At 42.3% G+C, this 72,089-nt stretch overlaps 1 protein-coding gene across 1 annotated transcript; it reads right to left on the reverse strand.

Annotated features, from left to right (window-relative positions):
- Positions 1 to 10,938: 10,938 nt before the first annotated feature.
- TNC (tenascin C) lies at positions 10,939 to 58,344 on the reverse strand. The gene is made up of 23 exons (XM_059828691.1): positions 57,882 to 58,344; positions 55,617 to 56,930; positions 53,564 to 53,827; positions 52,593 to 52,708; positions 52,341 to 52,497; positions 51,453 to 51,722; positions 50,185 to 50,370; positions 49,349 to 49,438; positions 48,367 to 48,630; positions 38,326 to 38,598; positions 36,003 to 36,275; positions 27,694 to 27,966; positions 22,104 to 22,226; positions 20,741 to 20,884; positions 19,445 to 19,564; positions 18,855 to 18,998; positions 17,989 to 18,119; positions 16,872 to 17,004; positions 14,866 to 15,017; positions 13,828 to 13,924; positions 12,998 to 13,159; positions 11,549 to 11,712; positions 10,939 to 11,049 (listed from the first exon to the last, which is right to left on the reverse strand). Exons 1-23 carry the CDS (start codon positions 58,342 to 58,344, stop codon positions 10,939 to 10,941), a joined length of 5,424 nt encoding a protein of 1,807 aa, XP_059684674.1.
- Positions 58,345 to 72,089: the final 13,745 nt, after the last annotated feature.

The following is a 72,089-nucleotide window of genomic DNA, read 5'->3' on the forward strand; positions in this document are numbered from 1 at the left end:
AAACATTATGATGCCTCTTACACCAGAAAATATGAAGCATCTCTTGGAAGGACAATGACATGGAAAATAATCTCGTGACTCTTACAAGGACTAACTGTGTACCTTCAACTTAGTAAATTAGAAATAACACCAGTGCCATATATTGCTGTACATCCAGCTAGAACCAATGTAAATAGTGAAATAAGAGCTGCCAGATGTGAAAACTGACCAAAAATTATTCGATTTGGACAATAGCTCTAGGTTTCCTGCTTTTTGAAGTCTAACTTGATCAACTAATTTGCTGGGTACCTTCAGGCCCACTGGAAGTCAAAGGGAAGGTCCCGCAGTTAAGCCCAGCTGAAGAAAGAAGCCTTGAAATATCTCACATTGGCCAAGTGGAAATGAAGGCTCCCAAAGTCACAGGTGACTTCCAAAGAGTGGTCACAGTGGCTGAAGCGAGAGACCTTTCTGCCTGACTTGGACCTACCTACCCAGCTTTTATGCTTAAGGCTGTCAACAGCTTTAAACCACAAAAAAAGGGAAGAGTCCACAAGGGACATTGGAGAGTATGGTGCCAAGACCACACTGATGGCTGCTTGTATATACATGTGGCTCAAAGGGATGTATGTTTGCAGTAACTCCATTAAAATAAGCTGCAGTAATTTGAGGGGAGGAATTTTCCTTTCCAGTGAAGTCCATCTGGCAGCTTACCCGCAAGTGGGCTGTTTGCAACGTCTTTGGGGCCACGGTGCCAACTCACAGCAGTGCTGAGGTGCAAAGCTTTTGTTAGAAATGGGGAGGGGGGGGGGGGGAGGGATTTTTTTTGAAAAGTGTTTGTTTTCTGTGCTTTATTTTTTTCCAGGAAGAGATAACTGAATCTCAGAACTGATGCACTCCAAACTCTTAAATGCTGGCACTGCTTATTAGCTGCTTGCTCAGTGGAGAATATTCTTCCTTATATAGGTCTTTCAGAAACTAGGTCAGAGGATTAACATGAGTGCTGGTTGCTAAAAATCCTCTTTGACAGCCTGCCTTCCTTTATTATTTTCTTATTTTGCCCATTGCAGGTGCCAATGCCTGCCAGCTTCTCTATTGAGTTCTGCTGGGTTGAGCTGCAATGACCACAAAAGGCAGCTCCACTCCCCGCCGCCACTGCAGACCCTGCAAACCCCCGCGGCCAGTTGGCCTGTTTGGCGTGTTTGACTCCTGACATCAGTTGTCTTCCCAGGAAGGAGAGGGTGTTTTTCAAAGAAACGTGGCAGTGCTGCACCAGCCTAGGCGTTCAGCTGATTTATCAGTGGAAAAACATCTGAACACCGATGCCCTCATGTGCTAAGGGATGGCGTACTCAGGATATGCTGCCTTCATTTTCCGAAGGTCCTATTCCAAGAAGCGGATGAGCTGGGCTAAGAGCCAGGCAGGGTGTTAGATGCTCACACAACGGTCCCCCTAAAAAGCTACATCTTCTCCATTGGAGCTTCTAGGAAGTACTGCACTGCAAATAACAATAATAATAACAACTGAAGCCTTCTGTGAAATGTTTGCACCTAAACTCCACAGAATATTCTTGCTTTTAGATGTTGTTGTTAACTCTGAAGGTTCACACACAATACATCTGTGCTGATGGGACATTTCTTGCCATGCCATTTAGAGGAGACAGATAACATCTTCCTGTGAGATGTATACAAATACATATATAGGCACATGAAGCAAGCTCCGATCTGGGATTAATCCCTCCCAGGACAGAGACACTTCTTTGGTTTTTCCTTTATTTTTTTTTTTTTCTGTAATGTACTTTAAGCATATACATAAGTGGATGAACCGATTGCTAGAGAAATCAGAAACCTCCAACTCATAAACACACTATAACAAGAAAGATAAACGTGCTTTTATCACACACTAACAGAGGAGTGGAAGGGGTTATCCATCAAAATGCTTTGGAGTGCTGGTGATTTCTGCTTGCAGGTAGTGTGGGGCTGGTGGGACCCAGCAGCCACAGGCGGTTGCTATCAACTCACCAGGGCCGATGCCGAGGGCCTGGTACCTGCAGCCACCTGAAACCGCAGCGGTTTCTGCTCCCTTTCTAAGCTGCAAGAAGAAATACTGACATTTATGCTGAGCTGGTAGCACTTTGGGGTCTCCATACCAGTGATGCTCAGCTAAACACCTTCCAGCCTTGCAACGGTTATATTTTTTTATATATGTTATATATATATATTTATATATATGTTATATTTTTTTATATATATGTGTATGCGTGTGCGTGCATGCTGTTCATGTGTATACACACACACACACACTCTCTTTCTCTCTCTCTCTCTAGTGCACGATGAACACACCCTTGTACAGATGGGTATTTGTGGGCAGATGCAGATACAGACATGGATAGTTTCTATGATGTGTGCAGAGGTATACACGTATGGGCATACATACATGCATGTGTACCACCTGCTGAAGTACAGCTGACTCACTGAAGGCTGGAACTATTTGGCAGCTCACAGCGGCGCTTCCCCTGCACTCGGGGCATCATTTAAACTGCTAGAAGAAGGAAGGCTGCCAGGGTGCAGGACATCAACCCACCCCAAAAGCTGTGGGAGGAGCCTTCGCCCTGGCAGAGCCACAGCCCAAGGGCCTCTACAAACCCCCAATTGCCCACACTAACCTGTGCGAGGCAAACAGGAAAGAAAACAAGCTGGAGGGCCTGCACCCTGTAGCACTGCCATGCAGGGAGGTGGTGGTGAAGTGACCAGGGATGTGTCACCTAAAGTGACTTACTACACCCTCCAGCACATGGGATTTTACCCGGGGAGTTTCCCGTCTGAATTCTTCCCTTGGTCTGATGGCACGGTGGCAATCAATCGTAAGGCAGCACAGCTAAAGGGCACTCACACACACACTCACAGACACACAGACACAGACACAGACACACACACACTTCCGCCTGCACTGGCACACGTGCGTGTTGCACTCTGTGCACAGAGCACCCCTGTTTCCCCTTGCAGCTATGAGAGGCTCTCCTGCTATGGTGTGGAAACAGCACTTTGTCAAAGAGCTGTTTTTCAGCTCATAACCAAGTGAGATGACAAGGGTTTGGGACAGGGGAGGTGGTTTGGGGTGAAGCAGGGCTTAGAATTGAGGTTTTGCTCAGGGGAACTGAAATTTTGGTGGCTGAGAGACCTTAGCCCATTTCCGTGAGAAGAGCTCAGAGCAGTGGCTGGAGCTGTGAGTGCTTGGAAAGCCATTTGGAAAGCAAAGATCAGGCTGGTCAGATGCAATCACAAATGTGAAATCAGGGTATCTTCCCCCTTAAACTCCCTCCCAGGTATCTGTGTAGCCACGTATAGCTGTGGCTGGAATATATTCACACACAGGGCTTCAGAGGAGACTCCTTTGGGCTATGGAAGACTGCCAAAACACAGAGCTGCTGCTTGTATCCTTGGTCTGATGAACAACTTATTAAAAAAACAACTGCAATTAATTTCACTGATGTGCCAGCACTGCCGTGGGGTGTGTTATTGCCAGGTAGTCTGGCCACTCTAAGGTGGAAGCTGCACAGAACTCGTACTTAAAACATATCAAAAATGACATCTTGGGGGTCTAATCACATTTTTACTATTTATTTTCTAGGGAAAAGTCAAATGCTTCAGAGTATACGCACACTCAGAATATGATGGATTTTTTTTTTTTTTCAATTTATCTCAGCCAGTTACACCTCTTGGGTCTATCATAATGGACTTGAAACATCTCTGTGGGGGCTACTTCAAAAATTCCCTTCAAAACATTTTTCTGGGGAAAATAGCTTTTTTTTGGCTAAGTATCTTTGCAGGCAACATCCTGTTTGCATGGAAACCCACAACACCTTGTTAATAACAAAATCCCAACTCTTCCTAAAGCTGAGACTTTTACAATTGGTTTGATGAAAAAGTGGAAATTATCTTTGAGAATAAATCTGAATGGTTGTGCTCTTTGATGACATAGCCAGAAATTTTTTTCTTCCACTTGGACCAGAAACTGTCTTTTTCACATTATTTCTCCTCTCTCTTTGCCAGTTACAGAAATAGAAGGACAAGGCACTAAGTAAAGTAAAAGTAAAGAGGCAGGGGAAGGGCGGGGAGGAAATGAGCACTTCCAGTCCTGAAAGTGGTTTCAGTTTAAGCAGTGGACAAAATTTCAGGTTAGCTGTTGTTTTTAACCCTTTCCGCACAACTATAAAGGGGATGCCTTAGGCCAAGGGAGCCACAAAAGTGGCAGTGAAAGGGATTATCTGTACTGAAACCATCTGTGTGTTCGTTTTTTCCCTGCCAATCTGTCTATCTGTCTTGGTCTCTTTCTCTCTTTCGTCGTTGCAGCATATAATTTACAGTAAAAACACAGGAAGCTGAATGATTTCCTCTGAGGAAAGTACCTGACAAGGAGGTGAACGCGTAAAATCATCGGGCCCTTTGACTTCATCACTACCTATGTATCCTCAATGGTTTCAGGTAGAGACGCTATCTTGCAACGAGACGCCTTTGAAGTGGTTTTGCCAGTGTGTGGCAAGCGGGAGGTACATGAGGCTTGAATTTTCCCCTGTGGCAATCCAAGCACAGGGAGTCCTGAATTTGTGAATAACAGCAGCTATTCGTTATATTGCATGTTGTACTCCAAAAAACCTCTTAACCATTAACACACTGTGACTAATGGTCATTGTGAGCACACAGCACAGGGTCTTTCTGAGCTTCGCAGGGTCCTCTCCATATCCAGAGACTGAAAGGTGTGAGGCTGCCAGGCTGGCTCTTGGGAGCTGTGGTGGGGGTACCAGGCAGGGGGAGGCATTTGCAAACTCCTGTCTGTATGGCACAGCCATAGCTGCCATTTTGAATCTGTCCCCTCTGTTCCTCTCCGCAGTCTTCTGAGAAGCCAAGTTGAGGAAGTAAAACATCAGCAGTAAGGAGTGTGACTTGGGCCTCCTATATTGCAAGACCCCTTTGAAAAGCTCAGCCCAAACTTCTGCAGTTTCTGAGATCCTCAAGAGGGACTTTTACCCTAAAAACCCCCTTATCCTCAATGTCACCTAAAAGGGAACAGGTGAGTAACTCTTCAGATACCATCTCACCCAGACCATGAGTTCCCCACACTTCAAAAGTGACTAAAACTGCAGTGGGTTTTTCAGTGTGCATGTGTCTAAATGTAGGAGTACAAGGGATGAAAGACAGACAGAGATTGTATACTTGGGTGGGACACCGGCTTCTTTATGTAACTATAATGCAATAACTTCCTCTATCTTTCTTTTCCAACTCCTACTACCTCCAGAAAACCTTCCTTTAAATTACAGAGGTGTTGAAATGCTTGCATGTGGTTGTATTTTCCTGCTCCATCCTCCACTCGGGATGTCATTTCCACCACAAAATGAAATCGGACTGATTCATTTTGCAGAAGGAACATGACTGATACAAGCCTGGATAGAGACTCATTCTCAACCCTGTGGAAATTCCTCACCAAGGTTGCTAGTCAAGTGAAAACCTCTTCACCGTACAATCATCAGAGTTGTGTTGCTGCTCCTAAACTTCTTGGGCTGGGGCCAGGAACAGCTTGTGAGCAGCTGAGGATGACCCAGAAAGACAGAGCGGTTCTTATGTTGTCTTTTTATTCTTTTTTTTCCTGAGAACTGTCTTTCCCTCTCACCTAAACCAGCTGCTGCTTCACCACAGAGAGGTCATGTTATCGTCTAGATTGAAGGTCTGATTAAGATGTGTTTTTTTTACAGTGAGGCTGTCAGTCTTCCAAGAAAAAGATCCTATGTGCAGTTTTTGCTGATACTTGCTTGCAGTCTCTTGGTGACAAACGACACCTTGTTTATCAAGACCAACATATGTGTACAAAGCTGCTATGGCACTACAGGCTGAGATTTCTTTACCTGGTGAGGCTGCTGGGGAAATACCCAAGAAAAAGGCATATGAAGACAGACTAGAGTCAGAAGGGATTCTGAGCAGACTTTTTTCAAAGAAAATGATAAGGCAATCCTCAACAGGGGATATCCCCACCCGGAGCTCTAAAGCTGTGAAGGGTTCATGTCTTCTCCTTTTTTTTTAATTTTATATAGGTTTTTTCCCCCACTTCTCATAAAATACATTCTATCATTTTGCCTGATCATTTTGTCAAGATCCTATATTTGTAACATTACATGAATGTGTCTCATATCTGCTCGTTACTTCCAGCCTGCCTGTAGCTCCTGATGGAGAGCAGAGAACCAGCAGCCACCGGCCAAGTGCCGTCTCAGCAATCCCAGCTCTATTCCAGAGGCCTGTGTCATCTTGTCCACATCCCTGGAAGGCAGAAGTATGAAGTGGCAAGGTACCTGAGGCTGATGCCACCACCTTGCCATTTCCTGAGTGGAGAATCAAGCTGCTGCTGCTTATTGATGACACCTAAACATTTCTATTTGGCTTCCCTTTCTACTAATCAAGGTCTGACAGAGAACATTCATTAGGTTAAGCACAAAGAATGCTTAAAAGGAGGAGGAGAAGAAGATGAAGAAGAGAAAAAAGAAAAGGAAAGGAAAAGGAAAAGGAAAAGATAAAGGAAAAAGAAAGAAAAAAGGAAAAAGAAAAAGAAAAAGAAAAAGAAAAAGAAAAAGAAAAAGAGGAAAAATAAAGAAAAAAGTACTCCTCCTGCCAAGTTTAACAGCCCTCAGAGTTAATGTGGCAGCTGCAAGAAGGTTTTTCAAGGCTGCAGTTTTGGATGACCGAGTGATGACCGAGACCAAATTGGTGGAGGGGGTAGCTGCTGGATCTCTCTACACTTGATTCCTAGTTTTACACACTCTTTAACCCCCCATTATGCCCAACCCCTGTTAAAGCAAAGCAAGTCAAACTTGTAAATTTGAATGAAGTGACACCCTCGTACAGGAAAGATCGCTGCAATAGTTTGGGCTACTTACTCACTAACGCAGGCTCAGGCAAGATGCCCTGGTTTTGTGGTTACATTTAGCCCAGCAATAGGTGAGATCAATTCCCGTGATGAATGAAAAAAATGGAATAGCATCAGGAGAAGAGGAGCTGCACCCAGACATGGTGCGGCAGAGGAGGGTGCTCTTATGGGGTCAACTGAGCTGGCATCAAGGTCTTATTCTGGTTCAGGCAGATGGAGGAATTTAAAGTACCTATCATCTCCCACATCACACTGGAGTGCTCTAGCCACTCACTCATTGTGGCTGCACACTCATGCCTCGATTCAGAAAAACCCCATCATTTAGTAGTCCGAGTCCCACAGAAAGACAGAGGATTTAATCAGCTGAAAGCTGCCATCAACTTAACCCTCAGTCCCCCAAAATTACCTATCCAGCTGTCTTTTGCCCAGCTGGCTTGAGGCGCTCACCTCACCCAAAGTTAAGTAAGAAATCCAAGTCTGAGATCTTGCGAGGACTGCAGTACGACTAAGGGTCGCTGCAGGGCTGGGCATGCACATCAACTGAAGGAGGGAGGTGCAGCAGCACTGGAGAAGATGCTTTGCCACCTCCATGTCTCAAAAATATCCCTTATGGATACAGTCCTGACCCCGTAAATCCCACTCGCTTCCCCAAATATCTCCTTCAGTGCCTTTGAGACCTTGGGTCTTGCTGCCTAAGTATTTTTGAAGCACTTCCTCTCCTGTCCCCTTGAGGCTCCTAAACCACTCCGTCATGTTAAGTATTAACATCAGCACTAAGGTGGCTTATGGTTTTTTAAGTTGACAAACCTACCAGACAGCATTTTGGTGTACCCTTGGCATGTTTATAAATAGATTTCAAAACTGAGGGTGTTTTTAAGCTATTCTCACAAGCTACAATCAGGAGAGGGGGGAGAGAAAAGCCAGAAAGCGAATATCCGTTACAATAGCCCATGGCAGAGCTGTTTGGTACCGAATCAAGCTTGTGTCAGCTCTGACGGGTGTTTTGGCATGTGTTACTTCAAGGATTTGCCAGCTTCTTTCTTGCAGTAGTAATCATGAAAAATACTAAGCAGGGCATCTGTCAGTGAGTAATTACAGGAAATATCATCTTTCTTCTGTGCAGTGTGTCCGCGTCATTTCTGGAGCGAGGTACAAATCTGAGCCTGTCTCCAGCAGCTCTGCTTGGATCTGCCAAGCTAAATGACATCACAGCCAGATACAGTCAGCTTTGTGATGTTACTAGAAATGAGGAAATAATTTCATAAATGTCAATTCTTCCTCTGAATGTCTGCAAACAGACTTCTAGGGCTTTCAAGTCCCCAGTTATACAGATTTAGTGCCATTTCCTAGTAACTTGAAAAGCATCTTGAGAGTGGAGCATATTTCTTCATTACTGGATTTGCTCTCTTTTATACTGCCAATCATTTGCTCTGACAAACACCGAAGAAAGGCTATTAATTGCAGAGAATTAATTTAATATAGTGCTGCAGCTCAGACACTTGCCAGTCCTCTGGAAGGTCAAAAGAGACTTGTGTTCCCTGTGCAAAACACTAGTATCAGTTCAATTTTGGGGAGGGAAATAAATACATAAATTAAAAGTACATGAAATTATATTAATGAAGAAAGTAAATAGGTGTTCCTCTTTGACACGTGCTTTTGCTGTGACCTAGCTCCTGCAAGCCAAAAATAAACTTTTCCTCACAGGTGTCCTTGCAAAGATCCTGCTGTGTGGCCATAGGGCAATGCTTTATGACATGCAGTTAGTTTTCCTAACAAAGACCACTGCTGCAGAGACACCAGCAGCAGCCCAGAGTGCTGGACATCTCCATAGGAGAAGACTACAGTGAAGAATGGCAGCGTCTGGATCAGTGCTGCATACCTACAGGATTTCCAGGTGCTGCCAGAGTAGGCACAGACCAGGGCAGACACACTCCACGTGTCATCTGCTGGTAGCCAGGCTTAAAATGGACGAGGAGAGTGAGTAGGGCTGTCAAGAGATGCTGGACTGGAAACTGTATGAGCAGAAGACCTCCACTGTTTTACTAGTTCTCTTAGGAGCTTCTCCCACTTCCACAGCCAGGCATTGCCTGTTCCCAGCCCATAAATCCTCTGCACCATCCCTGTGCATTCTCTTAGTCTGTGGTCCTAAAGTCTGCCCAGTGATGAATAGCTGCTCACTGTGTGAGACGGTTCCTGGGAGATGCATTATAAATACCTACAGAAATTGGACGTTTCTGAAATGTAGTTGCTGAGACTATTAAAGCACAGCACACAGGCTTTGATGCTCCTGTCTGCAGCACCTTCTGTATCTCCATTCAGCAACTCCTGCTGTCCTCGGGCTCTCTCACATCAGAGCTGGTCCCAGTGCACACCCCAGCATGGGGGGTCCCTGCCAGGATCTCCCCGCTGGGGCAACGCCAAAGTTTCAGTTGAAGAAGATAGCCCTGGGACATAACCATTGCCAAGGGCTAACGCTCAGCTAAAGCTCAGAAATGCAATAATTGAAGGATTGCAATTAAAAAGAAAAAAAATATTAAAAGAAAAAAGAAAAAAATTAGGAAGATGGCACCTAAGGGTGAAGGGAAGTGATTCCCTCCCTCCTTCCTCTCCTCGCTCCTGATTTTGAAGCTTTTTAGTGGTATTTCCCACGCACGCACATTTTTTACACCCTGTGTCAAATCAACAATATCTGACCTTAGCTAACAGCTAGCACTTCACAGTAAGTCTCATTTGCAGAGCTGATCATATTCGCTCTGACTGAAAGCATCTTCTTTTCTAGCCTCCTTCCAGTCATTGTCAAGGAGGAGGCAGAAACATTTGCTCTGTTTGAAAAGTGCAACCTTGAAGTAGGGCAGAGAGACTGGATTAAAACAAAAGATCTTTTATTTTCTTCAGCTGAAGAATATGATACAGAAGAACTACACATAGGTTTCATTCATATAAAAAAAGAGAGCCCTTTATTTACACAAGTGTTCAAAGCCGCCAATGGTACCTAACAACAGCTCTGTATTTTCTTTGCATTCTTTTGTTAGTTATTCCCAACTAGGTGGAGCAAGCATTGGTCAGTAACACTTAGAAAAACATGTAAGAAGCTTTTGGGCAGGAAAAAAAAAAGAAATACGTTCTAAAAGAAACAAAATCCTTACGGGCGTTTCACTGTAACAAACCCAGCAGAATACTTACAACCAATCACTGACAAAAGGAACAGTTTTGAGTACGGCCTCAGCAGCCTAATCATTCTCAGCCTTTTCTTTTACTTACCCATATAAGTAAATATACCCTGGACATGCACAAACTCAACATGTATGAAAAAAGGTAGAAATTTATTTAAAAGTAATTGTGCTTTTATTTATAAAAAAAATTTACAATCAGACACTGTCCTGCTGTGTTTCCAAAAGCATGGTTCTCTTAAAAATGACAAAAACTTAGCTTATTATTATTATCATTATTATTATTCCTTTGTCATTATATTAATAATATTAATCTTATGCTTAAGTTTAAAAACATACTGCTTTCCCCTTCCCATCCCCTCCTTCTCTGTGGTCCTTGATATATATAAAAAGAGGCTTTCCAATGACCAAAGAATTTCAATTATAACTAATAATAATAATGATAATTATTCATACACATTTCTGTGTGTAAAATATGGCTGGTTCTAAAACAAACTACCAATGTACAAAACTGTTCTCCCTCCCCTACCCTGGGCCACCCAAGAGATAGTCAGACTGTGGAAGAACTTTATCTCAGAGACTTTCTGAGAAAACAAAAATTAATAAAACAACATACAACCCTTGACATAGTTGTCTTTGGTGTGGAGGACATTACTGATGGGCAGCCGGAGCTGCTCTGCTGAAAACACTGGGACACTTAAGGCTTGTTGTTTGGACTGCAGAAGCCTCTGTTGGGCCAAGGGTCACCGATGCTTTGGTACAACTACCAGCTCCTCACACCCCCCCCACCCCAGTGATGCCAGAGGATCCCCCCACACCCCCACTCTATATCCCTCCCCCCCATCACCCTGCCCACAGCCCCTTCACCACCTCTGGGGCTTTACGCTCGCTTTCGTCTTCCTTCCAGGTTTCGGAAGCTGGAGGGTCTCAGCTTCATCTCTGCAAACTGGATGGAATATTCGTGGCCCTTCCAGTGGAACCAGTTAACACCCTGCAAAGACAAAGATGAAGTGTGGGAGGTCACACATTCTGTTGTCAGCCTTTACTGCTCCCGTTTCAGCTTGCAGACTGTTTTCTAACTTGGGAACAGAGGCACAACAAAGTAGAGGGGCTTTGGGAAGCACAGGGCTCTGGTCACTAGCATGCACAACCCGTACAAGCAAACCCACATGCTGTCCCCCGGAGCTGTCACTCTGCCTGGTTTTCATGGCAGGAAGAACATTTTGTTTCACATGTTGAAAACTACAGTTGTTCCCTGCACACTTGGGATATTCCCTTGGAAAATCATACAAAGCCATCAATATTTCACCAGCTGACATTAAATTCTTGTTTTGTGAGCAACTGCCCATATCTTTCCCTATGATCGTTTGGTCTGGAAAGTGGCCTTGGTCGGTGCTCTGATGTCTGGCTAGCTGAACCACCAGACAGATCCATAATTGCAGTTCTCCTCCTTCTAGTGCATTACGGAAGCCTTCAAACACCAAGCTCACCTGACTGTGGCTGTTGTCACCATATCTGCCCATCAGATTGACTCGGTGACAATTCTTGTACCAGAATGCACCCTTGTATGACAAAGCACAGTTGGTGATGGCAGAATCGTTGTCCTTGTCAAAGGTGGAGAAGGATCTTCCGTTATGGTATGTCATGGAGTCACCTGGATGGGGGAGGCAAAAGGAAGAACAAAGTCTTACATGGGAGAGACCATTCTGCAGAAAATGTTTGTACTGTGCCATGCACTGTCTGTAAAGCCTGGCTGTGTATCTAAGTTTTTAGAAATTGACTTGTTTTACTACAAAAGGAAGTACAAAATTTTTGTTGTTGGAGGCAAGTCAAAATATTTTTCCAGGTGGTCTGTAATCCCCAATTCATTGAATGTTTTTTCCTGCAGCTCAGTTTCTGCACTTCTTGCTGAAAGCTGGATTTTGGCCCTGTACAGAAGGCAGTGTGGAAAAACCAAGCCCAAAGGGACCTCCACACGGAGTGAGTCAAGACCAAAGGAGTCTTCACACTTAGCTGGTCCATGCAGTAAAGCTACTAATCTTCATTAGCTGGAAACACAGACAGAGAGATGTCTGCCTGCTGCTGACTTCCCACTCCCAGGCTCTGGGTGCCCATTTACAGATGGGTGCAACAGGAGCAGCCTTCAGTGTATGTCTGAAGCAGAGCTTACATTCATGCCTCAGGATCTGTGTTGCTCCATGCATTAATCTTAGACCTGAATGCTTAGGAAAAAGAAGTAGTAGGATTGAATCCTACTAGCTGTAGCAGGTACTACTGCTCTGCATCAGTGTCTTTGCCTTAAACAGACTTTAATTCTATTAATGTCAGCAGTAACTGCTGCGTATCCTTTGTCTGTATCGCTATCAGCTGTGCATAAAGTTCATGTGATGGTCACAGGGCAGAATCCATACACACACATCTCTGTGGTCTGTTTTATGCACCTTGCAGCATGGAAAGTATGTTTTAAGACATCCTGTGGAGCTGGATTATCTCTTAATCCTCTGAAGCCCTGAAGAGGACTCAATAAGGCTGCAGGGTTTGCCCCAGTATGATTACAAAAGGCAGATGATTTGTTCAGCAAAATTACAAATCATGTTATAGCAGGGTTCTGCTGCACATTCCACTGATGAGAGATGAGGCTCTGCAAAGCTATTATTAGCTGTATAAATGACAGTCAAGCATTGGCCAAATGAGATATGTGACTGTTTAATATACTTCTTTATATTCTGTCATAAGCATACCATAAAATGTTGCACCTAAATGACTGGAGAATTTAAAACAGAACCATAAAATATATTGGTATGTTCATATTTTCAAACACCTGACATACAAGAGGTACCTGCTGCGATGATGATTTGCAACCTTCACACACTGTTACCTTGAGCCAACTGGGAGGAAATTGCAAATCAGAAGGAAAAAAAAAAAAAAATTCATCTCACCTGCTGTGCCACTGTACCCGTCCACCTTTAGCCGGTATCTGCTCTTCACGTCTCCAACACTGAACCTGTCGTAGACAGCATAAGCTGTCTCACCTTTGTCCCGCAGATCCACGCGCAACTCGTACTGGCCCTGAGAAGTGATTTTGTGGAGGTTCTCCAGACCTGCAGAAATAAATGAACAATCCATTTGACTCCCCATGTTTATTTGTCTTGTTATCCCATACAGGAGGTCGTACTGGCCTGTATAGATACACCAGGGCATAAACACTGGTGAGGAAAGTGAGCTATTTCAGGTGTAGTGTGATGTTAGCACAAAAACAAATAGATAAAACCAGGCTGACTGAGAGACCTCTTCCCTGCAAATCACAATAGCAGGTAGCCCTTTGGGAAAAGTAATTAAAGTTGTGCTGTGTGATCATTGTCTTTTATTTACAACCAAATAAAATGTAGCACAGTCTTTGAAAATTTGCTTTTTACTTCTATTTTCCCCACTTTGCTTTTGTTGCTGGGGGTGTCCTAGAGTACAGGAACAAGAAGGTTTGCAGTTGTTTCTCAGGTTACCTCCTGACTTCTTACAGAGCACCAGTGAGCGTTGGTTTGGTACATTCGGTGACCCAAGAAGCAGGACAACTATGAACTGCAACTGGAGGGACTGGTTTGGACCTGGCAATTTCAATCTCCCTCACAGCGTGCTGTCCCTAGCCTCCTTCACGCAGGTAGTGTTCCCGTTTACAAATACCCTTGCCAACTAAAGGGAGGCCTCAAAGTGGCTCCTAGTCTTCTGGGCTTTGTGTTTTCTTTTTAAAAAAAGACAAATTCTTGCCACTTACCTATCCAGAATTCATCGTTAGGATCTCCAAAACCAGCCACATAAGTCTTCCAGTTCTTGTAGAAATCTTCCTTTCCATTTTGACGCCTCAGGAACACCTGCAAACACCACATGCAAGAAGTGTTATCAACAGACTGCCTTTGACAGAAAGGGTACTAGCAATGTGGCTTTTATAAATGCAGAGGTTGGCGTTGGTGTTCCCCTGCTCTTACCACCCAAAGCAGCAATCTCACTGCAATTACTGAATTGTACCAAGTCTGTTGAATGCTCCTTGCTTTTTTTAAGTCTCTAGTTTATCTACTGGGTTCCCAGGCTCTCCTGAGTGATGTGGCCTTTTAGTTCCTGTTCTCTGCTTTTTTAACAGCCCCTTGCAGTTCTGTATTTCTCAACCAAGACTTTCTACATCCTCTAGTCTCCTAGCCATGCATTTCTCTAGCTCCTTCTTCCTTTCTGTGGCCTGGGTCTTTCTGACATGTTCGGATTTGAGGACATCAGTACAGAGAGCTGGCATTTTTACTGCCATTCATTTGTTGTCTGGGTGGGATGTGTCCCTTGTGTAATGGCCCGGGAAGCCTAGCGAGCCATCACGCCATGTGGCTGCTGAACAAATGATTGCTCTGGCCTATACTTTAACATCCTTCACTGCCTCTCTCATTCTAATAGAGTCAGTTCACCCTCCTCTCACCCAATCAGCTATTTAGAAGGTATGTATCTGATCTAAGATGGTCATTTCAGCACCCCTTATAGCCAGTGGTGAGAGATCAATGCTTTTCCTAGGTGCTGAAACCACTGATGTTACCCATCCTTTGGAGACACCTCTCTCTCCTCCACCTACAGAGAGAGCTGGTAACCTTGTTCTAGGCACCTAGGTGTCCCACCCGAGATAAAATTCCCCAAATTTATAGACAAGTCAGCCCTACTCTGATAATAGAGCACTGTGAGAGATGGCATAGATCAGCAGGGGTGGGATCTGCTGCCCCTGCTCTTAGCACAGGCAGATGTGCGTGAAAGTGGTGCAGGCCCTTTCCCTCTTACTCACAATCCATCCGCCTCCATCCTCGCCCATGTCACAGAAGACTTGCAGAGGCTGAGCCTTGTCCCCATTCAGGTAAACTGTGTAGAGCCCAGAGGTGGTTTCTCCATTCAGGAGAGCCTGGGAGCAGTCTTTAGGGTAAGGATAGAGAAGACCAGCTGCACACACAAAAAAAGAGAAAACAGTCCTTAAGAAATGAGCAATTACCAGGAACTTGTTGAATACAGATGACTCATGAAAATCTGTTGTGGGTCAATGGCACAGCCAGGTACAGAGCCCAGGATGGGCTTGTAATTGCTATTCTACATAAAAAAGATTCACAGTAAACAGCAGATTATGTAAATTTTTCTTTTGAATATGCTTTTGCACATCTGTCTACACTTTTGGAAGTGCTGTGAACACCAGATAACTACTCCCTGCTATGATGGGAGTGCATCCTCCAGCTAAATATTTAAATGGCACGAGCTGTGTTTACATCAACTTTTGGGTAAAACTAAATCTACCAATCTCTGATTATGTGACAGAAAAGGGAGGGGGAAATACGAAGACAGAACTACAACCAAAACCAAATAAACTGGGTATATTTTGCCAGCAAGCACAATATTAAACACGTTACAAAATTAGGCTTTTAAAAAACAAAACAAACAATAACAATTGAAACTACAGGGAAATGTCACTAAGCATTTCTTTCTGACAAGCTATTAGCATCGTTGCAGTGAGAACAATTTCTAACCCCCAAAAAAGCTTTTCTTTTTTTCCTTTTAACTTCACTTAGGCCATTAACTTTTCCAACCAATAGTCTAATTAAGTGATGTTCTAGGGATGTCCATAGAGGAGTTTTTAACTGTGGCTGCTCACAGAGTGGCTTTTGCTCCCTTTCCAGTGTGTTGCACAAGCCTGCCTGTGCCTGAGCCACAGAGAATTTGCATCAGCCTTGGCATTCGGAGAAAAGCATCTGTCTGCAGGGAGCTACTTCAGTGTTTCCCTCTCACTAAACAGCATACAAATGTATGCTTAGAGTTAAGGCCAGAGGCTTAAGCATCTGCCTGAATAAGGCTGACACTGCGTTCGTATGGGCGAAGGCACCCCATTCAGTCCCTGCTTATGGTCAATTTGCCAAATGTCACTTAAATACACCCAGATTTAATCCTTCTCCTATTTCTGGTTGTGGATTGTCACCTGTTGGTGGAGTTCGCCCTGCTCTACACAAGGAGTGACTGTGAGCAGACTCGGGGCTATGTGACTTTTATTAGCACTTCTGTGAGTCCTGGGGCTGAAGTTGGTACAAGTAGCAGAAGGAAGAATGGAAATGGCTGAAGGTCCTACTGGGTCTGAAAGGCTGGAAACCATGAAAAGTGAGACAAATGACAGGCAAGGTTTCACAGTTAACACCGAACAACTTCTTTTTTCTTAGTGTCAGCTGTGAAGTGACCTTCAGAGAACCCCATCTATTCATGCATTCAGCTCACTGGAGAGCAGTCCTGTTAGAACTGGAACAGACATGCTGTGTGGCTTTGCCAAAACCGATCTCAGAAAGAGGAAGAAAAAAACCTGCCCAGAAATTCATTTCCTTGGACCAGTGAACTGATTTGTGTGTCTGTGTGTGTGGTTTGCTTCATTTCAACTTAAAATGCTGATTTGTTTTAATAGCTTGCTATGCATCAATACAGAGATAAATCAGGGTGTCAGTTTGGATTTTCAAGAGTAATGTTTCTTTCTGTATTTTACATGGGAAAAGCAGGATGTTTCATCAGAGAGAGGACTATAGAGGTGACGTGGATGGATATAAAGAAAAGAATTTCATCCTGCCAGTCCGGGAGAAGCAGGTGACACTACAGCTCAGGGGGAACAGGGACTTTTGCACTGACACTACAAGCAAATGAAGTGCATATTGACAACTGGCTTAAAAATCCTCTATGAGGCCTGTGTCTGCTTATTGCAGAGCTCAGCGCTGTCCTGAGAGCAGTAACTTATATGTTATTTCAGCTGTGCATGTGCTCTAAGGTCCTTACTTGTGGTGAAAATAGTCTGGATCGTTTTGCTCTTTAGGGATCTGTTCAGTGCCTGGAGTTTCACTGTGTACTGGGTAGATGGGCTCAGCTCTGTCAGGCTGTAGGAAGTTGTCTCGGGGTTTAGGATGACTTCCTATAAGGATGAGAAATAATACAGAGAAATCTCAGTGAGAAAATCATAATAACCGGAACTGTTATATATTTTGGTTTATCACATTATTTTTTGTGGTAATTATTTATAGTATTTTTAACCATCTACATTATTTAATACAAAACTTCTATTCCTCTAAGATTTTTATCAAGCTAACTTTCTTTAGAAGTTCAAGAAAAGTTGTCTAGAAATGAATGTTTACCATCATAATGTATAAGCTTTGTGGTTTAAAAGCAAGTCAGCATAAATGTTTACATGCCTTGAATGTACACATCGTATAGACGTCTCTGTGGAATTCATAAAAAATTGAGAAGAATCACCCTTTAGGACAAGGAAATATCATACTCCAGTCTTCAAAAGGCTGTTTTTCTGTAACTTTAAAAGACTAATTTTCAGTATGCTTAGGGAATTTGCCTTCTTGAAAATCAGAACCCTTTCTGACGCCCCAGGCTGGGTATTCAAAATCATCTGTCATTTTTGCTGGGATTCACCTCATTCATATTTAAGCATCTAGTGTAATCTAGTCATGTGGGAACATAATAAAATTATTAGCGAGCAAGAGGCCCTTTCAAAAGCGATTCATCCTGCCTTAGACACCTCACTTGTACAGGAATGGATTCTCCTGAGTTTAGAAACAGGAATCCCATTCTTTGGTGTGTGTGAGTTTATTCCATGATACAGGTTTGGAATGAGGCAAAATAGTTGCTTGTGCCTTTATCTGTATTGTGGAGAGATGACTGTTGAAATTCGGGCTGCAAGTGAGCTTCTGTTTCAGGATATAATATAGGAAATTACTTAAGCAAGTTTTAAATGCATTTATGTTCAAGCTAGCACTGAAACAGGTACTTAGTGTTTTACCATGTTTAACTTAACCACATGATTCTGTTCCATTGCTGGACACTTGAGAGCATCTCTAGTGCCCAGTTTTGACGCACACCACTTCTGGTTTGTTTACAAGTGCTATACCTTGACTCTGCCATCAATGGACTCGTAAATCAGGAGATAACCAGTGACAGGAGCACGTGGAGGCCTCCAAGTTATCACAGCTGTTTCTGACTGAACCTCAGTGGCACTTAAATCTCTTGGAGCATCCAGTCCTGAAGGACACAACAGATCAATTACAATCACGTCTATATGGAGTTTAGTATACAGACTATCCTTTGGGCAGTATATTAAAACAGGCCAGAAAAGCAAATTTTTCTCCCCAGAAATTTGAAATTAAAGAATATTTCAACCTAAATTTTGTGATTAAAAAGTAATTTTCCCATTGGAAGTTTTAAAAGACAGGTATTTATTTTATCTAAGTTAATATATTGGCTTGTCTCAGGCACTTTAGTTTATAAGCAGTTGCATTGAAATGTCTTTTGAAATAGAATTATGCCTTTCAGTAGTTGACACAGGAAGACAGATCAGTATTTACATATTCCCAGGAAGACAAACTTTGGTTCCAATGATACCTCTTTTGAATAGGAAAACCTTTCATACTTGGTCTGGCTACACTTCTCTTCTCCACTGTAATTATAACACTGAATTTCTATGGCTCAACTCTTGGTTCTCTAGTTAACACCCTTGGACAAGTCAAGTAACAGGCAGGAAAATGAGAAATATCCACAATTGCATTGATGTTAATGGAATTGGTGACAGAAAACCACCTTCTGGGTCAGTCACACCAGCCTTCCACCAGAGAAAACTTGGTGCAAATACTATCAAAATTCAGGTTTCTAGTAAAAAAAGCACAGTGTGCTGGCTGAAGTTATGGTATTAAAGAAACGTAAGCCAGGTGGGACTAGAAGAGGTGGCAACTCTCCCCGCAGTGAGGTGGGACATAGCACCTGTAGTAAACTGGGTGGAGAGGGTCTCGCTCTTCTGTGTGTCCTTCAGCGCATGGACACTCAGTGTATACTCAGTTGCAGGTCGAAGGCCCTTCAGGTCATACTCCACAGTGTTTCCTGATACCATCTGTGTAACTTCTGGTTCTAAGAAGAAAACAGAGAGAACAGGTCTCGGCATTATTCAGACATGTCATGATGTACTCAACTCCCTGCTCCACTTGGTGATATTTTTTTACTAGCTGGGAGCAAGCGCAAAAAAGTAAAAGCCCAGAGCCCATCTCTGTGCTTACACCTATGCTGAATCTAAATTAACACCAGAAGTCTTTTATCTAAAAGTATTAGCACTCTCTAGTGTTCATATGAATTATAACACCATCTTTTCTTTTCAAGAATCTCAGTGATCTCTGTTCATGTCTGAATTGGGAATGTCTAACTAAAATGATCATTTTTAAAATGCTTCCAGAAAGGCACCTCCTTCATATAGCAGCCCCCTGCCATCCCCCTGGATTCCCACTGCTGCACCCATTTCTGAGCATCTCTCAAGAGCTGTAATGCTGTCAGCTCGCTGACCCATCACTAATTCTTCTTACCATCCTCAGAGGCATAGGAGACAACGTAATTATCCACAGCAGCAATTGCTGGCTGCCAGGTTGCCAGAGCTTCGGAGTCTGTGATGTTCACCACTACTAGGCCTGACGGGCTGTCCAGAGCTGAAAGAAAGAGAATCACAGATTGAAGGAATCTGACAAACATTCTTGGCTCTGTGCAATGCTCTGTTATAAATATATGATACAAAATGCACAAACACTGCTGCTTGATGCAGCTTTTATGATCCCCTTTGGAATAGTGGAGTTCTGCAGAAGACGTCAGTGCCTATAAAGAGACATCAAATGCCTCCACTGGAAAGGGAGGTCAATGTGTGAAAAGATTAAACACTGGGAACAGACATAACTAACTATGTTCTCAGATCAGTCTTGATATCATCAATCTTAATGGCTCTGTCAGAACTGACACATTTCTCTCAACACCCTCAAATCTGGACTGCTTTTTGGCGCAAACTCAGGAGACAGAGCTGGGAAAAATAACTAATGTGACGGCAACTGATAGCTGCTGTGACCTACCACCAGCTTGCCCAGCATGTTTAAAAATAAACCAATCACACAGCCAGCCAACCATCCAAAATCCCCACACGTCCTGCCTTGCTTCCTCATGGGGCTCTATTTTACACATAATTTTATGCTCTCCCTGAATTGGGATAGATATCTGCCTCCAGTACAGCTGGAATGGGTTATAAATTTCATGTTATTATCCAATACTCATCATCTTGTTCCTTGCCTCAGTTCTCTGAATACTTTTCAGCCCCCAAAAAAGAGTGAATGAATGAGACTGCAGGGTGGGGTCAGCAGGACCATAGTTGACCCTCATTTCCTGGAGGGATATTTAAAGCTGTATTGAAGAAAAAACAGGAGAGAGAATGTTTTTCTGCTTAGGACACAGTCTGGAACCTGGGAGATATGAAGTTTGAGTCCACAACAGAAACTGGTCTGAACTGTTCAGCTGAGCTGGCCCTTTGCTCCCTCATCTGTAAAATGGTATTAATTAAACTTCTGGGCTTTTTCTGATGTATTAGGACTGTAAATACATGAATTGTCTTTGTCTCATTGCAAGTTGGTTCAGCACTTAGCAAATGGGAGCCTGATCAAACTTACAAGTTCTATACTCATCTGAAATACAAAGAGACAAAGAAAGAGTGGGCAAAAAACTTCCTACAGTTTGTGCGGACAGCAAAAATGGGATTTCAATGGGCTTTCAGCTCCAGTTCCCAAGTCTCTCCTACAGCACAGACAATGCATTTGAAAACCTGCTATTTCCTCTTTATATATTACCTGTTTTCAGAGTGCCAGAGACAGGTTCACTTTCTTCAAAGCCTTTCATAGAGATGATACTAACATTGTAGTCTACACCCGGAACTAACTTCACCAACTTGGTCCTTGTCTTGCTTCCATCGACTGTAACAACATTTGGAGTACCTAGGATGAAGCCCAATGCCAAAGGATTAGTGACACAATACTCCAGTAAATGCTTGAAGGATGTGTTTCAAGTTAAAGACATTATGACCTACATGGACATACTTGTACAGGAGGAGGTAAATTTTCCTCAGTTACAATCACTGATGTCAAAGGGCTGCCTCAGGAAAAAATATTGCTGCCATGACACCTAAATCTAAGACATTGGTTTGTATTCATTCCTAATGGTATGCCAACAGTAAGAAAAAATTAATAACATTTCCATTCAGAAAAATATAATTTTACAAATGAGATGTAAGGTGAAAACACAGCACTTTTTACATGGAAGTTCATACACCTGTATGGACGCAGTTTAGATCTGTAAGGGCTGGAAGTTTCTCCTTCATCCATCTCATTTCAAATAAAGATATAGTACATGTTATTTTAAGAGGTGTTGCATGTGTGGGTGAGGACTTAGGACACATATTTGTTTCAAATTCTGGGTTTATTCCAGGAAAGCACTTAGACATGTGCCTAGCTTTATGACTGTGGATTGCTCCTTTTCTTCTGTGGGATCACTACATATTTAAAGTTGCATGTGTGCTTACACACCATATTGTCTAAAGGCCTATAGCTTTACTTGTCTCAGTCAATAGCATGTCTTTATGGTCCTGACATCTGTAGTGTTTGCTCTTTAGCTGTTTCCTTTCAGAGATGTCCCTAAGTTATGCTAAAAATCTGTTTAAGTATAGGAAGTTTTTTAAGCTGAACACTAAAATACAGATATAATGGATGGAATGAAGCAACATTGGGGAGTACTAAGAAAACTATTATAACCATGGATTACGATTGTTATTTCCAAGGGTCATCTTCTCAAACATGCTTAGCTCATAAAATGCCTACAAATAATGAGACAGTTTGGAAAGAAATCCTTACTGAGGAGGCTCAGCGAGAACAGATTTTTGTGAACATGGCCCTGTTAGGGGTACCACCATTCCAGCATCTAGCTCTGAGCTCCCTTACAAGTCTTGCCCATGGGATGTGGGACACTATGTTCAGACAAAGGTTGGCTACTGGGACCATGTATGTACACCCACATTCCCAATCAGCAGTTTGAAGAAAAAAGAGAAGATCTGTGTAAGATCATCTGGGAGATACACTGAGAGATGGATATCAGCACAGCAAACGCCTTCTGCTCTCCCTTTTACCATCTTCCTCCCTGTCCCCTCTCTCAGTTACTCACCTCCTGTGACAGGGACGTAGGAGATCCGGTAGCCCTCCACGCGGGTGCGAGGGGGTGTCCAGCTGACTATAGCAGAGTTTTCCGTGATGTCAGAGAAAGAAATTCCCTTGGGAGATCCAACAACTGCCAGTGGAGAATAAAGAACACACAAACCACATCATAGAAAGAAAAGCTAAATAATTTTTTTATCAGTCCTTATTGCTGGAACACTGATTTGTCTTATCCCTCTATCACAAGTGCTGATGCTATCAATATTCAATATTCCTAAACACCACTAACGCAGGGAGTACCAAACAGTTAATGGCTTTATTACATAATGACAGCAACAATCTATTTGGTCTAAAGTTTCCTTTTTCAGTAATATTACAGTAGTGCATAGCTTAAAAAATACCCCAGACATATATCTACTATCATGTACACAGAAGTAACAGAGATTTCAGTGTTACAGAAAAGAAGGAATACTATTCTATTACCCAGGAGTCATTGTATTTATCATTTTTTCTACCCCAGTTTCACTTGGATGACTTTTAGTCTTTCCATTGAGTCTCGGAGCCCTATCTGTGACACACAGCAATGGCAGCCCTTAGCAATGGGGAAGTCTCTCTTCCTGAACATAAAGTTTCTACTATAGGATGCCTAAAAAACACCTGGACTCAGTCGCCTGTGTTTATCAAGGGTCCATCCTCTCAAGCACTGACTGCCTGTAACTTCTCTTGGCTCCAAACTAGAAGCGACAAGATTTTCTTCATGGAATCTCTATCCGAGACCATGATTTTTCTTAGGTACATTCAAGCACATCCATCCAGAGGGCATCCAAGTACAACCATCATGAGGAAGGCACTTGTGGTACTGCTGCAGCTCTTTGACATACAATCCAGCCTTTCCCTGCATAAACCTGAGCACTACGTTTGCCCATATAAATTAGATGAGTAAGCTGGGCAAAGCAAGCCCAAAATTTGCCAAAATCACGCAATCTTAAGATGCAATCCAACATGTATCTGAAACATTCCAGTTTAAGGCCTAATTAAGCTACTGCAAAACAAGCATGGAAAGGGCTTCTGGAAGGACGTGGTAAAGAGACCTGCCACTTCGAAGTTTATATTGAGCATCTCACTTCCAATTTGCTTTTTTGACTGTAACCAAAACAACCCTGACACGTGTTAAAAAAATAAACAGCCCGCACAGAGTAGGCCATTAGCACAAAGAGGAAAGATATCAAACATCAGCCACATTAAGAGCGGTGGAGACAGGCTGAGGGCAGGGGAAGGGGGGCAAGAGGAGAAAAAAGTGACTGTGCTTGAAATGGCTTGGAAAGAACGCGTCTGCGGGAAAGAAGTCAGAGGGCTGTTTGTTCCCTGTGTCCCCAAAGCTCTAGCAGCAATGCTCTAAATCAACTGAAAGTCAAGGAAAGAAAAACAACTGAGCTCTCAAGAGAAATGTAAATTATTTCTCTGGAGCTCACTAGACATCTTGGGTTTGTGGGGTTTGCTTGCATGGAAAAGCCAAAGAAAGAAAGAAAAGAATTGAAGATAATGAAGAAAGTAAGGTGGCGTTAGCGAAGTTACATCTCACACAAAGTTGCTACTGATTTAGGTACAGTCTGAAGGAAACAGAAGAGCATAAAGAAAACCTGGGAAAGAGAGAGAAGTGAAAATCACATTGATTTTGTTTCACATTGTAGGTGCTCTTAGTGACTGGTGAAAAGTGCTGGACTCTAGAGACCAGAGAGATGGACCAGCACTCTGTTTTCATATGCACAGGGAATTTTAGACTTTCCCAGAAAATAAAGTACCCAATCCAGTCCACTTGGACTCCGCTGTGCACACTTCCATGGGTTTCATGCTTATTTTCTGTACCAGGTGAACTGCTGCGTAACAAAGAGTAGTAAGAAAAGTCTTGACTACGTGATAGTTCCACATCCCCAACTACCCCAACTGTGGCTACTTTCCTGGGAGTAAACCTGGCAAAGGAAGTATAACAGACCGTCAGAGCAAGCATCAGTCCTGAAATGAATCCCAGAGATGTAAGAGAGTGGTACCTTTGAGCACAGGGAAACAAAAAAGAAGCAAATGAAACCATCTTCTTGAGCTACCTGAAAGCCAAAATTAAGCAGGCATAAAAAATGGCCAGCGTGCTTCTGTCTTGTCACTCATAAAAAAATTCAGTTCATCTGTTGGGCAGATACAGGTAATTAGCATTATCCTCCAGCATCATTCCCCATTAGTTGTATGAGAGATGGAGAACTTTCCTGTGAGGTTGCTAAAGCACCCATGATATCCGAGTAGCTGCTATTCTTTGGGGACTTTTTTGCTAAAAAATTGTTCTTTCATTACTAAAAGACTATAGGAATATGTTCACTGGCTTTCTTCTCCTAAGCACAGGAAGCAACAGGCTGCATTTATCATGTATAAAGAGCATGTGAAGTGTTTTGTGATCCTCTCAGATGAAAAATGCTGTCACAGCGTGGCAAAACACAATTAGAAGAAGAAGAAAGTAGCAGCATGAGACCCACACTTCCTACCAAGGATATTAAGTGGCACACAGCTGTGTTGTGGTCCCCCGGTGAGGGCTGAATTGCACCTTAACAGACATTATACAGATTAATTTCCAAAGGACACCAACTGTCCCTCTGAAAGCAGCAGTGGACAAACTGCCTTGTGCCCACTTGATAAGACACTGCAGGTCTGTACAAGGCTGTCTTGCACTACAGTGGTTTTACAATTAATGTTTTCTACCACAACAGAATTGATGAGGGTAAAATGACAGACAAATGCAGAGGGTAGGGAGAGTGGGTACCATCCTCACCCCAAACAGGATAACCTTTTAACAGCATTATCATCAGTGGTTCTGGGGAAAAACTATTGCTGTTCACTTGTACATATGAGTAAATAATGGATGAAGAACTACTTGTGATGGGTGTGGGAAGATAGGACTTTATTGCCAACTCCCATGCCCAGCGGTTTCACACCACATTCCTGGTGTGATGGGAGCAAGGGAGACCATCTCAGCCTCCGGGCAAGTTACCAGCTGCAGGACCAACACAAGCTACACGGAGAAAATGGCAAATGCCAGTCCTGCCCTACTCATCCTTTCCTCATCAAAAGCCCATGGCTGTCACTACCTCAACTGCCTTGCTGACTTCTTCTTAGAAGAGAAAGAAGGAAAGGAAACCACAGAGGAGAATGAGGCAGCAAAAGGTGAACACTGCAAGATCTTTCCTTCCCCTCCTTCCTCACAGCAGATGGGTGGTCTGTTGTACAAAGATAAGAGGTCAGACCCTCAGAGAGGATTGCTTGGCAATGCTCAAATCAGATTCCCTCAACTGCAGCAATTACACCATCTGTGGACCTGATCCCTGAAGACTGCATTTGTGTACACAAGGGTACGTGCCCAGGGAGGGAAGAAGGGGGAAGCTGTGAGTGGTAAATACAGAGAAGAATTTTCAGTCTAGATTATTTTCCTGCCTTCATTTCCATGGTAGTGTTTGGTTTTGGTTTGCTGGTCTGTTTGCTAGCTTTGTTCCAACTGTTATTTTATTATCTCCTCTACTAAAGCTAAAGACTGTCTAGCAAATTTATTCCTTGCTCACTTGTATCTTGTACACAGGCCAGAATAAAGCAAGGCTGAATATAAGCCTGAGCTACCCCCTTCAGGGATAGAAATGTTTCTTTGCAACCACACTGGAATGCTATAAATATACATATCTTTGTCGAATACTCAACTCCTAAATTAAGAAACTAGTGAGATGCCTTAGTGGCCCCAGCTACCCAATGTGGTGTAACCTGCAGTCCGAATAATTTAGCTGGATTTTTGTGGCTCCAGCTCTGTTGTCAATTATCCATGGGCTATTTACACCTGACAAACATCTTTTGGGCTATTTGCTTCAGTAGGTGATATGTGCTAAATCTCCCTGAACGAACTGAATAAGAATGTAGTCTTGAGGAAAATGATAACTCTTAGTGGTTTACCATAAATATCCTGGAAGTCAGTGAAAATGGGGACATGCTGCTAACAAGTGCAGTTGACTTTAAACATCCCTCTCCATTATGTGTCAGCCCACGTGAGCCTGGAGAAAGGTGGCTTGTGATGGATGCATGTTCTGCTTCATGTAAATGTCTGGGTGAGTGTATATATGCCCTTGCTGTTTATTCAAGGGATGTGATGGCAATCAGTGGAGCTGGTCAGATATGTGCCTTTCCATGCTAATGACTGGCACCACAGACATTAAAGTGAATCATGAGGCCATGCTATTTCAGGAAAAGCTGTTCAATGCTGAGTTATTGTTGTCCCTTTTCTGTGTGTTGTCTGGAGTACACTGCTACAGCTGAGCAAATGCCTCTTTTATGCATTTCTGTTGGCTTCCTCACACACTGAACTTACCTGTCCCCTTCCCGTTCCCCTCCTCCCAGAATTAGACTGACTTGAAATTATTATGTATTCACACCAGCAAACTCAAAAATTTTAAAAGAGATAATTTAGGTCATAGGACATTGCTTCATTTGCTTTAGATTTAAATATGTTTCACAATGAAAACATGATTTTGGTGGAAAAAATTGAAAAGCTTCATTCAAAAGTGCCAAAATGAAATGCTTAGAATTATAAACCATTTCTTGTTTAAATTAATCTCAGGAATTCAACCTAAGCCTTGAGAACTTTTTACTTGACTAATATCTGCTTAATTTCATAGAAAAATAATATAAGTTACAAATAGCAAAAACTTCCTTCTTCTCCCTGGCACTGAGAAAATGAGGCTCTGTTCTGGCGGAGATTTTTCAGAAACATATATAGGTTTAGGCTAACTTCAGACAGCAGACATTTGCAGTTATGTTTACAATGTTTCTTCAGTAGTGTGAGACTATGAAAGGCAAAAACTCCAGCTTTGTGGAATTGGCATGCTGCAACCAAGGGTTAAGGCCTTGGTATTTTTAAAACAAAATGGCATGAATTAGCAGTCATGCCTGCATGATTTCTTTTGGATGATTTTACCTGGGTAAGTCACTAAGCTAATTTACATCAGAATTTTTGACACACAAGAACGAGAATATAAAGCAACTTCTGCTGAGGGAGTTCAAAGCTTTGATTTTGCAAGTTCATTTTGAATTATTGAGCACATGTTGCTCCTAGTATGATCAGTCTAAGTTAATGGTGCTTAGTCCTTTGCTGATCAAGCCATACATAAACTTCTCAATAGCTCTGGTAAATTCATTTTGTCATACCTCTTTTCTAGGGAGGTAAATTGTTGTGGAGTAATGATATGCAATTATTCCCAGGAAATCATTGAAAAAGGCCAATACAGAGACAATATTTCTTGGATCTCAAACCCAGTGCTTTAATTGCTGGTCTCTGCTGCCTAATTCGAGATCATGAAAGTAATTGAATAAAACCATATTAAATAGACAGTGATGAAGATAAGGAATCTGAGATGATTGATTATAAATAACTACACTCCATTGAACCAGTAACTTGGATAAGGCACATGCAGGAGACAGTTCGAACACCTCAGTAATGACCCAAGCTGGCTATGAAAAGGAGAGATGCTGAAAGAAAAAGGCATTAACATGTTATGCTTTTCCTACTGCAAAGACAATACCTGTGGTTGCTACTGCATTTACAGGTTGGGAACGCCGTCCACTGCTAACTCCATAGAGCTCAATTTCATATTCAGTACCCTCTTTCAGCCCTGTTATATCCTGGGTGCGCTCATGGCCTGGTATTATTAGTTCCAGTGGATCAGATTTCCTTTTGGTATCCCTGATTTTTAGAACAAAACTGTCGAAAACCCCATCATCTGCAGTCCAGGACAGACGGAAGCCATCTGGAGTAGCATCTGAAACCAGAAGGTTGTCGACCTCGGGTTCTGCTTCTAAAAAAGGAGAAAATAGCAGTAGGGAAAAGAAAAGATTTTTTAGTCAGCTCAGTAGAGACCTGCCTGAGGTCTGGATATAGCATACTGCAAGAATCCAACCACAGTTCAAAGAAAGGGAAACAATCTGCCAGCTATTGAAAAAAAAAATATTAGCATTATACACATACTGAAGAAGATATATGCGAGTGTGTGCAGGCCCATTCAAACTTTCACTCTTTAATAGCAAATCCACTGCATGGACATACACCATTTGCCTCTGACATGCAAAGTTACACATGCTAATAGTAGGTTTCATGTGCATTTCTCCCTTGCTACCTATATGAAACCTTTATGTACGATAAAAACAAGCTCTTGTTATAGAACTGCAGGCATGCCTGTAATATTGTCAGGTCTCTCTCTGTTAGGAGGATAACATAGAAGCCACTTGAAAGAGTCTTTTTCTTCATGCAAAACCCTTATTTCATGCACTTCTGGCATCTGCGATGCTTCCGATCAGATGAATCCTTTACTTCAATATTAAACAACTGCTGAAGCAGCAAAGGGGAATCATGAAAATTCATATCCCTTAAACAGCACACTTAAATCCAAATGCAAGACCTGCTGTCTCTAGTGAAAGAACCCATTCAAGAGGATCCCAGGAGCTGTAAGTTATTAATTACCTGCAAAATATCTTTAGCTCAGTAGGGTCAGGCATCATTACCTAGAGAAATGCTACTGGAGTGGTTACTATCTTACAGCATCTCCAATGCACTTCTTTCTTCCACAGAAAGACATTCCTATTTATTTTCTCATGAACCTCCAATCAGGTAACCCCCAGCTTTACTGCTGCATAGTCAGCACCATGCAAATGAGACTTGATGGTTACGGGGCTAGAGAATCAGTCTGCAACGATTTTTCAAGAAAGCTCAAATGCTGCTTGAAAATGGCAGCTATGATGAGGTTGAAAACATGAGCTAAGGCTTTCGGGAGAGACATGCCAATTTTATGGGTGGCAATGATAGCACTCGATGGTCTGTGGGTGGAACCCACACAGAGAGTGAAAGAAAGGAGGCCATGGGCAAGAAATCCAGTATGACTCTTCCTGAAGGTCCTGTCGGTTGGCAAGTTGGAGAATGTTGATGTGCCCAGCAGCTGTTAACGAGACGGGCTCCTGCATGCAACCATTTTTCTTTAAAGATTTCAGTTAGAAGTACCTGCATGACCATACCAGAAACTTTCACCCCTCAACCCATGTCATGCGCCTCTACAGGATCCCTCATAAAGACAAAAGGGAAACACCAAGTTAAAAGGAACAGAATTTCATTGGTGAACCTATCATAAATCAGGAGGAGTTATGTGTAGCCACGATGCAGAAAAGGATGCAAAAGCCAAGGTTTGCTTTGCAAACGGATTGCATAAAACATCTTCCATGTGAGAAGAAAAGCAAGAAAGAAAGGGTGGAAGAGAACAATTTGTTCACATTAAAATACCTGTAACAGCCACAGTGCTTAGGGGCTTTGTTTGGTGCCCCTTGGCAAAACCATAAAGCATAACCTCATAGCCAATGCCAGTAATAAGGCCTTTAAGCTTCAGTTGCCGCTGGGCTCCCGTAAGGAGGAACTCCTGTGGGTCCAGCAGCTTGCCAGAATCCACCACGACTACTAGAAAGTTGTCAAAGGCATTCTCCAATGCCATCCACGACACTGTGAACCCATAAGGGTTAATATCAGAGACAGTTAGGTTCTCCAGTGGGGGCATGGCCTCTAAAAGAAGGGAAGGTGCAAAAACACACAAAAAAAAGAAGCGAAAAACATTGCAAATTAGAAAGTGTCACAGATTCCACCAAACATAAATCACATTTTTCCCCAAAGTATGGATATAATAGAAGTGCATAGCCAGGACCACAAGACTAGGATTTTCAATGGAGCCTCCGGAAATTAGATGCTCAGTTCTTAATTTTCATCAAGGGTGTCTCAGCACCTCATCTCACAAGCTCCATTGAAATTCCTTTCAAGCTCACTGTGTAAGAACATTTCTTCTGTTACACATGCACTGTAAGACAGTTATAACCAATACTACTTTACAAATGCTGTACATAAAACTTTCATTTCCTTCCACTTGTGTCCACTGTCAGTGCTTTGGGTACAAGCCTCAACTTCGGCATTCACAATTCTTGGTTTTGGTTCTTTACCTCTCTACTTCACGTGAATACCTCCAGCTTTTCTTTTCAATGGTGGAGGGGTCAGAGATGCCAGAAGGACTGCCAGAAGCAGGACACTGATTAGTCAGGGTCATAGCCAGTGCAAGTACTAAATACTTGCAAGACTGGTTTTTGTGGGGGATAGAGGAGAAGCCAGAGTTCGCACTGGCTAAGGGCAGGGGCTAATGACTGCAGACCAGAGCAATAATCTGTCCAAAGAGCTTCACAGGCAGCTGCTACTGTGGTATGTTGACAACTTAAAGAAATTCCAGTGAGGGGTCTTTTTCTTCACATCAGCATGACATTTGTCAAAGTTCAGAGGCTGGGGATCAACTCCTCAAAATTTTCCCACCAAGTCTCTGAAAAAAAAAAGGCCAAATTTTCACAAGATAGTTTCTCCATGTATTTTTCTCACTCAAAATCTGACAAGTCAAATAGGAAGATCAACTGGCTCTGCTAAGCCCTGGCCTTGATCCTGGATCCCAGGCATTGCTAGTATTTCTCTAAATTATTTGACAAACCTTGCTTTGTTGGCTCAGAAGCTAACTCATCTGATCTTCCAATCACTCAAATTCCACTCACTTAAGAAAATATCAGTTAGTTAAACACAGAACTTTCTCTGGGAAAGGGTTTTGGGTTTGGTTTTGACATTTCACAACTGCTGAAATTGATGTTCTGTTAGAATTTGGCATAAAAATTCCCTCCTAAAGTTTTATAATTTGGAAGTCCTTATGTTTTGATGTTTACACATTTGGATGCCAGAGATTCAGCTCAAATTTACTCAATTTGGAGACATTCTTGCAGCTTACTTGCTTCTAATCAAGCAACCCCAAAGATTCATATTTTAGTTTGGTCTCTGGGAGGGTGGGTAAACAAATTAAGAGCCCAAAATGCTGAAATTATTTTCCTGGGATAAGAGTTGAGTGATACCAGCACTTTAAACTCAGCAGGTTCATGTGAAGTGCTGGCACATACTTCTGCTGTGTAGAAAGTGCCACATGTTTACCTAGCTGTGGGAAGCTTCCCCTCAAAATACCAATGTCCATCGTTTATTTTCAAAAAGGAAGCATTTGTGCTCCGGTGGAGCAAAAAGCAGGGGCTTTGAAAGCAGAGTTGCTCACTTCTGACTATGCGACTGAACGTCACCAGGGGCAGATCAGAGCTGGTGCAAAATGCAACCATTTGCCTTAAGGAAAACGATCATGGACATTGCCTTTCACAGAAACTGACAGCCCATATGCTGTGAGGGATGCTGCTACTGCAGCTGGTGTTCCCACTGCATGTTAATGAAGAGAGGAGGAAAAGGAAAAGGCCACAGTTTCTCCATTAATCCTATTTAGGGCATCCATATGTCTATGTGACAAGCCCTAATAGCACATACTGGCCACATAATACATAGAAGGTGAACTCTGTGGCATTTATTTGATTATCTAGGAGGCATGTGGGGTACAACCGATCCCAGTCAAAATCTGGCCAAAATATTCAGACATAAGGGATGGGGTGAGGGGACATGACAGGACAGGAGGTGTTCTAAAATCCAGTCCTCTCCGGATCCTTCAGATGCAACTACTGAGTATTAGGCAAATTTCCCCCTCAAACTTCAGGAGTTAAAAGAGATTATTAGACATGGGAAAGACTCGAGGGCTCTTAACTCACTTTAAACTAGTACTCCTCCTAGAAATTTTTTTAAGGTCAACATGACTGGTCTGACCCACCCTTGCACTAAGTTTGCAAACAAAACCATTGTTGCTGGACAAGATACTCAGTGCTGTAGAGAGTCTTTTTTTTTAATCCATACTGGAATATATATTTTTATAAGCCAATAAATAGACTCCAAACCTTTAAGCAGGTACCTGTCATGACAAAAGCAGTGAGGGGCTCTGTGTGAACACCTGCATTGGTGGTCCCCTTAATGTTAATGTCATAGCCAGTGTAATCTAGCAGGCCTGAGATGTGAGCACTGCGAGCGCCTCCTGACACGGTAAGCTCCTGGGGTTCATGTGCTGCATAGGAATCTCTAATGTGTATAACAAACTTGGCAAAAGGCCCATCTCTTGTGGTCCATGAGAGGTTGAAGCTGTCGGGGGTAACGTTTGTGAGTGTGAGCGTGCCCAGCTGTGGCTCAGCCTCTGAAGGAGAAAGGAACACAGGTGAAGAGACAGCGTTACTCCGGGGGGGCTGGGGGAATTAGCAATGGAGGTTTATAGATGCTTAAAGATAAGGCTGAACATTTTAGCCTTGTTTTGCAGTGGTTGAAGAAACAAAAAAGCAGCATTGCAAGAGCTATTTTGTAAGGTTTTGGAAAGAAGCCACTGAAATTAGTGCTGACTTTTAATTTATTTTTTCATTCAGTTTTCTTAAATAAACTCAATTTTCCTAATGAAATGTGGGCCTGATCTACAGAAGCGCCAACAGTGTACAGTCCTGTGGTAAACCATAGAAATTGCAGGAACTCTGCACTGGGAATTTGATGGGAATACAAACCCACAGAAATTCCGAAGTAGATAAAGTAGGTTTCAGGCAGGAATTAGGTGAGTCCGAAGCAGACATCCCTGAAATCCCAGTTCAGCTTCTGTTTAGTGTTTCTCCTGCCTGGAGTTGTCGATACTTTCATTTTTGGACCCTGAAGTTTTTGAGAGGTTTCAATCCAAACAGTGATTATCTCAGCACTAATCTCGGGCCAAAACCTCCCTGGACTCCACAGATAAGGTGTTCCTCATCCTCTAATTAGGCACAATCAGAGAATATCTAATAGGCTGAACAAACCCCCCCACAATACTGGTGTTGCTCTCCTTTCTGACTGTTCAGTGGTCAGGGCACTTCCTTAAGAAGCAAAGACTTTCCTTTTCTGCTAGAGGAAATTCAAGACCACATCTCTCCCCTGGCAGGGGAGAAACTTGGCCTTCAGGCTATAGGAGGGGGAGAGCTCCTTACCCATCCTCTTTTAAAGCTATTCCATTTAGCATAAAAGCATTAAAGATTCATTAGAGCACAGAGAGAGCACAAACATGACCAGCAGTCAGGTGGTCAGAGAATCCTGTGTCTGCTCTCAGGGCTGGTTTTCTATTTCTTCTCTTGCCAATTGAGTATAAACCAAGAACACCTTCAGAAATGCAGCCAGTGAGATACAGGAAAATAACTGTAAGCAACTCATGCTGGGAGAAAAGTAAGAAAGATGTATCCCACTGACAAAGAGAACAGTGAAAGAATGAAATCCTTTTCTTAACTAAAACCTGAACTGCTGCAAGATGTTCCAACTTTTACTCCCGTCCCTTATTACAAGACTTTTAAATAATAGTCCACCTTCTTCTCTGGAATTTTCTAGGAACAGGTGAATCCAAGTGGCCCCAATTAAGGACACATGCTGTCGTCATGCTGTCAACCAGTGACCATCAATGCCTTCATGGCTGACAGCGAAGATGTCACCATGTAAGCATGGTACTTCCAAAGACAGGGGAGGAGACAAGAAAATATCCACAAAGCAAACAGGCTTGGGTGGAGAACCCAGTGAAACCAAGCATGGAGCCATCAGCCCCGCATGCAGGTCAGAGAGGACAAACTGATCCTTCCCAGTCTCATCCTGAAATGGCCACATTCCTTCACATGCCACTTGCATCCAGTCAGGCACGTTCACATCATGACACCCAGACTCCAAAGAACACTACATGCAAAATAAGTTGAAATTATTCTTCAGGCAAGTCTTAGTGATCTCCCACCATCCTGGAATCACCATCGCCATAGGAAAAGCTCTGACATCCAGTGAAACAAGACAGGTCTTAGACACTCAAAGGTAGCAATGCAAGTGACAGAGTGGTGGGCTGACCATCAAGAAAGGGTGAACTTGCTTTTTGAAACCTGTTCTCTGCTGGGAACACATAAAAATACTAGGCAGAGAAGAACATCAGAACCAGCACAAGGTGGCCAGACCACTCCATGCAGTTTTGATTGGTCATTCAGCATGCTGCATGAAACTCCCACAGAAGATGCAAATGTCTTGGAAGACATTTGGTTTTAAGATTGAAGAACCAAAATGGCATGCAGGTGCCTCTCCAGGCTGATAAAGACATGAAGGCCTCCCACCCACAACAAAGCAAGTGAGGATGGGATGAACAAGAACTTTATTACAGATCAAGTGCAAAGATACTCTGTGAAAAATATTAACCAACTGGAGCAAGTAAATTATATATACACAGAACTTGCATATATGTGTATATATAAGGAAACCAATCACGGTTTACTACTGGCTCCCTTAATGCTGGGGGCACTTTTTCAGCCTTTTCCATTGTCTCAGATCTCTCTTTTTCCAAGCACTCTCAAGCCCAGTGTATTTCAGCCTCTCCTCACAGTGATCTCCCTGTAATTTACCAAAGGAACAATGATGAGTTGGAGCCATGTTTTAGAGCAGTTCGGTGGACAGCAAAAGAAAGCAGAGAAAAAAACAAACCTGGAAGATGAAACGGAGAAATACCTGTGGTTGCCAGTGCTGTCAAGGTCTGACCACCTTGCCCATCAATTACACCATGGAGTTGGACAGTGTAATTAGTGGCAGCTTTGAGGTTGGTGACTACATAGCGCCGGGAGGCCCCTGGCACTGTGTGCACCAGGGAGTCCAAAGGGAAGTCAGAGTTTCTGACTTCTAGAATAAAATGGTCAAAGGCATTGTCCTGTGCTTCCCACGTGAGTGACATGCTGTCTGAGGTAGCATTTGATACAGTGAGTTTGCTAAGGAGAGGTTCCTCTACTATGGGAAGAAAAACAAATGGAAATGTATTGCAATTATTAAAACCCAAAGCAACAAAATAAAATTATATAGAAGTTCGAATTCACATGAGCCACAGGTCACAAAGATCATCTAGCCTTGTGTTTCTCAATGTTTTTCATACCACCATCCTGCAGTCACCTTGCCTGTGTCACCCATGATTCAGTGAGGATATTCACAATCTGCTGATGCTAGAAATTGCAACTCTGTATTATCTGATCACTGAAATTTGATATTCTGCTTAACGTCATTGACCACGTTAATATGTTGCTATGACAGATTGCTATGACAACCCTTCCTAAGATCATGTCAGCAGGCAAAATTTGGTAGATATATTAAATGATCACAATGTGAGCTATTATCGCCTACTATAAGAATGTACTTTCTGCTTCCGTAGTCTACTCCTTTCCTTCCACTTTCATACTGTAATTGGCTAGAGCACATTGAACATTTGACTCCCCTGTCTTTTCTGGAAAAATTATCAACTGTAAAACCTCTAGATGCACTATGTGCCAACAAAATGCCTACCTATTTCATTCACCAACATCAAGTCAAATGGACTCTTTCAATCTCTCCTCCTATGTAAACTGAATTCTGCAGTTGAATTCAAGCAGTACATCTGCCTTGTAGGAGTCTGCTGTCACAGAGAATCTATTTAGAGAATCAGGATAAAAACTGTATCTAGAAATCAGCTTATCTGAGAGAAACAGTGTCTCCTCTATGCTGTGTGACGGATGCAAACACACGGTGCAAGGCTAACACAATGAATCTCCTCCCACTTGGTTCTTGGGAAATTTGTTTTGCTGCTTATCTGTGTCAGAGGTTGCCCCAACCTTAATGTTTGAACAAGAGCAAACTTATTATGTGAATGAAATCACATCACAACGTGATTGACTGACTTTGCTGGATGGGATGGTGGATTAACATTCACAGTTCAAAATGTCCCCGGCAGGTCTTCCTTAGAAGGTGTCAAACAATGAGGTAGAGGATTTGGCAATGGGTAGACTGATGGGGTAGCTGAGGGCAGGGAAAGGGGCACTACCTGTAAGGAAGTTAGAAGAAAGGAGAGTTAGCATTGAGGTAGGTTTTATATACCTGTTGTAGCTGCAGCACTTATTGCCTGTGTGCGGAAACCATGAGAGATCCCATAGAGGTAGACAATAAAATCAGTGCTGGGGGAAAGCCCTGAGATATGAGCAGTCCTTGAAGTGCCTGAGATGTTGAACTCCATGGGCTCCAGCAACCTGTTAGAATCAATAATTTCAATAGTAAAGACGTCGAAGTCCCCATTGGTGGTTGTCCAAGAAAGGTTGAAGCTTTCAGGAGTAATGTCGGAAACGGTTAGCTCACCAACTTCTGGGTGCACTCCTGAGGAGGGAAACAACATTGGTCAGAAGGGGACAGTCCTGTACTGCCTCCTGCTCAGAAAAGCCGTGCTCCTCTCTGCTCATGCTGGCAGCACTCCAAGCTGCCATTTGAGTAAAAGCTTGCTACAAGCAGACAGGTACTAAGGGGAAGAAATCAAATGGAAGGATCTCAAAATGTTAAATAAGAAAAAAAGAAGGGGAAAAAAAAAAGAAAAACAAACTTTAAAGCTACAGCTATTTCCCTTTACCTCCAGGAGCAGCCAATGTGTCTTTGAGGTCTGAGCATGACAGCAGATGCAAAAGAACTTTTCTGAATGCCTTTGGGGCATTTGGAAAAGTCAGCTTCCAGTTTTAGGAGAAACTAAAACTAGAGCTATTGCTTTATGCAACGGAAAAGGTTTTGTTTTGTTTGCTCTTCTACTTTCCCTTTCAGCTTAAGCCTATGAAAGCTGGCATGTAATTTTGGAGCTGGAGCCAAAATGCAAAGCAGTGATAGCTGCCTTGGGGTTTCTTCCTCTCTGTAGACATCCCTGATGCGTTACAGGAAGGCTCAGAAAATTCTGACAATGGGAAGTCCCCAGAAGGGAAAATTCTGAAAAGCTGGGTGCTGAGCATGACCCAGAAAGGGAAGGGAAAACCTCAGCAGGGCATCTTCTGCTGTTTTCATTAAGTTAATAAAAAGAGAGCACATCGCATATTTAGGCAGGACACCCATGATATCTGTTTTCTTGTTTGTCCCTGTACAGCCTCCTTTGTCTAGCCACATTTGTCTATTTTCAATGGGCAATCTGCTACCAGCTCACACTCAGGACTCTCAAAGCACAGGACTTCTAGCCTGCAGTGGGACACAGCCCAGGGCAAGTGCCTTGTGCCAGACACATTTCTACTTAAGCCAGGCTGCTTAAAGCATTATTCAAACAAGTAAGCTCTACCATGTTTAATGTTTTAATTCTGTTTAGTTCTTATGTGTACTTCTATCCCATTCTGCGCTGGGTAATATGTGCTTGGGGAAATAAAATATGAGCAAGCTCTGGCCATCTCACAATCACAGGAGGTTGCAAAGGTCTGTTAGGAAGCCCAGAGGCAGCAGATATTGTCTACAAGAAATTATCTGAAGGAAGAGCCACTGGTGCCCCTTTATTCACAATTAATTCATACCCTGTTCATTACCAATGATCATAACACCTGGAAGAGTCATTGAGCCAGACAGGATAGAAATAAGTATATATCTACCTCTCACAGTCAAAGCTCATGATAAGCACTCTTTTAAAAATGCTGTCTTCCACAAGATCAGCCAGAAAATTATTTTTATGGTTCTTGATTAATTTCATGCAACCTTCTGATAATGTGGGGCTTACCTTCCTTCTTTCAGGTCAGTTTTATGCCAGGGTAGTTCTGCTGAATTTGGTCTTCTTGCATTATACCTTTTTCAGACCAATCAGACTGTTTAACAACCTTATGTGGCTTAACATACGATACTACTCTGCGTAGGAATTCACTTGTGTTCTTTTCTATATGAGAACATATAGAAGGTGTCTGTCATTGCCCTGGAGACAGATGCACACACTATATCACTGAGTTTGTATTTACACAGAAGCTGGTTCATATTTTCAGAGGTAGCTTCTGAAGTGTAAAAACTGAACATACTCTTAGGCTTTGATTATCTGGCTTATAAAGAACAGATTTTTATAATTTTACAAGGCAACCTGGGCTTTCCCGAGCATGTACAACAGACAGTTGGATTTTGCTGTTAGTGTCAACCAGCAGAAAAGTGAGTAAAGGGAAGAAAACGAGCCATTCTGAGGTGGGGGAAAAAAAGCATTCCTAAAAGCAAAGGGCTCCATGGGGGCACTGAGACTCTTATTGGAAAGTCTGATCATGAGACATTTCCATGCCAGAGATGTTCAGCCAAGCTTTAATGAGTTCAGTGCACCCCATGCAAAGTCGACCAAGTGAGCAAGCTTTGCCAAGCAGTTGCAATAGCTCTGGCTCACATCCCTGTCTGCAAAGAAAGGGAGCCATGAGACTGGATGAGTGACTTGAAAAGATACCTGTCATGGCTTCAACAGAAAGGGGTTTGGTCCTGTAGCCTTGAATCACACCATGAAGTGTGATGTTATAAGGTGTGTTGGCCTTGAGGCCTGTAACATTCATAAAGCGCAGTCCACCTGGGACTGTGATATTCCGGGTTTCTTCGGGATTGTCAGACTCCTGCACCTGAATGATAAAGTTCTCATAGGCCCCGTCGGCTGCTGTCCAGGTGAGCTGGAAACCATCCCAGACAGTCTCTGATACTGATAATTTTCCAAGCTCAGGTTCCTCCTCTGAATAAGGACAGAGACTCAATCAGTTACTCAGATTACAGACTAGTGGTGATAACGTATCATTTAATGATGTTCTGTGTTAATGAATTTCACCTGTAATCAATGACACGGAGATGCATCCACCCACCCACATTTACATTCTCAGCTGCCCCAGATAACTTGTAAAGTCTCTTCAGAGACATGGCAAAACAGACCAGTAAGAGAAGAGCCGCAATAATAGATAATAACAGCATCAATGCTAAGAGATTGCTTACCGAAAGCAGCTTATAGACCATCTTACAGCTGCAAGTGTTTTGGCAACATTAATTACAACTCCCTGTGAGACAAGTAAGTATTACTATAACCACTTTACTGCACTAATAACAACTCCGTGTTTGCCATTATGAAGTGACTGTCAATACTGCAATAATGCCTGTTGTAAGGGTAGGAAGACACTGAATTTAGAGTAGTTGGGATTCAGTTGTTTATGCTTTTAATTGTGTCCACATGAAGGATGCTATTTATTCTTCTAAACTCTTTCTAATCCAAAACAATAAAGGAGGGGAAAATTCCTCCATGTCTGCATATCTTCAGTTTAATGGATCTGTCTGCCTTATATTACATTATTCTGTCCACAAAGCCTTCCTGGGGGCAGAGAAGCTTGGATTTTCAGAGTTACTAATATTAATCTAAAATTGAAATCTGCATTCACAGAAATCAACATTCTCATAAGCCATCACAGGGGTGGCCTAGGAAGTTGAGAACCATCAGAACTCTCTGATGCTGTTAAATCTGAAAGTTTAGGTCATTTTCTCAGCAAGAATAGGAAGTCCTCTGTTACAGAGGAAATACAACTGGTTCTTTAAAATTAGCAGTCATATGGGAAAATGACAGAGTAATACCTGTTTTTTTCTACATGTGAAATCTTGCTATATGATCTATCATCAGCCTATGGACTGTGATGACTTTCTAGCACTTTTCTTATTTACTTGCATTGTTGACACATAAGCATTATAATAAGAACAGAGTCTAACTGAATAATCCCAATCTGCACAACTAAGAATTTATAAGAGATGATGCATCGAGGGAAATGGATCTGACTTGTCAGTTGTAAAGTTCAACTTTAAGCTTTATGCATATTTTAAGGCAAAAGGTAAAGGGGCCCTGGAATAAATGAAAATTAGGCTCAGCAACATTACCCATATAAGTTTTCCCCCTGTAAAAACAGAATGCTTATTGTATGACTGCTGCATAACCTCATATAGGTAGCTGGGGTTGTATTTTCAGAGGTTGAGCACTCATAGATTACATTCAGTTATCTCCATCAAGATTCACTAATGTATATAAATTGCTACTACTCAAGAACACAAAATTTTTGATGAGCTTTTCCCATCCTGTTAGAAAGGAAGAGATATGTTTATGAAATAGCAAAATGATGTTCAACAAAAAAAAAAAAAGCATGAATCCAGAGCTGTTTTGCTTTATCAGGAACAGAAATGATAGTCATTGAGGCAAAATATGAATCCTGTCAAAATAGCACTGCTTAGCTGAAAAAGAGAAAGCAGGACAGAAAAGGAACAGGTTGTATCAGAAGTAACAATCTTCTGGTGGCAGCAGAAACAAATAAAACAAACACATTTCCTTAAAATGAAAATTAAACTAAACCGAAAGTTACACTAAGGTAAAATCTTTTAAGTAAAAGCTTGATTATAATAAGTAATGCAGTAATCATCACAGCTTAAAAGCAATTCAGATTTCTCTGAAGACTGCTCAGTTTCATTCGCCTCCAAGATGCAGAGTCCCTTTTCCTCCCATTTGTTTCTCATGCATGTCTGAAATGGAAGCACGCACAACCCATCATGCTCTCCAGGGACCAAGAGATTCTCATACAAAATCATGCACCAGCTTGGACTGTTGGAGACCTCCAAAAGCCTCATCCACAAAGCATCCAACATATATGACAAAACAATGACAATGTCATGGCAAATGATATCAAGGGATGATGTTTCTTACTCAAAAAAAAAAAAAAAAAAGACAGAACAAACCATTGAGAGATGAGACTGCTCTAGCCTTGTAGCAGGTGTGAAATAATCTGTGTGTTTTTATGTAAATATTTTATCTCGTGTTGTGAATTTGGTGTTGGGTGATAGACAGGTACAGTCATTAGTCTCCAGCTAGGTTCTCCAGATATGAACTTACGCACTGGTACTTTGATCATTATTGAACTGAGCCCTGTGGCTATAGGCCTGTTTCCTCATGAAATTCATGTAATAGGGATAAGAGGTGGAAGTTTTCAGAAAGGTATACTCCCAATGTGTTACAGTCTTTTTTTTTCTCTGACATCACCACATCCATGCCAATGCTGCAAAGTGCAACCTCCTTGCAATCTTTCTTGTGTTTGAACCACAATCCAGAAAAATACCTGTAGCATCTTGCTATTTTCACGTGCCTTGTAAATAGCAGATGCATCAATGTCTCTCTTTGCATGCAATTTGAAAAGAGAGAATTGATGCTACATCACTTTAAAAGCTGCATGGGGCATCATCCATGCTGCACCACTCAAGGCTCTCATTCCATAGGAGTAAGAGTTTTATCCCGTGCAAAAGAAAGAAAAAAAGAACTAAGAAGAAAGGCATCACTCACAAGGCCTAGCATTTCTGCAGTGGAACAGCAGTACGAAAATGAAGTTCTGTATTTCAAAGCAGAAAAGGAACATATGGCTAATGATTCCATAGAAAATACCTGTAGCAGCTAGGGCTTCCAGGGACCAAGAGAGCTGACCTTGAGTGCTTCCATGGAGGTTAATCTGGTATTGTGTGCCAGCTGTGAGATTGGTAATTTCTGTTTCTCGATGGTTTCCCGGCAAAAAGATTTCCTGTGTTCTGTTTAAACTGTACAGGTCTTTCAGAGTGATAAAGAACTGATCAAATACCTCATCCTGTGCTGCCCAAGACAGGGTGAAACTACTGAAAGTCCTGTGTGTTATATTAAGGTCATGAAGAGCACCAGTGGCTTCTGAGATGGGAAGGTCAGTGGGCACCAAAAGCAGAGCATGAGAATCAGTGCTGGGTTTTTTTAAATGACTCAGCTCTGTAGGTGCAGGACTGGTAGGATTAAATGACGTTTCACTGTCTGATTCTCCAGGTGTTGTGACTAGATGTGCTAAACAGAGGTAAATTAAAAGTTAAAATTTCCTGATAATAAACCCTCAAATATACCAAAAGACAACTAACATCTGCTTCAAAACAGTTTGTGTGCTTTGCATTAAAGAGCTCTAAGAACAGAGAAAACAGATGGGTACTTCTTTTTTGGAGACTGAATCCAGGCCACAGGCAAAGGTAGCATCACCAAGCACAACATGGTTCTCGCACAACCCCACTAACTAGCAGATCCAGAGCAACAACCATTAAACACAGAGATGAGCTGAAATGCTTCCAGCAGAGAAATGGGCACATCCTCAATTGATGTAAATCAGTACACTTTGAGTACCTCCAAAGAACTTTGCTAATTTACATCAGTGAGGATTTGAACCCTAAGTCTCTCAAACATGCCTTTTATCCTTACTATAACACGTCTGTTATTGCTTCTGATACAAACCATAAGAGGAATGCATGCCAAATATCGCAAACATGTCTGAATCTAGACTGAGAAATCAGCCACAGCAGAAGCATGCTAAATCTCGTCCTATCCAATCAAAAACAGGTTTGGAGGAGTTATCCATCTGGGTACATGCAGAATTTTCAAAACAGGTGTGTGTGGGGGGGACACACATCCTTACCTAAAAACCAGGACAGAAAGAACTTGAGCAATCTTTCTTTAAAGAGATCCAAAGGAACGGAAGGGAAAAAGACTTGGCCTTCAACATGCTGAATAATCTGTGAATATATCCTGTAGCACAGTCAGATTCTGAAAATCTGAGAACTGTGGAGATCACAGAGAATGTTTTTCTGATCACAGCTGCAAGGCAACAGGCAGGTGATTTTTCTGACATGCAGAATTATCTCCTCATTAGTGGAAAACCACATCATTTCACACCTCAATGACTTTCTTGCTTTCATGCTCCACTTGCATTCAATTAAGAGAGAGCAAGTCATCTACCACTATCAATCAGATCAGTACAAATACGTACTCAGGATTCAGTATCTGTCTCCAAATTCACACATGTATTAGAAAAAAAAGTTTTCAGCAGAGAAAGATCAATTAAGATTTTTTTCAAATAAATGCAGAAATGTTATCTTGGAAATATACTCTCAGGACAAATACAGATGTAAAAACATTGTTTTCTGCTCACCTCCAGGAAGGAGAGAAGCCTGTGAGGCAAACAGTGATTTACATTTACATGTATCATTGATATTCGTGACTTAAGTAAGGGCCTCCTTAAATTACCCCAGCACATGATCTGAACCAGGCCTTACGTATGCTGCAACCTGAAGACAGCTACGTTATCATCACACCAGCATACCACTAGCATAATTCCCTCTTTCTCAGTAAACCAACTGTCAGAACTATTATCTGAGTGCACCAGGGTTACTGAGCTCATGTAACAAAGCAGGAAGACATGCAGTATGGAACTGTTAGCCTTCTGCGACTCTCAGTTGCTTGTCCACAATTAGATGCCAACCAGCTCTTTCTTACTCTGGGAACAGACAAAAGACTGTGGCATCAAGCAAGTGCACTGGTACTTGTTCAGCCTTAAGGTTGTCTACTTAACATGCATAGTGGTAGCTGGGCTTTACCGTGGAGTATTTCTGCAGAAGATATACATAGACAGAGTGAACAGACCAGTGGGGAGGAAAGGGCAGCAGTACATTACACAGGTACAGCACCATGCTGTGGATCGTCCCACTGGGAAACTGCCATGCATCCTGAATTGGAAACCGAGGACAAAACATCCAAAAATGCAAGGGAAAAAGGAAAAAACAAGGCTGGCATTACACTCCTGATATACTGAGGATCCCTGAGAAAACCCTGTGTAATATTAGTCAAAACTGGCTTCTCATTTTCCCTCATTTTACTTGACCACCCCTACTGACATTTCTCCCAGATTCCTGCCAGTTATAGCATAACCACACAAGGACTTTGTTACTCTAATCTGAATGGGAAATACAGTAACAGTTCAACTGTATTATACAAAAATTGAGGGTCCACCCACATAAGTGGCATTTTAATTAAGAATTTTGCTGTCACAAGTGGATTAATTTTATTGTGCCAACTTTGACAACTACATGGGAGGTTCCATGTACAGATTGCCTCATGGAGCCTATGTAATTATACGTAGTTACATTACCTCTGATTTTTTTTCAGACCTAATTCTGAATATTACCTAGGGTTTAATGACTTGACTCCCCAAATGAATTTGTGGACAAGATAGAGTGGTAGAAAGATACCACAGACAGTATCAGTGTTCATTATTTAGCAGACAGAATACTCTAACAGATAACGGAAAATGTGGAAGACAATCAAACTGTAGGATAACAAGACCAAAGGAGTTCAAACACTTGACTTAGCAACTAGGGGAATAGATGGGGAGAAGAGAAAGAGAGCTCTAGGAGCTGTAGGTGGATGGATGACAGCCAGATAGAATGATTCATGGTGGCAAGATGAATAAATAGGAGATGCCAAAGAGCTGAAAGATATGGAGAAGGGAAACTGGATGGACGACAAACATACGCTCTTTCTCAGACTGGAATACTTCTCAATATCATTCTCTTAGTAAAATCTTCAGGTTGAATATGGCCTAAATATGTCTATACTGCTGTTGCTGGCCTTTTGAGGAATTCCATTGTAATGCTTCACTGGCGATTTTACTAAAAAGAATGTTAATGTCCTGCCAGGATATTTCCCCAGTTACTTGGGATGGAGCAAAGAGTATTCTGTATTATTTCTTGCTTCTGTCTCTTGGATTTTATATTATTTTCCAAGAGAGGCTATCAGTCAGTGTCACTGTGGAGTCTCTCATCAGCTTAAGCACACTTGTAAGACACGATGGCCTACCAAGGTATTTGCATTCTTTTCAGACCCCTTTGGCTAAATGCCTTTCCCCTCTCTCAACCAGCTGATTAAACTAGGCTTACAGTGCTGGTGCACCTCGGAATTTCATAAAGAAAACATTACAGTATATCACAAGCCAGAAATACTACAGTAGCTACGACTAAAAATCCCCATATTGAAGTCAGGTTCCAGGTACTCTTAGCAGAGGAATTAGCTGAAGAAATTGACAATCTTTACTGGCAAATTTAGTTTCCCAGTGGTCAGCACTGTAGTTTCCCATTGAACTGGCTCACCTAATCATTCTTACTAATGTTTCTTTGAGTTTGTATAAAAAAGGGTGGCGCAATCTAAGACTAGAAGCCAGCAGAGGAAGAAGGACTGACGCACAACATAGACAAGAGTCTTTGGTAAACAGCATAAATCTTCTTAAAAACATTCAACAGAATGGAAAAGTTACTTCCCCAAGCCATGCTCCTATGTGCAACTCACTTCCAGAGGCAAGACAGTATCACATCCACGATTCATCAGCAGTTGCTGCACAATATGGGTCCTTCAGCAGAGGAATTTGAGGTTGGCACTTGATTTCTCTAATGTCCACTCATTTATCTCCACAGGCCTCTCATGCCTGATGTATTACCATCCGTCCTCCTCCAGGACCCACATTGTGCTATGCAGGCAGGCTTCCAGAACCAGAGCAAGAAAGAACAAAGCTGCAGTCTGACTGCTCAGCTTCCTCAGAGCTGGCTTACGTGCTCGCCCTACAGATTAGTTGTTAATCTGATGTAACATTCTCAAGACATGCTGCCAGAAAGGTCCCTCCAACTAGTAAAATGGCTCACTTTCTTTGATTTCTGAAGTGGTTCTAAACCAAAACCTTAGTGCGATGCTGGGTGAGACCTCTAACAAATAAGCAGTTCCCTAGTTTGTGATATCTTCGTTAATAACAGAAAGGAGGTACCTGTTGTAGCCACAGCTTCCAGAGGAGAGGAGCGCTGTTCTCCAGCCAATCCATACACCTTGATTTTATAGGAAGTGTTAGCTTGAAGGCCATCAATCACAGCACCTAGGGATTCTCTGGGCAGGAAGGTTTCTGCAGGGGGCCCAGCTGCCAATGACACTTCCTCGTACTCTACCACAAAACTACTGTAGACTCCTGCGTTCGCATACCATGAGACACTAAAGCTGTGGTCTGTTACCCTCAAGACCACAAGGTCCCTCAGTGCATCCTCCTGCATCCCTGAGGCCTCTGGAGCAAGAAAGCTGCCAGAGCCAGAAAGCTCCTCTGGCTCAGGAGTCATTGCCTGCATTAGGGTTAGACTATATAAAGCTACAAAGAAACAAACAAGCAAATAGCAGTGTGAAATATTCAGTCTTTCCTTTTCAGCAAAACAAAATAACATTTAGCAAACTGTTCACTTCAGAAACTTTACCATCCCTTGCATGCAGAATCATGGACATCAGTTAAAAAAATGTTGTCACTTGAGCTGCACTTCATCCATATGAAGAGACAGAAGCAACAGAAGGCTGCCATCCTATACTATGGAAGAGTTTGTGACATGTCCTTTGCTAGAGGTTCATGAGCTCTGAATGTTTCAGCTGTCTGTGCGGAGAGTTAATATACATGAAAACATAACAGGAAGAATGTGAGAGGGAAGAGGAGGCACCAATGGAAGATCTTCAGCTCTGGGGCTGAAAGAAGCTTTACCCTCGGTGACAGAAAATTCACTATGCAAACAAATAAAAATAACGTGTGGAAAACTCCTGAATACCTGCAGGTAGAGAAGCCTGACTGAACCATCAAGAGGCTGGGAATAATATAAGATGAAAAGCTGTCAATCTGGAGAAGCAAAGGAAACTCTGAAAAGAAAAACTCTCAGCCCTTCCGCAGTCCCTGGCTCCCTTGATCAGCAGGGATGGCACATGCCCCTCTAATCAGCAGGACTGTCTCCTCCACCCACCGAGAAGAGCTAGTCCAGTCCTAGCTGTGCTACTGGCATTTTCCACTTCAATCATTCCTCTCTCTCCCTGGTTGCTCCAAGTACTCTCCCCAGCAGTGCAATGGACCTGAGGTCCTCCATAGCTCTGCAAAAGAGGGTAAAACAACAAGTTTGTTTGGCTTAGCCTGAGGACTTCAGGACCTCCCAAGTACTGGGAGCATGGATAAAGAGGACTGACTTGAGGGTGGACGAAAATGTAAACTGAAGAAGAGACCTTTTGTCTTATACCTCACAGGCTTACAGAGCATTTCTGCCTCTCCATGCCCATGTGTTTGGATTTGTCCATTCCAATGCAGGGGGAAGGTCACCAAGACAGGTTATGTCAACTACTGCTGTTGCTTCTAAGAAGCCCACTGCAGAGAACTCTTTGTTTACTGGCTGCTCTGAGTAAAGACTTAAAACAAATACACTGGCCAGATGAATGTATTTCTAAAAAAACCCCAAAACCAGGAAAAAGAAGCCACCTTGTGAGACTTTGGAAGCTGGTGCTAGAAAGACCAGACTGTGAAATTCCACAGCATGTTGTTTCTGCCTTTTCACGGTCTATGCACACTTCTTTTGAGACCACTCAGTCTTCAGACAGATGGGGAAACAGATAACCTTGGAATAACAGAATCCTGCTCACTCCCGCCACATAAACTTTCAGCTTCCTTTTGTATGTGTGTGCCTCAAGGCTTCCTAATTTTTCCCTACATTGCACACGGGCCTGACTTACATGCATCAAACAAGTAATTCAGTACTGATGGTTTTCTGTAGTTTATACCATACCATATAACTCTCTGCTGTACTGGATTACTTGACTTTATAAAACATTCAGAGGTTCTGCTGGCATGACACTACCAGGGAATATTAAACTAGTTTTGATCAGTTAAGCTGTTATAGTTATTAATTTGTAAAATCCACGACTTCTGTCATGTGGTTACCTCACAGATGGTCTTTGGGGAGAAAAGGATAAACACCTTGATATCTGCTAAGGGCAATAATTGTAGCCCAACTGATTCTTATTTCACTGTCTCTGCTTACTCAGAGCAGTTAGGGCTTTGGCTCACAGGATTTAGCCTGAAGGCACCTAAACATTCAGGACTTACTTGTGTTCTGTACTCAGATACAATTCTGTATGTAACAAACTCACAAAGATTAAAACCTTGTAAGTAGTCCACTGGTACTGGTTAAGTAGAGTGGTTTGTACAAATGGAGATGGCAGAAATGGACTCCCTCTTTGTAGACAAATGTAACAGTCGTGGTATCCAATGGAAATGGTGACTGTGACCAGATTTGTGGCGGCAGCCTTTCTTGCTTTTGGATGAGAAAACTGAAAAAGGCCAACATCAGAGCCCTGTTGACCCTGCTGAAGCATGATGGATGGCGGCATGCTGTAAAGAAAATTCATTAGGCAGGAACAAGCAACGTTAAATACATTCTGGTTGCTCTTCCTCTTACTTTTTCGCTGTAGAAAACAAAACAAGTTATAAGACATAATGCACAAAAAAAGCAGCCTCATTTAAAACTAAAGATGAGGTCTGCATTTCCTGCAGGACAAATAGCTGTGTTCTTTGTGAGTCTTCTCAAAGGATAAGCAAGAAATCATTGAGAACATGGAGATAAACACAGTAGGTAGGGAAACACACAGCTATCCCTGAGTTAAGTCTATCATGCTAGACAGAGCTAAGCCTGCTCCGCAGGCAGTTGATGTTTTTAAGCAGTTCCCAAGACATGGCTTACAAAATCAGGTGAAGTTGTACTTGAGCTAGTCACTGCCCAATGACCTGGTGCATGGCACTCATCAAAAGCTGTTACTCACCAGTCGAACCCTTGACAGTTGTGGGTTTGCTTTTGTGTCTGCCTTTCTCCGCCACCAGACTAATGGTGTATTCTGTCCCTGCGTCCAACCCTCGCAGGATAAAAGAGGTGCTGTCCACGGGGATCTCCACTTCGTTCTTCCTTTCAGAGGGACTAACGTAAATGAGGCGATAACGATCAAACTTGGCCACTGGTCTTCTCCAGCGAAGGGATAAGGTGGTTTCAGTGGGGTCACTGACTTCCAAATCCTTGGGGTTATCAAGATCTACAGGTTAAAAAAGCAAAGTTGAATTGTCCCTGAACTGCCCTGGGACAGTTTTTCAGGCATCTGTAGACAGAGCAACATCTATACTGGGTGTCTAGCAACAGCTCAGAGTCTTATCCACCTTTTGTAGCTTTTGAAGCCCTGTTGCTTGATATAGGTAGAAGATGATGAAGTTCTCTTTTACAGACAAATCACACTGGAACAAATTTCCCCCACTTACACTCACTTCAGCAGGCACTGCATGGAGGAGAGGCAAAATTTAAGCCTTCAGAGAATTTACCTGGGAAAAGGGGAATATTGTGAGAAAAATCCTGGATTTGAAGGGCAGTCAGGACTATTGCAACCACTGAGGCTGCGTTCTTTGTCATATCAACCTTTTGGCCATAACCACCATTCTTGCCAGAAACCCTCACAATTAGAGGATGGCCAGAGTAATCACCGTAAGCATAATCACCATTAAGGAGCTCACCTGGAAATGAAACTCCCAGAGCATTAAGAGATCCTCATACAGGAAAAGGAAGCCAGATTCAGAAGTCAAGATCTTTGGGGAAATGTTTTTTCTTTCCCTTGAGAGGAAATGTACCATTGGTAGCAAAATGAAATTAAAAACTTTCCAAAATATTTCTTACAGCATTACTTGGAAAGGAAAGAAACATCAGAGTGGCTCCACCTGACTTGCTGCTTCCTCCAGAGCACAAAGGAGGATCAAGCTACTCACCAGTGCCAGCATTAATGGTAGCAGGAGCACTTTCCCTGTCCTGTCTCACTGCTGTCACTCCAATGCCGTATTCAGTTCCAGGCCTCAAACCTAGGATATGAGGAATAGAAGTATGAGCTCCTGTCCATGGAATGTGCCTACGGGCATTTGTTTAAATAAGGAAGCCTGAATGTATGCAAGGTAAGATATATACTTTTCAGTGTATGCACAGAATCAAAGTTTCGGTTGACCCTCCAACTGACCTGATGTTAATAAATCTTCTTCCATGTACATGCCAAAGGATAAAGATTATGGCTGACTGAGACTGCATTTTGGACACTGTGCAAATGCATAATCAGAGATAGCTTCTACTTTCAAGAGCTTGCAGTATAGGTACTTCCGCCAAAGAAAAGCATGTAGACGTCCATATGACATGGAGAAAGTACCATTATCTAGCCTTGCCAGCTGTTAAGGCAACTTGCAGGTACACAGAAAAGTTGCAGACTGGCATCAGTACATACCATCCTTAGCACATGCAAAAGCCTTTTGAACTCAGGGATGTGAAGGCATCTCCACAAAGACATGTAGCTGCCTAGAACTCAGGGAACTGACTAGCGGGATTCAGAGATGCACATGAAAGCGAAACGGCTACATACCTTCTGTTGGCTAGTTATCTATCTGGAGATGTGTAAATACATATCACATGTATTTTAATTTAATTGCTTGTACTCAAAATGTGTAACCTCTGCTTGTACCTCTTATATATAGTGACCAAAAGGACATTTTTTCACTACACTACTGTGCTCTAGGGTGATGGCAGCAGCATGGCATCAACAACAATCTCTCCATTCCCCTACCTGTGAGTGTAGCTCTGGTTGTTGCTTGGTTGCCCTTTGGCACTGTGATCTCAGCATGGTCTCCGCCAGAGATGGGAGCAAACTTAATTCGATAGTTATCAATATTTGCATGGCTGTTCTTCCACTCCAGAGTAATGCTATTGTCTGTCTGGGACACCCGCTTCAGATTTCTTGGAGCATCCAAGTCTGTAATCAATCAATCAATCAATCAAGAGATAGATAGGAATAATTCTCTTATGACAGTACTTTTTAGAAAGTGAAATGATCCATTAAGTTTCCTCTGACATGATACCACTAGGTTCTTAACAACATTAAGCAGTTTTCTTTTAGCATGAAGCGGAGAGTTCACTAGCTTTGGGAAAAGATCAGTGGAAAAACTTAAAATTCTATTTCCTGAGACAAAAATAACATTTTCAATTTTAGTCATTATTTTTTATTACAAAATAAGCTTGTGGAAAAACATATTTGGATGAAAATACTATTTTTCCTTTATAAATACCTCAGCTTTCAAAAGAAAAAAGGCTGCTAAGAAAAAAGAATTGATCATCTCTAGAATTTCTGTTCAGTAAATATCTTGCATTCATCGTTGAGATGAACTCTAAGTCTCAAAGGAAAAGGTGACTATTATGTAGAAATTCAATGGGCTTTCACTGTTCACACCTATAGTAGACTCAATTCCTGCTCTGAATGAACAGCTACGTTTTGGGATGAAAAGGGACGTAGTTTTCTATGTATCATTTACTCAGCTCCCTTAATGCACCAAATCTTGATAACATGCTAAAGGACCCACACTTTCATATAGCATCCCCAGGATCACTAAGGAGCAAAGTAAATTTGTAAAAGCATGACAGAAAACATTTGCAGAACTGAAGAAGGAAAAAGCAAAGTTCTCTGCTAATTTGTTACGCATTTAGACAAACAGAAATAAGGTCTTAGATGGAATAAGAACCACGAAAGACAGACAAGTAATCCAGAGGAATTTGTTTCCTGAAGTAGAGATTTAGGGTATGATGAGCAAAAGCTTCTAAATGACTTAATAACATAATTGCCATTTTCAAAATACATTTAGATACTTGGGGGGTCTAAATATTTTGTTGAGCCAGTAAGGTATATAAGACACAGAAAAATGTTCTCCACTTTCATGTACCTCTATAACAGTGCTGATTCTGTAACTATCAACTCAAGCAACACGATGCAAACAGCACAGGAAGATTGATGGTGATTGCATTACCTTCCCAGAAGTCTGGATTGGTATCCAAGCCTCTTACCTGTGACAAAGACTTCTTTCGTAGGGTCGCTTTCCATGTCCCCTCGACGGGAGATGAGCGTCACTTCATACTCTGTGTGCGGCCTCAGGTTTCCAATAGAATATTGGTTTTCATCTTCAGAGAGGTCAATGGTTGTCCTGTCCCCTGGAATATCCTTGGGGCCGTAAATGAGCTCTATGCCTTCAATTTCAGCCAAGGGTTTGGACCACGTGATAAGAGCTGTGGTGTCTGTGACATCTTTTGCTTCGATCTGGCTAGGGGCATCAAGCTCTATTACAAAAAGAGAAAAAGGTATTCTTTTAACAAAATCTTGCCAGAAAAATCATACACATTCTTGTGCTTTTAATTGCTGATTCAGAGCAAAATTAAAGTGAGTGGCTTCTACCACCTGAAGCTTATCTTCAATTACTTTCTTCCTTTACTTTCTATAGTTGTAGAAGAAAGTGCCAAATGGAGTCAATTCATCAAAAGCAAATTCATCAAAATTAATTAACATCAGAAGCTGCCAAAGGAAAGACAGCAGGAACCGTAAGAGGTTCTCCATCTGCATAATAGAAACTCTCCTTTAAATAATTTCTTCATGCAAATGTCACCAGGATGAAAGAAATTCTAGTTCCTGTTGATGTACATTTTGAAAAAGAATAAAAATGCATACTGCTTGCTACCTTCTAGCTAAACATGAATTTCCTTTCCTCTTCAAACAGGTAATTTGGAAAGGAATTCATTTCTCCTCATGTATTCTTCATTAGCAGCTCTGCTACTTTCTTTTCTCCCCCTATCAATTCACAGTTAGGAGCTTGGCTTTCTCTTTGTTTAAAAACTCCCTAGGCTACACCAAACAGCAGTTGTTTTATTGGTGGCACTACACCAAATAAAGGTTGTGCTTACTTGTGGTTATCACTCTGGATAGTCCTGGTCCTCTGGTATTGTTTTTCACTATATGAAGGGATACATTATACTGCTGCCCTGGTGCCAAACCTGGCTGCATATAAGATGTCTCTGGCCTTTTCAAGCTGCTGGTTATATCTCCATTATCATCCTTTTTCTGTAAGACAGGGAACAATCAGTTAGTATAAATATAAAAAATCCAGGATCTTTCACTTATGTATGGCCTCTATACAAGAAACACTGCTTCCTTACCATGTTATGGAAGACCAGCTCCCAGCCATCAAATGAAAAGTTCAGAGGATCCCACTCCACCTGGACAGAGGTTTCTCTAACAGATTTGAATTTCAGACCTTCGGGAGCAGGCAGATCTGTGACAGAAAAAAAATATATCATTACAGGAGCAACAAGTGCCCATGAATAGGGCACTGAGGGTGGGATACCTTTCTACCACTATAAATATCTGCCATGTAGGTATGTGCAGCTGAGATGCTTAAACCCTCTTCACAGCCAGTTATTCTGTCTTTGGAGAAATGTTCCTCTGACCTGTTTTAGACGTCACCTTGGAGTAAAACGAATCTTGCCCTAGAAATCTCTATTTTTGCCCTCTTGAAAGAAGCCTAGTGTGGACATTTGAAGTTAGGTGAGATGAATCCTGCCCCAGGTCTCTAAAAATGAGCACAGTGACAGAAATCAAAGAGCATCTTTTGAGCCTGGGATGTTTAGACAGGACTGTGGTGAGCACAATGCAAAAAGAAGATGGACAACACATGAACAGACAGGCAGATAGAAAGTAAGTTGTGGTAAAACACACTGAAGATGCAAAACAAATATAACCTCCACCTTAGTCAAAACAGTTTGAATCCAGGTGATTTCATATTGCTCTTTTGCACACTGCTACATTTTTATATTCTTTCAGGAAGCATTACCAGATTTTAAAAATATAACTTATTATGAAGAAGCCAAGTGTCTTAATTTTTAAAGACCCCATGATATTCATTGGGAGGCACTGCAGAGAGCAGAAGAGCTAGTGAACTGTACTTTTAACACAGTCATTGGTATTAGAAAAGAATAGAAAATGGAAGTGCAGAAGGCTGTCTTTGTCCAGAACAGAAGATGAATTGAAAACAGAAAATGCAAAAGAAGTAATACCCTGAAAAAGGGATGCAAATAAATGCATACTATGGAATAGACAAAAGAATGAATATAGGGAATATTAAACTCACATGTTGCTACCCTGGCACTGACTGGAATACTCTTCTTGTTTTTAAGGACTGCAAAGACACGGACAAAGTATTCTACACCTGGCTCCAGTTCATGAATAGTGGCAGCTGTCTGGTTTCCTGGCACGGTGAACTGCATATCTAAGCCACCACTGCTGGTAGGGACATAGGTGATGAGGTACTCATTGACGAGATTCTCATGCTTCCATTCCAGATTTACAGTTTTATCTGTTACATTTGTCACAGTCAGCTCAGTTGGAGGAGACACTAGGAAGGGGAAAAAAACAATACGAACTTATAAGAAGTTTTCAAGGCTCAGAAAATAATCACTTACTTAGTTTCACATTTTCCCAGGAGCAGTTTATAAGAATTATCTAACAAACAGGGAATGGGGAAGCCATGTCACACAAATTAGCTGCTTGAAGAAAGGAATATTCAGCTGATGAAGACTACAGACATTTCCAAAGTCATGGGCCAATTTTTACTCTCACACTTGCACACAGCCTATGCTTGACTGTGTTCCAGCTCCTCCTCTCATGGCTACTGCACAAGACTACTATAGCTGGGTCCCTAGTGATTCAGATGTTTAATTCAACTGCCAGCAACACATGATTTTACAGCTGGAAGTTCTGGGGTTTGGATACACAGAATTGCACAGATTTTCCTAAGTAAAATAAAACATGATTATTTTTGTAAATACTTGCAATAGATTACTCCACATTTGCATGCGCAAAAGCAGAAAATGTGGCTTAGGAGTCTTCCAGAAGGAGGAGATGAAAAATGGGTATTTCTTTTCAAGGGTATTCATTGTCTTTTATAATGTTCCCAACCCCAAAGTACTCTTTGATTACTCTACAAAGATCTTAGTTCCAAAATTTCTCCCCTGGGATCTACTAAAGAAAACCACCTCCTTTATAGTGTAATGCCTGTCATTGTCTAGCTGCCAAAATTTTCTATCAATTTCCATAGTCAGTGGTACTGGGAAACTAAGCATGTGGTTTTATAGCTGTTTCCACTCCAGCTGATTCCATGGTTTTACTCTAAGCTTTGTCGGCTCTAACATACACACACACCACATATACACATATATAATGTATATAAAATCAAGTTTTACTTTTGTTAGAAAAATCTATTTGGCCAATTGAGAGATAGCCAAGGTCCCTGTAATAATCCTGAAAGCTTGCACTGCAATATCTGCAACATCTGGCAATGCCATCGTGACAGTTGCCTCATACAGATCACTCAGATAGGACAATATTATTTTCTGTGTGTGCCTTGCCTTCACTACACCCTCGGCCTCCACCAGGGCTCCAGCTCAGAGATCTACCTCCAAAGCGAAGTCGCTGAGCCCTTGGGGTCTGTTATTGTACATTGTCAGTGCTGTGTGTTTCATTTTCAGCTCCTACAATAGTGATGGCATTGTAAATGCAAACCCCTTTCTTACCCATCCAGCATGAGACTGGGAACCAGCACCTGGCTGTAAGAAACATTTGATACCCAGGCACTTTATTCACTGACATTCATTATCTACATTATCTCATTCCTGCAAAGCCTTATTCTTTAGTCAAAATTCAGTCCATGTTCGTTTGACTAATCCTGCTGAATACCTAGTAAGAAGACACTGAATATATCTCCCTCTTCTCCATAGCTAGAACAGTTTCAGAAGCATTTTTTTTTTTTTAGCATTAAGAGGTACTATGAGAAACTGAAAGGTCATGGTGACAAATCCCAGCCAGTGCTAGCTACAGCGCCAGTGACATTGTGGTGGGAGCAAACTTGGAGATAACAAATGGACTGCATCATCATTATCAGCCTGTTGGCTTGCTGACCATCAAAAGTCACCAGCAACAGCTACGCTATGTAGCCCTGAAAAGCTAGGGAGGCCAAGAGCTTGCTATTGGTGTTGTTGCTTCTCTGATTCAGCTGTTTGGACTGTGATAAAGAAGAGTAGCAACAGGGCCCAGCTATACGGGAAAGGTTCACAGAGCCTCCGAGGCTGCTGGATGGACACAGAATTACCCAGGGGAAGTGGTTCAAAAGGGACATTGCAACCTACCATCGGAGCAGTCATCTCCCATGTAACCATCCTCACAGACACACTGTCCGTCGATGCAGCGGCCCGCATTGTTGCAGTCGTTGAGGCAGGACCGTTCACGGCAGTCTTCCCCTGTGAAGCCCTCATAGCACACACAGCGCCCATCAATGCAGCGCCCACGCTGGTGGCAGTCGTTGGGACAGGACAGCTCGCCACAGTCCTCTCCCTTGAAGCCATTGTCACACTCACAGTGCCCCTCCACACAGCGCCCACGGTTGTTGCAATCATTGGGGCACCGCAGCTCGCTACAGTCCTCTCCAGTGAATCCCTCGTGGCACACACACTGCCCATTGACACAACGCCCGCGGTTGTTGCAGTCACTGGGGCACCGCAGCTCATTACAGTCCTCTCCAGTGAATCCCTCGTGGCACACACACTGCCCGTTGACACAACGCCCGCGGTTGTTGCAGTCACTGGGGCACCGCAGCTCCCCGCAGTCCTCTCCAATGAATCCTTCGTGGCACACGCACTGCCCGTTGACACAGCGCCCACGGTTATGACAGTCGTTGGGGCACCGCAGCTCCCCACAGTCCTCACCCAGGTACCCCTCGTGGCAGATGCAGCGCCCACCCATGCAGCGCCCGCGGTTGTGGCAGTCCTTTGGGCACCTCTTCTCACTGCAGTCATCCCCCACGAAGCCCTCGTAGCAGACGCACAGCCCGTTCTCGCAGCGCCCATTGCCATTGCAGTTGTTAGGGCAGGTCAGCTCCCCACAGTCCTCCCCAGTGAAGCCCTCCTCGCAGAAGCAGGTCCCGTTGACACAGCGCCCACGGTCAAAGCAGTCATTGGGGCAGATGAGCTCGCTGCAGTCCTCACCGGTGTAGCCCTCGTCACAGACACACTCATTGTCCACACAGCGCCCACGGTTGTGGCAGTTGTTGGGGCAGAGGGGCTCACTGCAGTCCTCGCCGGTGAAGCCCTCGTGGCACACGCACTGCCCGCTCACGCACCTCCCATGCACACTGCACCCCTGGGAGCAGAGCTCTTCGCTGCAGTCTGTGCCTGTGTACCCCTCAAAGCACACGCAAACCCCATCCACGCACTTGCCTTGGTCGTTACAGTCAGATGGGCAGGTGGCCTGGCTGCAGTCCTCGCCAGTGAAGCCTTCATTGCAGATGCATTTGCCCTGGACGCAGCGGCCCCGGTTGAAGCAGTTGCGTGGGCAGTCCAGTTCAGAGCAGTTGGGGCCTTTCCAGCCAGGCTCGCAAATGCAGCCGCAGATCTCGATGCTGTAGTTGCCATGTCCACTGCAATAGGGTGTTGTGTCCAGGCGACCTGTATCAACGATCCAGAAAACCCATTACTTCCCTTGGCTCTGGGATGTGTTAAACCAGTGTGGCACACACGACCTAAAAGGGGTCTGATTTTCCCAGCTCCCTGCAGGACATAATTTCCAGAATCACCAAAGCTTTTGAATGAGAATTCCTCCCTCTTTCTCCAGTGAGATGTAGTTTACCAGGAATGCTTTAATTCGCACTAATGCCAGAGAAAAGCCCCTGCCAACTACTTGGTAAATGAGCATGCTGGATTCCTCTGCCCTTTTCAAACTCCATCTTCCAGTGACTAAGCAGCTTTCCTGACTGCTTCATTAGGGCATGCACCATGAACCATTATTCACCAATTCACTCCAGAACATAAAAAGCCAGGCAGCATGCTGTATCATCAACTGTGAGACTGGCTCTGTGCTCAGAGGGACAGATTACTACTGAGAACAACTGTGTTTTCTCTCTTGTATGATCAATCTCTTACCTCAGTTTAAAAAACAGCTGGAAGGATACCTTTTTTCCCCCTTCTCTAATTGTGTTTGTCTATCGCCTTATGTCCTGCTGTATTTTTATTGGTCTCTATTAAAGAGAACTTGGAAACAAAAACGGTTACATTGGCAGCTTACTTAAGGGGACAAAATGTGGAGCCAAGTGCTTGGACTGCATGAGTTTTAATCTTAACTCCGACACAGATTGTCACCATGCCCAAGTGCCGTACATGCTCATTGCCATAGCCACAAAGCGGCCCAGGCAGACTTCTGACCCACAGGTTCATAAAACTGCAAAATTGTGAACGACTGTATCTTGCAAGCTGGCCAAATACATTCCCAGTTTTGATTACGTTTCAAATTTAACAGGTTGACTTTTGCTCATTCTTGAAATAAATTTCAGTATCTGCTCTAAACAAGATCTACAGCTAGCACAAGAAATTCCCCAAAAGCAGCTCCCCAGTCTGCCTTACCTTCTACTGCCTGGGAATTAGGACAGCATCCAGCCCCGCTGGCACACTGCTCCCGTAGGGAGGATACCAGCGACTCCAGCTCCTCCAGTCTGCTCAGCAGATCCTTAATGTCTGGGGCAGCTGCACAGCCACAAGCCCGGCGGGGAATGTTAATACGGTGCGTGAAGACAATCTGGTTCTCCTCATTCACTGTATGCTCCTCGTAATTCTTGACGGGCTCAATTTCCGCCTTCAGGTCTGCATCACCGCTTGCTGTATCCAGGTCCACAGAGCAAAGGGAGCCAACAGGCAACTTAATGTTGTAGACATGGTTAAAAACCACAGGCTGATTATCCTCTGGCAAGGTCACGTTTAGCCCAGTCTCCCGCTTCTGTCGGATAATTCGCTTGATGAGTCCACCGTTGACGTGCTGGTACAGCAAAGCTAAGATTGCACAGGCCAAAACCTGGGTGGGGAGTCCCATTGTGGTGTTCAGTTCCTTTTCAAAGCTGATGGAGTCTTATATATGTTTGGCCTTTGTAGTCTGGAGCAGAAATTGGAGAGCCAGTTCAAACCAAGTCGGAGATCCTTTTCTTTCCTAGCACACTTGTTCCCTAAAAGAAGAAGGAGCAGTGTAAGGGATGAACTGTAGCTACACCACCCAACAAAAGGCCTATGACACTGAATGTGTGCTGGCATCCTTAAAAAACATGGCTGGGGTGCTACTCAATGTGCGATCTTACTTCACCCAAGCTGCTGAGCTTGCTCTTATATGTAATAACAGTGCATTACCTTGTTTTCCAGGATCTCAGTGTGCTTTTGAACAAAATGTCACAAGACATGAATCTTGAAGGAAGTTACTATTATTTCCAATTTAGAGCAAGTATAGTGGAGTATGGAAGGTTTAACTGCCTCAGGCAGAAGACCAGGGCAAAGAAGCCTGCTGAGTCTCATCTCAGCTGAAAACACTACTTTCAGACAAAGGTAGGTAAAATAAATCTATATTCTGTTGTGATTCAACTAATGTTAAAAGTCTGGATTTCCTTCACCCGTTAGTCCACTGCTTGAAGGCTACTGAAGGCTGGATCATGTAAGAAACTTGAGACATTGTCAAAAGGCATATCAACACTACTAAGCTCATTGCAGCCCTTTTCCATATGCTTTAAATTATTCCACTTGCTTGGGAATCTGAACTCCAGGGCTTGTAGCCCAACAGTAAGTTTTGCTATACTGATGATTTGTCTACAGCATGAAGATAAATGGAGCTCTCTGGAAAATGCTGCAGGTTGAAGGTTCTGCTGTCAGTGCTTGCATCATAGCTATCAATATTTTAGCATAGAAGTAGTGAGACACAATGGAAGATGAGACTCCAACAAGGGAGACACACTGTAAGAAACAGCAATAGATATACACGTGCAGACACATGCACAAAAAAGGGAGAGGAAGAGAGGAAAAAGAAATCCTTTGGTCATCTAAGTCCTTCAAGAAAGAGAGAAAGGTGTAAAAAAATCAATACAGGTGTAAAAAAGGCTTTTTAGCAACCAATACGCCTTTTCATTAAGCAACATTTCCCACTGTCTGATCTTTCAGCAGCTATAATACAAGAGCTCGCTTATGGTTACAAGCACCTGGCTGAGCTGTATTAGCTCTTCCTGAAACTCATTCTTTTCAATTAGCTTCAATATTTCCTCTTCCTCCTCAGTCTGTACCTATTTCTTTCAAATGATATGAGCCAGGGGAGCTGGAATTCATCTATTGACTTCCGTGCAGAATCAATCCTTCAGCACGTAGAGTGAGAACCAAAAGCAGCTAATGGACTGACTAAACAAGTGCACCTAATAAATGTCATCTTAGCATTTGTTTTTCTTTCTACTCCCAGAAAAGCTTGGTTAAACAGTTAGGTCAGTGACTGTGCTTTCACTAGTTGTAAGCTAGTGAAATGCCAGTAATGGAGGAAACAGCAATTTATTCTCTAAACACCATGGCTTTGATGATAATTCATTTGTCAGATGGGAGACTAGCTTCCTCCACCCTTCTGCTTCCCCTGAAATGTAGAGATCATTTTTCTCCTATGCCATCCCAGCTGCTTTTGTGAAAGAATGAAAATAATACATCAGACACTTTACTGAAGTTAAATTTTTTGTAGACAATGATGAGCTCATGAAGAGTGAACTTCACCCCTTTTTGTTGGGGAATAAATCAGAAGTAAACAAGCAGCAGTGGAGTCTTTTTTCGTGTCATGGAAAAACATTCAGCTTTAAGCCATTTCTGACACTTAACCCATTTGTTCAAATATGTCTGCAACCCCCTCTCTACACCAGAAGAGATCACAAGGTAGCTAATAAAGAATAACAGAGACAAACATGGTCCAGGTCTCATTTGTGACTCAGGCCAACCCCTAAATTGGGTTGCCAGTTCAAGAAACGTGTCCAGGACAGTATTTGAAGTGGGATTTTACTCTCAAGCACTCCCACTTGGGGTTTGGAAGTTGTTTTCCATGCAATGAAATTCCACGCGCTATAAACTTTTTGCCCTGAGACAAGGTCATATGGCTAAAATCGTTGCCTAATCCTCAAGTAGTTATTTAAGGGACAAGCTGCTTGACAGATGCATCACCAATGGAAAATGGAACAAGCTGGAAGCAGCTCTGAGTCTAAATCTCACTGAATTTTAGTGGAAGTTGAGCATCAATTTCCTTATGGCTTTTATAAATCCCAAGCTACAAGAATATGGGCCTTGCCCAAACCAGGAAAATGGATTGTAGTTTTTCTGTTGACAGAGCTGAGTTTACATATCGTTTTATGACGGTACAAACTGTGATGTTTTTAGTATGCCTGGAAAACGAAAAACCTGCTTCTGACAAGAGCCACTGTCACTATTACCTTCACTATTGATGAAAGCCACATGAACATCATTACTTTTACTGGATACTCATTGCATTAGAGTCAGCCAAACCTCTCAGCCTACAAATGATACTGGAAGACTTAATGTATCTTGGCTGACATCCTTTTGAAGTTTATGAAGAAGCATTGTGGTGGTCTAGAAGAAGCATTCCCCAGTGTCTGATCTATGACTTCTGTGTTTTGACACCTAGTGGGATGTCTGAGCTAGTTCAGATCAGGCGTTTCTCATCTGATCTGCCAAGGACCCAGCATGATTAGCTGAGCTCCACTCCTAGATCTGAGATCTACAAAACAAGACACCTTCATACAATTATTTATACATTAGCCATATTTTTGGCTGGAAGAACAAAGATGACATCCTTCTTTCCAACTCCCATTCCTCAAACATACCTAAACAGCTCAGACCACAATGGACCACCCAGCAGCAGGCCATTCTAGAGAGAAATGGAAGCCACAGCAACTGTCAGGCTCTGTTGTTCCTTCATTTTCCGCCACCTTCTTCCCTTCAGAATGGTTCATGTAGATTGTATTTTAAACTTGTCTCTTGAAGACATCCTCTCTATTATTTTCTTTGCAGACATTAGCTGCTGAATTATTTACAGGCACCTAAAAGTCTTGCAGCAAGAGTTTGCAAAAGATGATGACCCTTTGCATCATGAGTTTGGCTTTGCTGCAATGCATATAAAAGGAGCTGGGTGATGTTAGTAGCACACCTCTCAGATATGTTGAAAGGCTTGTATGACCAAGAATGTGTCCATTTTTACAAGCAGTTTGTCTAATATGGAACATCACTCATCCTTATGAACTGTGACCCTCATGTCTTCTCTGCCATCCTGACTGCAACACAACTGCTTCAAAAATCTTGGCAATGATTATGTGGTTGGTCTGCAAAATATTCTGCTTGTCCTGCAGAACAATGAAGTCTAGAGCTCGTGTTCTCCCAATTTGATCACTGTCATCTTCCCATGGCCTCATTGGGCAAGAGTTGTCTTTTACTTCTCTCTGGTTCCCTTAGGCACAACCGCAACATAAATAATAACAAGAGGTGCTGTGACCTCTCACACATGTCTTAAATTTCCTTGATCAGGAGTGACTTCCTGCAAGACTGAATTTTGCAGTCATGTCACTTAATGAGTTGCATACTGGCACCAGATAAAAAATAGATGCAAGAGTGTATCTCTCAGAGTTATCTGAGGCCTGGTCTGCACATCTTTGCTTCCAAGAACACTTAGGTAGCCTATGCATCTGAATACAGCTTGTGCAGGTACAGGCTGAGCAATGAAACCTTAGATCACTAACACTGGATGCACCAGCTATCATCGTAACAGTACTTCCCCCCCCTCCCCCCAAATTGTGCAAGAACTTCTTTACAGCACATAAACTTAATGAGTGATATATATGAAATTGTTGGTCCAGGTGCCCAGGATAGGGATGTCAGTCTCTCTCTGATAAATGTGCTGTCTGTATCAATGTGACATGGGAAGAGGGCGTTTGGCAATGGCTCAGCCACCGGGGCAGTAGTGGTGTTGAAAGTTGGGAATGTCTGCAAGGAGAGTTGGGTTCAAGTTCAAGTCAGAAGAGTATGAAGATAATACACATTTTTTCATCCCAGCCACAGGCTAAACTTGCTGTCTCTTCTCTGCTCCTCTGTCTTGGCTGGCTCAGAGCATATTATTATTCACTTTAGAGTTTCTTTGGCCTATTAAAAAAAATAGAAACTATGAACTGAGAAGCTAATGATGGCATCTATACAGTACTAGCTGATGTAGAAAAAGTTTCAGGAAAAAAAATTGTCCTTGTCTTGTATAAACACTAACTGTAAAAGTTAGATGTTATTCAAAGAGAAAAAAAAGACCATTCCTAGAAAAACACTCCTTAAAAACCTGATCACTAGCTAGTAATACTCTTAATAATATGTGGCAGAAGTAAGATGGACTCTCAATAGCACAAAGGAAAGGAATAATTTTCATTTCCACTGCAGCCCTTTCATCTGAGGATCTGAAAGCACATCACAGTCTGGCTGTCAAATGCTGAAAAAATGTTAGGGTTATTTTTTTGTTTAGACATTTCCCACCCCACTCTCCCACCCCGACATCAGAACTTTTTCGAGACCTTTCAATTTAATTAGAAATTTGTTTCTTAATAGGAAATTTTCAATCAGTCTTGAAAAAACCCCAGGAATCCTGACTCCCGGGGAGTACTAAGCAAAGGTAATGTATGAATATTTTCCTTCCCCAAAGGCGTATTTGCTGGAAACCAGCAGGTGTAAGAAACTAAATTAATGTTTGCATAGTTCAAAGTTCTAGTGTACCACTCTAGTCTCTCTTGCAAATTCAGGCATGGCAGAGTTGTGAGATGATTTCTGGGTACGTGGAGCGATAAATATGCAAATGAGAACCCTGTGCAATTTTAATCAAAACAGATTGCAGCAATGAAGAAACGGAGGTGTTAAAAAGTATCTCAGCTGTCCTTAAAGGAGGCAGAAGGCTCATTAGATTTGCTCAGACACCCTCTACATGTCATGACTTGGAAATTAGACTTAAAGAAGTCAGGGAAAAAAAAGAGAGAAAAAAGGAAACAATTCCTCTCTAAACAGATACTTCCAACATTACAGCAGGAGGGATCAAATATTGTCAGCACATATTGGATTCAAGCACATCTTGTTAAAATCTGCATAAAAGTAGCCATGGGCTGGATTCTGACAGTGAGGAAGACTCAGTTGGAGAAGAGCCATACCCCTCTACAGAAAACACAAAACGGTGCATTTTGAGGTTTGTTAATTGCTAACCCCAAAATTGTGATCTGTTAACTGAAGAAACTTCGTGTTTCAGGAATCTCCACCAAGGAGTGATCTGGCCATCTGTTCCCTCAGCATTGGGGTATCCAGCAGTGCACGTCTGTAGGCACTGACATCATGATATCATGGTGCTCCTCAAAAAAGAGCCATGTTAGGAATTTGATCTGACCTGGAATCCTCCCTCTTTGCATGCACAGAGAATTTGTGCATTTTTTACAAGGAATACAAGCGGTGCTATTACAGAGGATTAATAAATTGAAAGTGTCTGCCAGGGTGCATTTTTACAAGGCAAGGCTTCAAAAGATGCAACCTTTTAAAGAAAAAGTGCTGATGTAGCTTTGCCAAGAACGTGTGATTCTAGAGGCTCCAGGCATCTTCTCAAACACAGATGGATTAAGTCTGAAGTAAATTGAAATGTTCTCGAAGAAAGAGACTGGGGGAGGGGCTGAAAGTTTTGACATGGCAGGCCAGAACACGAACAGTTCTGACTTCATCAACTTTCACTGCTGTTTCCATATATTCATAGCTACAGAAAATAATTTTCTTTCCATTCCCAATTCCAACAGGGCAAAGGAATCAGCAGGGATACTCAGTGCAGGTCAAACTACATTAGATCACAGTGGAGAGCAGAAATTCCTAACAGTCCTAAACCATCAGTTCTGAATCTTCCCAGCAGAAATTAGCAAAGTCAGATTGTTCCTTTTTTTTTTTCCTTCTTTCTTTACTTTTTATTCATTCTAAGGAGAAGAATTTTAAGGAAACCAAATCTAGAGTAATTCAGAAAATCCATTGTGTTCCCCAAGGCTTACAGAGAAGGTGTGTGCAAAGAAATGCTGCAATTGTTTCAACACCAGTTAGACATCACATATATGAATAGGTCCTTAGGATGTGAAGCTCCAAAGGGAAATAGTCATAATGCAGAAATTTTCTTCAAAGTCTTAAACTGGCTGCATGAAGAGAGGAAAAGAGGATCGTAACTATCAAAGAAGAAAGAAAGAAGCTGATTCCCTCATTATCAAAAGTTCTAACAGATAAAATGCAGTGTGATAAGCTGTAATCCATCCAGCTTCCAAGTTGCACTGTGAAGACTTACTTCTAATCTATATTCAAACAACATCACGTCTACTTCCATTGCCAGTTCATGAAGAAAAAACATCCCGCATATACTCTACAGTTTTCTATATAGGAAATCCCACATCTGGAAAACCCGCAAACAGCTATGGATCCAGACTCAGTGACTGCCACCCTCTGGCTTCTTTCTAAATAGCAAAATGCAAAGGCACCGATTTGAAAGCCTTTGCCACTCCACCCTGCTCCAGATTTGCAGACTGAACATGTTCCCGGAAGTTAAAAGGAAAGAAAAGCATTAACCAAAAAGATCTTGCTGTCTGCCAAAGTCCAACAACAGTGAAAAAGCAGGGGAAAGCAGCCTCTGCAACAACTGCATGGAGAAAGGGGCAGAGAGGAAACAGCTGGGAAGGAAGTTTTAAAACATGTTTGTTTAACTAGAGAAGTATGAAGTCTAAAGATACAAGGTGGTATAGGTACCAAAATCCACCTTCTGTTACAAAAGTGATTTAGTGATGTCCATAGCCCCAGAACAAGGGCCCCATGGCATCCATGTGTGCTGTAGGTGTGGCAGAAAGACTTTTCTCCAAAAAATTTTGTGATTATAGTGGACAAACAAAGCTTCATTCCTCCATTTCAAATATGGAGAACTGAGACACAGAGAGGCTGGCACTGAGACACCCGAGCTCCTAGAAACCTCTGCATTTAGGCCTAAGTATTTTACCCACTGCAACACTGACGAAGCTGATCCAGCTTTGCTGAGTCCCATCACAGTAGTTCAAACACAAACACCTCCCAGAAGGCATTTATAGCACCTTACAGCACCAGACCCTAATACCATACTTTCTTTTTCATGAGTTTGCCTATATAACTTAAATCCTTTTTATTTAAGGGCAAACTGGCAGTTTGTATTTGATATGGGTAAGCATCCACAACTCAGAGCTCTGGATACACCCTGAAGCCACCTGTGTTTCATCTAGTGCTTCATCTAGGCACCGCACATTTGAGAGCAATCCCCTTCATGGGTCTGAGAACACTTACAAATATGGGCACTTTGAATGCAGAGATGGGAACTGATTTTCACAGTTAATTCATGATTGATTTCTTAACTCTCATAGATTAGAGTTTTCATGAGCAGAATGCATCCATCATACATTCTGAGGGCCTTGCCTATGCCACCGGAATTACTAATAAAAACAAAACAAATTTTAGATTACCATAAACGAACCCTACAGTAGATTCTGTGATAGCTAGAATTGCGATCAGATTTTACCTCAGATTGTTTCAAAGAACTGCAATTAAAACAAACACACAGATATTTTTTGCCCCATCCAGCCCCTGAGGTCCTGCATTAAACATCACTCAGCTCAGCATGAACTCTGCACTCCAGTTAGTTTTTCATCTTTGGCTTTGGCTCTTAGATGACATTTCTACTTTGGGGAAGTTGTATAGTTTCTGGTTCACAGATCCTACTGTACGTCATCTTTAAATAAAACCATTTGGATTCATTTTAGCCTCCGCCCATTCTACCTTGGCTGAAAAGCAGCATATAGACACGGCTTTGCCAAGGCTGTTTTGGAAGGAATTTTAATTAATTGCTTTGTGTACAATTTAGAATTTAGCAAAGGCTCATATTTCAAAGCCATCAGCATGACAGTGCCACAAAAGGGGAAGGAAAAATAACCCACTGAAGCCAACATCCATAAAATGTGAAAGAGCTATGGTAAATTCTGAATGATAAGCATAAAAGGAGCCCCATGAGAGACTAAACCTTCTGTCGTACAGTGACTATTTTGAGTTAAATTAGCATGATTATTCCATTATAAACTACTTTGTTTCAAAAGTTTTGTACTCTTAGCCATGGAAAATCTCTCTGGGTCTATCCTTGTTCAGGATCTCAGAGAGAGAACAGACCTTTCCAAACTAAACAATGAGTTTGGCTGTTTTTCAAAGCAGAGCAAAAGTTCAGAGATCAGAGGTGGTCTTCTTCCAGTATCAGTAACACCTTTGATCAATAAAGTATTAAATATAATGAGCAAATCTCATGAATTAAATGAAAAATTAAGTCAGCTGGCAGAGATATAGCTGGGAGAAAATGACTGCTGAAACCATGCAATAATTAAACAGAAGTGAAAAACAGATTATGTGATGATGTGCCTGCAATAACAGGATATTGAACTCAACAAGCAAGAGGTGCCTTCCAGTTTCATAGTCCTACAGACTTTTTTGATTTATGTTTCTTAGGAATTACCTGGCTGATGATGAGAAAAGCAAAGAAATTCTGCCTGAACATACTACTGCTGCTATTGCTATTCCGTCAAGAGCAAAGGAGCAAGAACTCAGAGGAGAGCCAGGTGTACAGAAATGGCACTGTGCTGGGACTTGTGAGATCTGATGTAATTCCTAGCCAAATCAATTATCATCCTGATTTCTAATAAGTCTATGGCAGATCAGCACCCTTAACAAAGTGCAAATAACTAAACTAAATCGCTTAATTCTTTTTATGTTTCCAATTGTTCCTCTAGAGGTTCTTCAGTTTACCCTCTATGAAAATACCTTCCCTGCTCTCAATTTTTCTGCCTAAGTTCTATGATCTCCATGCCAGAGGTTGTCTCTTAAGGCATTTATACACTACCTATATTAGAGGAAGCCCCAAGTGTGTTAAACAATAGTACCCAAATGGCTACAGTTCTTAATAAGGTTTAATCACAGTCACCTTCTAAATAGGCCACAGATAGAGAGCAGACAAGATTGATGGTGAAAAGGGCAAACGAGATGCCTTTGGAAATTATACAGTCTGGCTAGAGCAGAGCTGCTCTGAAACAACTACCATGTTGTTTAGGGCTGCTGGGTATAAGATACTCTTGTTAAGACCATGCCTATGCAATTATTTATAGAATAAACTCAGTGCTTCCTTTGGAGCCATTCCAGAGGCCAGCCACCACTGGAGGAAATTAAATAACAAACCTGTGTTTAACGTTATTAAAAGAAGATTAGTCTTACGGAAATGCTTTGTGTTACTATAAGGAGATTTCCATTTCAAGTGTGTTGCAGTGGTGGGCCGCGATGGCCCCTGCCGCAGTTTGCCCAGCCAGCAGCACAGGGCAGCCAACAATGTGGCAGAACCTGCACACCTCCTGCTCTGCTCACTGCCCTTGCGCAACTCCTGCAGGATGCGTGAGGGGCCACTACCCCTGAATGTTGCCTCCTGCAGATAACTTCAAAGTTGTACGTTCGGGCTGTCATGCTGAAAAGGAGCCTGCTGTCCCTTAAATGTAAAGGCACAGCATGTATTGTAACATGATGCTCTCATAATGGCTTGAACCCTCACTTAATCAAAACGATTATGAACATCAACTGGAAAACCTCAGGAACAAGATTTTGCAACATATGTTGTCCCGCCAACAGGTATCACAAGTGTTATACAGAATTCACATTTACAGGATCAGACCCTAAGGAAATGGCATCTGCTGAATCATAGAATATCCTAGCTTCTCTTGGCTTGTGTCAGACTCTCATGGCTATTTAAACACAGTTCTTTATATGAGAAGCATCCAACGTGGCATTACGTAATAGTTATATATAGCCAAGCAGACTCAGGAAGAGACTCGTACTAAACACGGCTCTTAATAACTCATTTTTGGTATCACCAGAATTAATAAAATTATCTGAGTTCAAAATGAATGAAGATAATTGCTGAATGACTCACATGCATAATGCAGAATTAATCAGACCATGCTCATAACTTGGTGTTTAATCTCTCATGTAATATACTGTTAAATGTGCATAACTAGAAACAAATAAATGATACATCTCAGTCTGATTTGCAGATGTGTTGCCTTCCAGCAAGCTCATGGGCTCCTGACTACGGATAACATGGCTTATACCAAATAATGTCTCTGGGTTGTGACTTGGCAGGATCTTGCCTTTTCAGTTAATTTTACTTCAGCAACTGCAGAAGCCTTTCCTGCCTTTTCTTGGAGACCCTAAGGTCTCTGCTGCTATATCTTGTCCAGCAAAAGCGTGCCAGGGTGGGAAGCTGCACTGCTTTCCATGTCCTCCTCTTCATTCACAGGGGCAATATAAGCAATGTTGTTAGACCTAAACTGAGATTTCAAAGCACCTGGCTAGAAATCCACATACTTCCTGAGAAGTGCTTATAAAAAAATATCCTAAGGATATTGCTGCTGTCCGGTATTAGGTACTAGAAACTCTGAGAGCATTGAGGCAATACAATGGTGTCACTTCTTACATATTAGGGAGGGATGCGTGCCACCTTCTAGCAAAGGGTTGGTTTTGGGAGTGCTGTGTGTGACCCCACAAGCATTTCCAGAGTCAGCTCCTGGCTGCCAAGGCTCTGAGCACCAACAAAACCAAGACAGACAATGGGAGCTGTGAGCAAAAACCAGACTTGCTCCACGCCTGCAAACCTGTGCCAGAGCTCACTGGTTCCAGAAGGGCAATGACCCAAAGGCACGGTACAGCCAGCAGCTTTTGAGTGCATGGCAGGCTATCTGAGACCAGGAAAATCTGCCTCTTGTGCTGAATTTCCATACATGTTTAATCCCAGTGACTGAGGAAGACATTGGCAAAACATATGCCCGGCCGAGTGGAGGCGAATAAAGCACTTCGCTGCAAACGGAGCCTAACATTTATTTTGGGTGTGCGATGGCGTCTGAATTCATGTGATAGAGTAATCCTGTCGATGAGGTCATGTGTTCCTCTGAAGGGGCTTCTTTGTACGCCGGGTTAGTTAGCAACGCTTTTTCTGTTATCAAGCATCTGATTAAACTCACAAAAGAAGGGTCTTTAAAAAACAGTCTCAGGCAGAATTGAGACATGAATAAATAAATTGGGTTTTTTTCCTTTTCATTTTATCCAACAGGAGAAAAAGAGAGGAATAAGATGGGAAAATGGAACAGAAAGGGATTAATTGTTCTTAGATACCAGAACAATGGTTTTAATCTATTTTCAGATTTTCTCCAGAGCCCAGCCCTGTGGCAGATACTAGTTATACACATCCATGTGGCAAATTTCACCTTGAAGGATCACAGTGCACTATCCAAATAGCACAAACCTCCCAGAAGCCATCCCATGCCTCTCACTGCTGGTGTGACACAGCACCTACCTTCTGCAGTAGTGAAATCCTCTACCAAAACACTGAGCTTTTGTTCCATTCTGGGGGAGGTAAACTAAAATGTGCCCTCAATTTTTATTTGACTTGAAGAAAGACTTAGCCCTTTGAATGAGAATATTTTTTGTCCTGCAGCTCAGACTTTTGTAATGCTTTGTAGTATCTCTTCCCATGTGGCAGGAACACCAGCTCAGCTCTGACAGCAGGGAAGGAGTGAGTTATAACTAAATCATTACTAATTTCCCTTGCAGGACACACACCCAAGGTCAGCTTAGCTTGTGAAGTCTAAGAGCAAAGCTTGAGTAGTTTTGCACTGATTTATCTGTAAGCACTCAAAGATGCTTACAAACTCTAAGGTATCTGCTGTTAAATACAGATACTTATTAGAATTATGTTATTTCAGATTAGTTATTTGGTGGCATCAGTGATCCCCTATATTAGGCAAAAAATTAACTCAGTTCCTCTCATTCTGGATAATTCCATTCAGTATTTCCCTGTCCTCTCCATTGGATGTCTGAGCAACCAAACGGGCGTATAAAGGTTGGCTCTATAAAAAGAGCACTATAAAAGAACTGAGACCAAGTGGTGATGAAGTAACAGGTACAACTGGTTGAAAATTTGTTCACAAGACATATTTTGGCATTGAAAGATGCCATTTTTCATTCAATTCTGAAAACTCAGCAAGGAGAAAACTAAAATATAGTCAGCAGCATTTCAGGAGTCCCCTTTCTCAAGAAGAAATTCCATCCTATCCCAAAAAACCTTTCTGAGGAAATCTTCTTTGAAACGAGTAATTTTTCTGCTATGGCTTGCTTTGAACAAAATGGCCTTTTTGAAAGAATAATCACTTCAATCATTTCTTCAACCTCTAATAAAACACAGAGCAGCGTGGACATCAATTACTAAGTGAAAAGCATTATGAAAGTGAAACTACAGTGCCCATCCTCTCCTTCATCCCAGGACAGGAGGAGAAAGACAATTAATCTTATGTTCATTTACACCTCTAAAAGTGCAGAGATGTGCCCACGGGAAAGCAAGACATGTCAGTGCATTTTAAAACACCATTAGACACCAAACTGAATTTTCAGGTAGCAAAACACTTCAAAAATAGCGGTCCAAGAGCCAAAGAGCTTTTTATTGATTGCTGACTTATTGTCCAATTACCTTTCCTGTTTCTTACCACCTTTGAGGACACTAACTCTTCCATTTGCAAGGCAAGTTCTGCTTATTATACAAAAAAGTATTGTAACTACAGATAAATATCACTCCCCCTAAACCCCTCAGCATGTTTGGCTGGAAATCATCTTGGCTCAAGATATGAAACAAACAGCTTGAAAGACTGGAAAAAGAGAAGAAAGAAGAGCTGGGGAGGGGGCGGGGAGGGGGAGCAGAAGAGGCAGATACTACAATTTCTCAGTTTTCTAATTTGATTGTATTTGTTCTGGTGTATTAGCCAACACCACTCTCTCTTTTCCTACAAAGCATGTTAGACCAGCTGGTGAATTTGACCTGTGGCACTCCAGTGATTCACAGCAGCTAAAAATATGTCTCTGTATTACTTTTAAAAAAAAACAGTTCTTGTTTAAGGCAAAATAAGGATAAGATCATGTAAAAAGGATGCCGCTGAATGAGTTCAAGGGAATAATGCAAACTGCAGTGGGTTGACTGAAGTAATGTCTCACATGGTTTATGTTGCTGCTTCTTTCTGCCTTAGAGGTGCAAAGCCCAGGAAATTAAAATGCTGCATCTATAAAATGCACAGGGTGTTTTTACAAATTAGGTTTACTCCCTTTATTATGTGAAGAGGTGAAACTCTGAATGCTGAGCTGAAAAAGCCAAACAAATGTTCATTTGGAGTAATATTTTTTTAAAAATATATTTCAGTTGACATTTACAACAGCGGCTTGTATGTTGGTGTGATTTGGGTCCTGCTACTCAGGCAGCATAAGAAAAGGAGCAAGTATCTTCCAGATTTGTCCTGCAAGGACATGTGGAAGATGATGGCAGGCAAGGGAGCATGCGGCTCACTTCTGCTCTACCACAGAGCCTTGGTTTGTGGTGCTGTGAGGATGGATCTTTCTGGACAGTAGAGACTCTCCTTTATGAAAACTGGGAATACAAACTTCCAGATGGACATACTAGGGAGTCTACCACTGACTGATGGGAAAATCAAAATGGAAATAAAGCTTGAGATGAACCAATATATAGGGCAGCCAAAGAATATGTTCATCTGGGATGGTTCAATGGAAAGGTGAAGCATAGACTGTTACCTTATAGTATCATTGCAAAGTGAGAGATGAACAGGACTCCCACTGAATGGATTCCCC

Source organism: Gavia stellata, chromosome 24 (genome assembly GCF_030936135.1).
Source record: "Gavia stellata isolate bGavSte3 chromosome 24, bGavSte3.hap2, whole genome shotgun sequence".
NCBI lineage: Eukaryota > Metazoa > Chordata > Aves > Gaviiformes > Gaviidae > Gavia > Gavia stellata.

What these genes read in the sequence shown, in the direction of transcription:
- TNC (XM_059828691.1), bottom strand. Translation starts at nt 58,344, where the DNA reads ATGGGACTCCCCACCCAGGTTTTGGCCTGTGCAATCTTAGCTTTGCTG. An exon ending in CTCTGGCACTCTGAAAACAG is followed by an intron (nt 19,565 to 20,740) that starts GTAATATATAAA and finishes TCTTTCTTTCAG; the next exon opens with CTCTGGACAGCCCGTCAGGC. An exon ending in CCATTGATGGCAGAGTCAAG is followed by an intron (nt 17,005 to 17,988) that starts GTATAGCACTTG and finishes TCATCCTTATAG; the next exon opens with GAAGTCATCCTAAACCCCGA.